This window comes from Littorina saxatilis, linkage group LG17, assembly GCF_037325665.1.
Source record: "Littorina saxatilis isolate snail1 linkage group LG17, US_GU_Lsax_2.0, whole genome shotgun sequence".
Lineage (NCBI taxonomy): Eukaryota > Metazoa > Mollusca > Gastropoda > Littorinimorpha > Littorinidae > Littorina > Littorina saxatilis.
The window spans coordinates 41,775,063-41,839,793 of record NC_090261.1 but is presented as its reverse complement, the minus strand read 5'-3'; the positions used below and the strand labels follow the sequence as shown (position 1 = coordinate 41,839,793).

Genomic DNA, 64,731 nt, shown 5'->3' with positions numbered 1-64,731 from the left:
TGTTACATTTTTTCAACCCTGCACAGCTGCCTTTCACAAAGCCTTGCCCGCCTGATCCTGACTGTTCTATCACGGCTGACCGCAACGACACAGCCTTGCCAAGAGAGACATCTTCTTCGGTTAGCAATCTCTGCGGACATAAATCAAACTGGTTTCGAGAATACCCACCATGTAAGATACGAGCCTTAACCGCAATCGTGTAGATGTCTGTTTCCACGTGAGAGAGAGACGGAGCAATAGACATACAGAGAGACCGACAGAGAAAGATAAACTCACTTCGCCAGGTTATAATATTCCTGTCGACTTTTGGTTGCGTTGTTCACGGCTTCAGTCTTGGCATCTTCCACAATCTTGTTATATTCCGACTTTGGGATTAAACAATATGTTTTATTTTCCTCACGTTGTCTGAAAAGTTCTGTGGTGAACTTCAGTTCAACATCTGCATTGCCTGCCATCCTGTTGGGCTGCCTATCAGCAAAATGAACCAAACGCGGACTGAACTGCATGGTCTGTCAGACTTGGTAGTTCGGGTGTGCGCTGATTTTACATGAGTTTTCGTGATCCCAACACCACAAACTTCTTATGATTTCTTTTCACTTTCCTTTCATGTGGCTGGTGTGGCGGGTTGGACCCAAAAATTGAAGATGTTCGGTTCAAATCATGCTCAAATCAACTTTTTTTCTTTCTTTTTTTCTCTTCTAACAGTAAATCTATCAAAGTCACAATGTAAAATAAAGAAAACGGACTCTTTTTTTTCTCAAGAATTTTACACATTTACTGAAACGTTTTTCACTGTTCAGTAAATTTGTGAAAAAATGGCAAGCTCATTTCAGGAAATTCGCAAATTTCCTAGAATTTGTAGGACATTTGTGAAATCCCTGAGTAAAACAGGAAATTAACAAATTTACTAAAATGTTCAGGGATTTCGCAAATTTCCTAGTTTCGAGAATTTACTGTAACATATATAAGCGGACATGGAGAACTTACGACCAAAAAATCAAATTAGACTACAGATCCAATCTGGTTATTCAGTCCACGCGATAGCATGTGTGCTAATTAGTGACTTCAGCTCACTGAGATTAATTTTGCACATGCACAGCGCGTGAGGTTAATTTTGCACAGGCACGTGGCAACTGGATTATCGCGTCAGTGTTCGCTCTGTGGGGGCGGTAGCACCAGTATTTTCTGATTAGCCCGCACAGTCGCAGAAAAAAAGCGCTGGAATTTTCCCTCGGTCTGCCAAATCTAATAATTACTCAGCTCCCGGCGACTAAGTGAGATCTGTGGTAGACACTCTTTTAGGTCCAGAGCTTGTCGTGTTAGATTTAGAATGAGGTCGTCTACCTTGTTCAAGTATCACCTGTTTAGACTCTAGGTCTCATCAGTTTTCTTCTTCTTTTGGCGTTAGCCCTGTCACACCGTCACACCATTGTGGGAGACGAATAAGGCTGGGTTTTTTCCCGGGACCTTCCGGTCGCCATGGAGCTTGGTTGGTAGTGGAGTTTTGATATCACATCAGACGGGCGCAATGGCCTAGTGGAAAAGACGACCGGCCTCCCAAGCGGAAGGTCGTGGGTTCGAATCCCGGTCGCGCCTGGTGGGTAAAGGGTTGAGATTGTTTCCGATCTCACAGGTCAACTTATGTGTAGACCTGCAAGATCCCTCTTCGTGTGTACACGCAAGCACAAAATCAAATGCACACGGAAAAGATCCTGTAATCCATGTCAGAATTCGGTGGGTTACAGAAACACGAATACACCGAGCATGCATCCCCCGAAAGCTGCGTATGGCTGCCTAAATGGCGGGGTAAAAACGGTCATACACGTAAAAAGCGTGGGAGTTTCTGCCTATGAACGAAGAAGAAGAAAATGTCTCATCATCTGACACGCAAACGTTGTAACTGTTTTTTTCTCTTTCTGGATTCTTCATATATTGAACCATTATTAGTTCTACTCCTGCAGAGAAAGGCTACAGTCAATAAATAGTACTTTCAACCAAATAAGATTTTAGTACTAGTACTCTTTTCTCGATTCGACAGATTGAAGTATATAGAAAATGTCGTCCAAAGATGGTGTTATACCTAAAATATCTGTGGTCAATATCAATCTACGAAAACCGCCTGCACCAAAACTGTCTCGGACTGAAACAATCACCTAAAAAAGGTCAATGTTCTATACCATCCACCTTTTTCCTGCTCGCCTGGGATCATATCCATCAAAAATAGCTCTGTTAAATTTTCATTTTTACTAAAAAAAAGTCTATGGTCAATACCATTTTAGCCTAATCCCCTGCATTGGTTCGATATCGCACTTTTTGTGTTGGAAAATCTTCTGTCTATAACTATTGTCCTGGAATCTGCCAAACTGGCCATTCTCAGATTTATCGACAAGAAATTTCTTTTGGATCTGGAACCCTGATTGACAGAATTCTAGGTATTATAGTGGGGCTCCTATGTTGCAAAATCAATCATTTCTTGTGACAAACACCAAATTTGGCATACATGTACAGTTTTATGTGCTTAACAAAACCTGATACAGAGCCACCGCGAAAAATTAAAAAATCGGTAGTTTTTATAACAAAATTCAAAATGGCCGCCAGTAAAAACGGTTGGGTATGTTAGGCATATTTCATTTCATGTGACAAACACCAAATTTGGTATAAATGTATGGTTTTATGTGCTTAACAAAACCTGACACAGAGGAACCGAGAAAAATTTAAAAATCAGTAGTTTTAAAAAAAAATCAAAATGGCCGCCTGTGAAAAAGGTATTCAGGCGTATTTGATGCTACAAGTCATTCTCTTGCAATAGAAACTAACAGAAACAATTGTTAAAACATAACAATACATGTATACATGATCAATGGTGCAGCGATTGGTTGGACGGCGTGGGTGGCAGGGTTGAAGAATCGTTGGCTTACCTAACCTGTGCCAACAAAAAACTATCGCACAAATGTTCGTACCAAAACGAAAACATTTATTCCTGTGCCATTTTATTCCATTTGTCTATGCTATTAAGGGCACACAACGTGGCTATCTGGAACTCTTTTAATATAAAAGATTGAATTTACATGGGTTATGTGACCGCCGCCTAAATAAGGGTACCCCAAAAATCAAATTGATAAAAATGAAAGGTATACCAGGCATGGGAATTGTCCGCCGAACGGCGGCTTTCCGCCGAATTATTTTTTTGTTCCGCCGAAAAAGCGAAAGTGTCCGCCGAAAAAATAAAGGGGGGAGGCACACAAAAAAAGCACCGGTTAATTTTGCCTTTGCGCAAAAGCCCGCGAAAACTGTCCGTACTTTGTTCACGCGGCACTGCTACCGCCCGCCTCAGTTACTTGAACTTTTATGTTTGAAAGTAAACCAGATTGCACAAATTGTGTTACAAGTTACATTTTCCTGTTTGTCTCAACAGATCAATTTTTTAACAAATTTAAACCATATACATGTATAAATTTTTTTCTTCAAAAAAGCAAAAATTGGTACTAAAAACTCTGATTCTAAAAACAGAATTAAATGGCAAACTTGGAGCTCAGATGACACCAGATTGCACCATCTGGGTTCTTCGGAGAATTTTTTTCCGGAGGGGCATGCCCCCGGACCCCCCTAGTAAGGCTAGGCGCTTCGCGCCGTCGACTTGACGCTTCGCGTCTTCAGTTATAAATTTTCAGCCTTTTTTACAATTTTCAATTCCCATGCCTGTATAATAATGACATAACACTAAAAAAGTATTCATCCTGTTCTGGATAGATGTTGTGCCTCATGAATTTTTTTGGACTTTTTAATGGGTACCTAAAGTTGTGATCACATCCCCTTTGCCACGTTAAGGGTACCCTTATTTGGCGGCGGTCATGTGACCCCTGTAACTAAATCTTCTTTTATCTGAAAGATGTGCCATTTGTGAGAGCCTTTACTGGCATAAAAAGTTTGAATTAAATGATACGGGAATGAATGTTTGAGTTGGGGTACAAAAATGGGTGCAATAATATTTTTACACAGTTTAATTTGCTGATTTTCACAGGCATGCAAGCACAGCTGCAGAGAGCAGAGCTCTTCAGTCCTTCTTTGCAGCATTTGCAGCGTTTTGTTGTACAGCACTTCCACACTTCATGCGTTCTCGGCACATACCTCTTGAAGGCTCGTCCAAAATAACTCCCACTTTCCAGCCTTGGACTGCCAGCCCCACAATGATTGGTGTTGGGTTGTTTGCCTGATTGTATATTTACTGACGTAGTCTAATTGGTAGATTGCTCTTCTCAAACTCATGTCCTGCAACAGCACGTTACTTGTAAGGGTGTTTTGGGGAATTTGGCAGCGCTTTTGACTGAAGAGGTACCTTCTAGCACTGTTCACACCCAGGAAGTTTGGTTTTGTCCTGCAGAAGTACCACAAAATGCTCTTGAACTGACCTGTCAGTAGTACTTAGCTCTCAAAGAAGAGCAGACAACCTGAGGAAAGATTGTGTGATGTCTACTAATGCATGCCATACTTGTCAAGCCCCCAATACCACCGAAGAACAACACAGTATCACAGTCTGTAAAACTGTGAAACATGGGCAGGCAGGGTGACTTCTCGGGGCCAATGGCTTTGGCAATGTGGTGAGCAAAAAATGGCTGAATCCTTTTCCATAGCGATGCACACTTCATAAGCAGAAAACTGAAATCAGCTGGGATGAGAAGCAGACCGTCTTAGATGTCTGGCCTCCTCTAAATCCATGGTGTAGGAAATCCACCTGGGGTACCCTTCATACAAAAGCTGAAAAGTGACAATTTTATTTGAATAATGTTTACTATCTCAGAGAGTTAGCCAAAGTCTTCACACAAAAGATAAAATGCAAAAATTGTATTTTAACTATTTGTATAATTCTTACTATTTAAGGTCAATACAAAAAAACTGTTTCCAGTTACCCAACTGATTCTTAAATCTTGCTGGCCGCTACATTCATTAGAATTCTAACAGTCGCTTACAGAATGTTGACCCTTGTGAGGGTATGGTAAACCCACCAAATTCACAGAGGTAGCTTACGCATATGTGTGCATACTTGTTAATTATCACAAAAAAAAGATGCAAACTGTTCAGCTACTCTGGAGGTATTAGGTACCAACCTTGATAGTAATGGTGAAATCAGCTCGTTTGTGTGGCACCGGCAGAATTGCTCATAATGTATTCACGCAGCACTCTTGTTCTCAGGAACCCGCATGTGGTGTAACCCTCAGTTGTATATTCTGTTAAAATAAAATGCACATCAATGCACGGTCAACCTAAATTAAGTAAAAGGTTGAGAAAAAAGTAACACACCAAAATCGTAACAGTGTTGAGACTCAGACTCAGAGAGAGGTACCATTTTTTTCAAAACCACTCATTTCTCATTTCATTAGCACATAAGCTTATTGCATACTTTTGTCTTTTAGCTATCATCTTTGAAAGTTTGATCACAAGACCGTAGAGACATGGGGAATGGTTCCCCCCCCCCCCCCCCCCCCCCAAGCTGGCCCTCCTACTAGTTAGTACATGTCATTGTCACTGTGGCCTACTCACTCTAAGTCACTCCCCCTCCCCCCTCAGTTTTTTTTAGAAACTTATGGAAGTCAAGTCCTTTATAATAGGCAGGACTAATTATCATGCCTTGAACAATCTCTGTCTCCTTGCCTTTTATTCAAAGTTCTTTTAACTTGTCCAAAATCATGTGGGTGGCGAGCATGGTTTTCTTTCATTCAATCAACAGATAGATCTAGATCTATCACAATCCAGTTTCAGCAAGATTTGAAAGTGTGCAGCATTTCAGCGCTTCAGCCGATCAAAAACAGACCCGAGGGGACAAATAAAGATTATAATGACGTGAAATTGGTGAATGAAAGGGTAATCTTAAAAACTTACCCTCACAAACGTTGTTTTCGCTCAATCAAAACACGCATTGGTACGGAGGCCGCCATCTTGAATTTTCTAGCTGCGGATATATACTTTTCTAAAAAAAATATAAAACTAAATGAAAGAACACAAAAGTACCCATGAAAATATTTATTTCATGTATATATTATCACCAGACAACTTCTGGTGCATTGTTAATAATTGAAGTTTACATTTGCTGAGTTGGAAATATTTACTGCTGATGGCTTTTGGTATGAAAATCGTCTGCTGTAGGTGCAGCCTTTTATTCATTATTATAAACACAAAAATCAATTTCTGAAGTGGCTCTGTATCTGAAATCATTTAAAACATCATAAGGAACAATATCACGAAGTATGATGTTTGTCACAAGATGTGATTAATTGTTGAGTGATTCTGCAACATAGGAGCCCCACTATTAAGGCTGTCCTTAATATAGCCCGAAGTTGACCTCGCGGAGACTTCTTGCTTTTTTTTAACCGAAAATTCAGTGCCAAAGTTTCGTGCAGCGAACTTCGTGAAGTAGACTCCGCGAAGTCGACCTCGCCCAATCAATATTAACAATATTAATCAATATTTAACCACCACAAAAGGATCAAAATTAATCAAAAGCCACTCTTTCTTTGTGAAGGCAGACTTAATTAAAGATGCATTCCTTCCCGTGGAGACGTGTCTTATAAACCACCACAGATAGGTGCAGAGTTCATTATATTTAGTCAAGTTTTGACTAAATATTTTAACATCGAGGGGGAATCGAAACGAGGGTCGTGGTGTATGTGCGTGTGTGTGTCTGTCTGTCTGTCTGTCTGTGTGTGTGTGTAGAGCGATTCAGACTAAACTACTGGACCGATCTTTATGAAATTTGACATGAGAGTTCCTGGGTATGAAATCCCCGAACGTTTTTTTCATTTTTTTGATAAATGTCTTTGATGACGTCATATCCGGCTTTTCGTGAAAGTTGAGGCGGCACTGTCACGCCCTCATTTTTTAACCAAATTGGTTGAAATTTTGGTCAAGTAATCTTCGACGAAGCCCGGACTTCGGTATTGCATTTCAGCTTGGTGGCTTAAAAATTAATTAATGACTTTGGTCATTAAAAATCTGAAAATTGTAAAAAAAAAAAAAAATTTATAAAACGATCCAAATTTACGTTTATCTTATTCTCCATCATTTGCTGATTCCAAAAACATATAAATATGTTATATTCGGATTAAAAACAAGCTCTGAAAATTAAATATATAAAAATTATTATCAAAATTAAATTGTCCAAATCATTTCAAAAACACTTTCATCTTATTCCTTGTTGGTTCCTGATTCCAAAAACATATAGATATGATATGTTTGGATTAAAAACACGCTCAGAAAGTTAAAACAAAGAGAGGTACAGAAAAGCGTGCTATCCTTCTTAGCGCAACTACTACCCCGCTCTTCTTGTCAATTTCACTGCCTTTGCCATGAGCGGTGGACTGACGATGCTACGAGTATACGGTCTTGCTGAAAAATGGCATTGCGTTCAGTTTCATTCTGTGAGTTCGACAGCTACTTGACTAAATATTGTATTTTCGCCTTACGCGACTTGTTACATTTAGTCAAGTTTTGACTAAATGTTTTAACATAGATGGGGAATCCATTTAGTCAAGTTTAGACTAAATGTTTTAACATAGGGGGGGAATCGAGACGAGGGTCGTGGTGTGTGTGTGTGTGTGTGTGTGTGTGTGTGTGTGTGTGTGTGTGTGTGTGTGTGTGTGTGTGTGTGTGTGTGTCTGTCTGTGTGTCTGTCTGTCTGTCTGTGCGTGTGTGTGTGTAGAGCGATTCAGACCAAACTACTGGACCGATCTTTATGACATTTTACATGAGAGTTCCTGGGAATGATATCCCCGGACATGTTTTTATTTTTTCCGATAAATACTTTTGATGACGTCATATCCGGCTTTTTGTAAAAGTTGAGGCGGCACTGTCACACCCTCATTTTTCAATCAAATTGATTGAAATTTTGGCCAAGCAATCTTCGACGAAGGCCGGACTTCTGTATAGCATTTCAGCTTGGTGGCTTAAAAATTAATTAATGACTTTGGTCATTAAAAATCTGAAAATTGTAAAAAAAAAAAAAATTTATAAAACGATCCAAATTTACGTTCATCTTATTGTTCTCCATTTTCTGATTCCAAAAACATATAAATATGTTATATTTGGATTAAAAGCAAGCTCTGAAAATTAAAAATATCAAAATTATGATTAAAATTAAATTTCCGAAATCGTTTCAAAAACTATTACATCTTATTCCTTGTCGGTTCCTGATTCCAAAAACATATAGATATGATATGTTTGCATTAAAAACACGCTCAGAAAGTTAAAACGAAGAGAGGTACAGTAAAGCGTGCTATGAAGCACAGCGCAACCGCTACCGCGCCAAACAGGCTCGTCACTTTCACTGCCTTTTGCACTAGCGGCGGACAACGTTCAGTTTCATTCTGTGAGTTCCACAGCTTGACTAAATGTAGTAATTTAGCCTTACGCGACTTGTTCTATTTTCTGTATGCACGTGTCCATTTGATCAATTCATAACCCTACCTACCTACCCCCACTCTTTTTCATTATCACCACTTTGTTTAACCAGCTTTTGATTCAGTTAGCACCCTCCGCCCTCTCTCCCTTTTCTCTTCGCATATATATATACACATGAACACTGAACAGGTATGACAAAGCACGACCGGACGACCCAGCAGCTAGATAGGTAAAGGGTTAAAGCCATCTACGTTGGAAATGTCAAGCGGTGCGTTTCACACCCACCTGTACAGAAAACGCACCGCAAAGAATGAAAAGGTCTGGCAATTGACCCCAGGGACAAACCCAGCTAGCCCCGTAAGAAAATCCTTCTTTCTTCTTTACTGTTTCGCCGTCTTTCTTGTTCTCTTCTTTTCTTTTCCGTTTTTCTCTGTTTTTTTCCTTCTTTTCTTTTCTCTTCTGTTTTTTGCCCCGGTTTTTTTGTTTCTTTTTTTACATTTAGTCAAGTTTTGACTTAATGTTTTAACATAGAGGGGGAATCGAGACGAGGGTCGTGGTGTATGTGTGTGTGTGTGTGTGTGTGTGTGTGTGTGTGTGTGTGTGTGTGTGTGTGTCTGTGTGTCTGTGCGTGTGTGTGTGTAGAGCGATTCAGACTAAACTACTAGACCGATCTTTATGACATTTTACATGAGAGTTCCTGGGTATGAAATCCCCAGACATATTTTTCATTTTTTCGATAAATGTCTTTTATGACGTCATATCCGGCTTTTTGTAAAAGTTGAGGCGGCACTGTCACACCGTAATTTTTCAATCAATTATCAATGAAAATTAAAAATATAAAAATTATGATTAAAATTAAATTTCCGAAATCGATTTAAAAACAATTTCATCTTATTCCTTGTCGGTTCCTGATTCAAAAAAACATATAGATATGATATGTTTGGATTAAAAACACGTTCAGAAAGTTAAAACGAAGAGAGGTACAGTAAAGCGTGCTATGAAGCACAGCGCAACCGCAACCGCGCTGAACAGGCTCGTCACTTTCACTGCCTTTTGCACTAGCGGCGGACTACGGTCATTGTGAAAAAAATGCAGTGCGTTCAGTTTCATTCTGTGAGTTCCACAGCTTGACTAAATGTAGTAATTTCGTCTTACGCGACTTGTTTTTGTTGTTGATGAATTCATTTCTTAAGAGCCACTAGTGTCAATTTTCGAGATGAATTGATCAAAAGTTTCGCCTCTACACAGTAAGCAGTCAGGATGTTGATTTTTGGTAAGTGCCAAAGTGGACGTATGGTCATATCATATTCCATGTAAAATCATGGCTACATCTGAGATGATGAGTGGAATTATTCACAGAGGAAGGACGGTGCCTTAAAAGTTCAGATTCCCCCCAGCAACGTCCGCTAATCAACCAGCTCTATTTACTCCTGATATCCTCATCCTGTTAGGCTGACCAGACATTGGTCAAGATCTCCCCTGGGTCGGCCAGGACGCCATTGACCTTCATTCACGTGATCTGTACCTGAAGAGAAGGAATGTACTCTTTATGGGCACATTCTTTCCCGCGAAAACAGCTCTGCACAGCCTTTTACATAGGATAAGACCACCCCTCCTTTTTTGACACACAACACAATTCAACACTGTGACTGCTTTCTTTCGAATTTCTTTTTTTTTTTGGGGGGGGGGAGGGGGAGGGATGATATGACTTATATCTTTAAAGCCATTGCCAATGATAATTGACTTACTGTTTTGAATAAGTAGCCTATACCTACCTTTTTCTTTAAAAATGTGATTATTATTTTTCGACGATTTGTTTTGAAATTGCCAACATGATTCCTGCTTTAAAACAGTTTTTGGTAATCATATCACAGCTTAAGAATTGCCGGCGTGTATGAAACCTATTATCTTCTTTTAAATAGGTAAAAGAATTGAAACAATTGTAGTGTCGTCTCTACAAAGAGTTAAGTGTAATCGCTTTTGCTGTCGCGGTTGTAATCACCGGAAGAGACCACTGAAGATTTAGATTTCCAGTCAGTGAGATAAAGAAAATGTGTTATGTCTCCTTTTTATTTAAGGTTTAAACCTGTGTCCCGGTGTCGCAGAATATTTCGGAACCAGGATAAATCGGAACCGGTTCCGACAAATCCTAGGATATTTCGGAACCATTCCCATTTATCCTGCACCTGGCGGCAGGATATTTCGGACCCTCCACGATATTTCGGAACCACCTTCATCCCTGTTGACCCGAACCCTAACCCTATTTGATCATGTTCTTCGGTTCCTTTTTTAGATTACAACTCTCTTTTCGATCACATTCAATAGGGCACTTGTCAAGAAGGGTGTTGCAGGTTGCGAGCGGATGATGTTGCTGCTTGTTTTGATAGTGTTTTACCGATCGTCATAATAACTGGTTCCGAAATATCCTGCCACCAGGGCCAGGATAAATCGGAATGGTTCCCATTCGTCCGGTTCCGAAATATCCTGTGACACCGGGTGCATGATTTGCCTTTGGCGCCGGCTCGCGTTCGCTTCTCGGAACCTAACTTGGATTCAAACGCAATTTCTGTAGAGATGCCACATCGATTCATCTTTTAGTGTCCAATCCAAGACTGATGTTTGTCGTTTAAGGGATTTATCGCCCGAAAATGAGAGAATGATTAGTAGCGCACCTTCGTGACAAGTCGTATAAAAATCATCTCATTTACCAATTCCCTGCCATCTCGCCCTTTTTCGGATAATTCTTTCGAGTCTCCGACTGCAGCATTTGCAGTGCAGAGAAGGTGGATTATTGTAAGACTCACCGACATATAAAATGTAGGCAACAATAAAACAAGTATTAGCTATGGAGATATAAGCGGGTGTTTTTCTAATCGAAAACTTCATAAACCAGTCAGCAGAATGACAGGTTTCGCGACACTTCATTCCAAATAGGAATCATTAATGTGCGTCTCCAAACTGTCTCCAAACTGCAACATCTACACAGCCCAGCGCAATTAATCCTCTTCAGTGTTTCACTCATTACCGCAGAGAGAAAATAGAGGGGCTAGATCTACTGACCTATACCGTAGTAGTATACGCTATCTTTAACGCAGAGATTGATAGTATAAGATTGATATAAGATGGAGAAAAAAAAAGAGAGAAAAAACACGAACGCCCACTACGTTATTCCAGCATCGACCTTCAAAACGCATCACAAGGATTGATTTTAACAGGGTTGCTATTTTTTCTTCTAAATTGAGACTCTCTTGAATAATAAAACATTGAAATGACCAATTTGGCGACACCTGGCTCCTTTTCTTCGTGATCATTCTTTCACGTCTTCTACCAGAGCTACGGCATCCAGCATCGATACAATCCAGCAAACATCAGCCCCTCTATACCCTCCCCTTCAATGTTTCGCTCGTTACCGCGGCCACGAGCGAAAAGAAGAAAAACCTCTTCTATACAGAAAGGTCCAAAGAAAACTTGTTTTCTACAGTGGAAGGTCCGCCACAATTTCACTCGCTTTTAACCCTCGATTTAATTGTCCTTTGATCCCCAGCGCTGAGAGCTTGAAACATGGCAATCCCCTACCGAAATAGCCTGTTATCACGGCCGGTTTCCGCATACATTCGTCGGACCACGAACACCACGGGCTAATGAAGCAGAAGGGGTCTAATTCGACCCCAAGTGGGCTGCACTTCCTGTAGGGGGACTTCCTCGAGGCGTTTTTCCTGGTTACCGGAAATACCCCGGGGGTAGTTTCTGGAGGTGATTATCCTGGTTACATGGAATGTTCCCGATGGACTTCCTTCAGGTGTTTTTACTGATTAGAGGGAATTCTCCAGGCGGAGTTCCTGGAGCTGTTTCCCTGTTTATGAAGAATGCTCCCCATGGACTTCCTGGGGGTGTTTTTCCTGAGTAGAGGTAATGCTCCCGATGGACTTTTTTTTGAGGAGGTCCTTTATTTTGTTTTTTTTACTGAGTAGAGGTAATGCTCCCGATGGATTTTTTTGGAGGAGGTCCTTGGTTTATTTCCCCTGAGTAGAGGTTATGCTCCCGATGGACTTTTTTGGAGGGGGTCCTTGGTTTATTTCCCCTGAGTAGAGGTTATGCTCCCGATGGACTTTTTTGGAGGGGGTCCTTGTTTTTTTCTTCCTGAATAGAGGTAAATGCTCCCGATGGACTTTTTTGGAGGAGGTCCTTGGTTTTTTTTCCTGAGTAGAGGTAATGCTCCCGATGGACTTTTTTTGGAGGAGGTCTTGGGGTGTTTTTATTGATTACAAGGAATTCTCCCGTTGGACTTTTTGGAGGTGTTTTATTCTGATTACAGGGAATGTTCCCGATGGATTTCCTTGAGGTGTTTTTCCTGATTACAGGGAATGCTCCCGATGGGTTTCCTTGAGGTGTTTTTCCTGAGCACAGGGAATGCTCCCGATGGACTTTTGGGGGGGGTGTTTTTCCTGATATCCTGAAATGCTTACGAGAGACTTCCAGGAGGTATTTTTCTTGATTAGAGGGAATTTTTTAGGCCGAGTTCCTGGAGCTGTTTTCCTGTTTATGGGGAATGCTCCACATGGACTTCATGGGGGTGTTTTTCCTGAGTAGAGGAAAATAATGCTCCCAATGGACTTTTTTGAGGAGGTCCTGGGGGTGTTTTTCCTGATTACAGGGAATGTTCCCGATGGACGTCCTGGAGGTGTTTTCCTGATTACAGGGAATGTTCCCGATGGACGTCCTGGAGGTGTTTTCCTGGTTACAGGGAATGCTCCGGTTCGGGAATTCCTGGTGGTTTTCGCAGACCTTTTTGTAGGTCACGTGACACTTTGCTGCACCCTCCACAGCGATGTTTTCTCCAAACGTATGTCAATTTAGAAATGTTAAGACGCATTCATTCAATGCGAATTGCAAAATAAATAAGACATTTTCACTTTAATTAAAATAAATGAACACTAATGACGACATGCAGCAGAACATTGTGCACCTTTGCAACTGACTTGACAATACAGTAATGACTGACAAAGAGAAGAAAAGAAGAAAAATAACTTGGCGCCACGCGCTACCAGTACGCGACGATAATATGACGAGTCGACCACACACCGCACTTTCGTCTCTCCTGTCCGCTGTCACTCATACAATGTTCTCACGCCTGCTGCAAAATCAAAGTAAATCGTTTCTTTGATCATGGCGGCGTAAAAAGTACGTCAGTCGTATCACAAAGTGATATGAACTATGCAGTTTGCGCCAGCCTCGCATAGGGCATATTAAAAATCAGCTTGATTTCTTTTTCATCAGGAACCCCACCCAACGCATTCCCTGTGACCAGAAGAAGAAGAAAACATCTGCATGAAGTTCATCTAGAAAACACACAAAAAAAGACTCACTTTGCCCTAATGAAACTCAGTACGTGCAAAACCAAAGGGGGGCGGTTGTGAGGACTTCAAGCCCAGAACACAGGGTTCTCGCAAGGTAGCAATTTTATCGACAGGCAGTAGTAGTCGCTATCGATTAGCTGCCCAACGTGTGTTGAGTTCGATCCCAACAAGGGTCGATAATGAAGTGAATGGGCCGTAATCAGCCATCAACGCTCTCGCGGTTCGGATGTTTGGGGAGCGGTTGTTGATGGAACTTTAAGAGATCACCCCCGATCGAAGGATGTGACACCGCCTGAAGGGTGGTGCGAGTGGATTGTGGCGAAGAGGAGGGAGGGGGTAGGGGGTTGAGGGTAACCGCCTCGACAGGTTGTTGTTTGTGAACTAAAGCTGTTACAGACGCGCGCCGCTCTGATTGAAAGCAAGAACCTGAAGTGTAACGAGAAATGAACCGGCGGAGAATCTATGGACAGACAGGTGGACAAAACTACAGGCAACGATATAAGGAAAAACAAATACCCAACTTAGACAAAACAATGCTGAGTTAGAGAAACGTTAAAAGGAACAAGTGCCATGACAGACACGCAGCTAAGTTGTCAAACTAACACAATCAAAACAAATTGCAACAGACAGAAAAACAAGTATAACAAACCAACATCACATTTGGAACCCAGTTAAGCATAACATGAACATGCAATGCAAACAACAAAGACTCAAAAAGGACCCCCAAAAAACGGAACCAAACAACCAAACAAACGAACGAAAATAATTTGAGAAAAGGGACGAATAGAAATTTTGTGTTATAACTAGCAAAATCTGGGATCACCATATTTCTATCCTGTTGAAAACGACGTTAAACACCAAATAAAGAAAGAAAGAAAGAATATTTCTATCCTGTCTTTTCTGAAAGATAAGTCAATTAAGTAGACGTGCAATTCCAAGGCACTGCATACCCCCAGCGAAGGACAAAATCGCCTCTCTCTAGATCTCTCTCTGTCTATGTCTTTTCAAACTGTTTGACGCACGGATCGCCCCTATGCTCTTGTGTGGTTCAGAGCTATGGGGATATGGAAAGTATGACTCTGTGGAAAGGGTCCACCTGTTTGCGTGTAAAAAGTTTCTGAAAGTGACAATTCGAACTCCAAACAACATTGTGTATGGTGAATTGGGAAGACATCCGCTGTATATTAAGTCTATTAACTCTGCAGTCAGATGTGTGAAATACTGGTTTACACTGCTGAAGCAACCTGATTCAAGATATTCCAAGATTGCATATAAAGCTTTATGTAATTTGGCATTGAAGGGCCACACAAATTGGGTCTCACATGTGCAGAGTCTTTTATGTTGTAATGGTTTTGCTGCTGTGTGGATGTACGGAATGGTTGGGAATGAGAAGTGTTTCTTACAAGAGTTTAAAAGACGTTTACAAGATTGTTTTTGTCAAGAATGGTTCTCCTTTTTAGAATGCAGTGAACGTTTCGACATCAGTTTATAATTGTTACAAAACATGCTTGGAAAAAGAGAAATACATTGAATTAATCGAAGATATTAAGTACAGAGTTGCTCTTACTCGTTTCTGCGCAGGAGTATCCGAAATCAACGCTCACAAGTTTCGGTACGCACCAAACCAAACGACAAGAAACTGTCCTCTCTGTACAGCTGATAAAGAAGATGAACACCATGTTGTATTTTTATGGCCTTTTTATCAAGACCTTCGAGCAAAGTATTTGAAAATCTCGAACTCTAAGACGCTGCAACAACAACTTGTGTATTTCTGTGGCAGTAATGAGGATAATGTGATGAACAGCTTCAGCAGATTTGTGTTCTTCATGTTACAGAAGAGATGAACCCTTATAAATCAGGTTCAGTGACATGTCATCAGGGTCTTAATGTATTTGTTGAATTTTATGCGTGACTATAATTTATAACTGTGCAGATACTAGTGCTGTTATTTTAACCACTATTGTAAGGGGCTGTGGCCTTAGACAATTAAAGATTTGTTCTTGTTCTTGTTCTTGTTCTCTGTCTATGTGTCTCTCTGTCTCTGTCTCTGTCTCTCTCTGTCTCTCTGTCTCTCTCTCCCTCTCTCTCTCTCCCTCTTTCTCTCTCACTCTCACATACACACACTAACACACGTAAATACACACCGATGCGCACACACACACACACACACTACACACACACACACTGACACACACACTGACACACACACACACTCACACACCACTCACACACACACACACACACACACACACACTCACACACCACTGTCACACACACACACACACACACACACACACACACACACAGCATTCATGCACACAAAGCACAACGTCACATGAACATAGTAAAACACACTATGCCCTTACATGAACACACACACACGCACGCACGCACGCACACACACACACGCACGCACGCATGCACACTGACACACACACACACACTGGCACACACTGACATATACGTGGTATTTGTACACCGTGAGGTGAGCGTCCTTGTTGGTGCTGTTTCACACAAGTTAATGTCCGACACAGTGCAGTTCTGGGGTAGTAGAATCCCAGGATTTTTGCGTGGTTTAAAGGCCAACATCCGCGGGAATTTTTCTCCTGGAGCGACCTAAACTTGAACCCGTCGCTATTCTTGCATGTCTGTTTACTTCGTGTTGCACGCAAAAATTGAGCGACTTCCTTGCCGCGTGGATTGACGAAGCTGTTTTATACTCGTGACTGAAAACACTGCAGTGCGTGCAGTTTTATTCTGTGGGTTCGACAGATTGACTAAATGTTGTAATTTCGCTTTCACGAATCAGGAACCGACAAGGAATAAGATGAAAGTGTTTTTAAATTGATTTCGACAATTTAATTTTGATAATAATTTTTATATTTTTAATTTTCAGAGCTTGTTTTTAATCCAAATATAACATATTTATATGTTTTTGGAATCAGAAAATGATGGAGAATAAGATGAACGTAAATTTGAATCGTTTTATACATTTTTTTTTTTACAATTTTCAGATTTTTAATGACCAAAGTCATTAATTAATTTTTAAGCCACCAAGCTGAAATGCAATACCGAAGTCCGGGCTTCGTCGAAGATTACTTGACCAAAATTTCAACCAATTTGGTTGAAAAATGAGAGCGTGACAGTGCCGCCTCAACTTTCACGAAAAGCCGGATATGACGTCATCAAAGACATTTCTCCAAAAAACCGAAAAAAACCGTTCGGGGATATCAATCCCAGGAACTCTCATGTCAAATTTCATAAAGATCGGTCCAGTAGTTTGGTCTGAATCGCTCTACACACACGCACGCACGCACACACACACACACACACACACACATACACCACACACACACACACACACACACACACACACACACAAACACACACACACACACACACATACACCACGACCCTCGTTTCGATTCCCCCTCTATGTTAATACATTTAGTCAAAACTTGACTAAATGTAAAAATTGTGATCTGAATTATTCTGGTCCAAGGGATACAACTCAAACAAGAACCGCTGCAAACGTTGTCAGCAAGAGTTACTCCGAAACAGAAACGAGCCCCGTTTTTCAGTGACCATGGGAAATCGTAATCATATATTTATAAAAACGAATTTAAATAAAAATACTAGAAATTAAAGAAAAGACCAAAAGACCAATCTTTATGAGAAGCAGCAGAACCACCTACCGTCACAGCTATATCTATTATAGGTCTATGCGTCACAGCGAACATTAAATTGTGTTTTTTGTCATCATAATTAATAGCATTCTCACTATTGCCAGGTGATTATAAATACAAGTGCCAAAAACCACAAAACACACACAAAAACCACACACAATTGAATATGTCGAATTATTTTTCCTGAAACCACAAATAACTGTGAATGATTCTGGTCCAAGGGATACAACTCAAACAAGGACCGCGGCTGCAAACGCAGTCAGCAAGAGTTACACCGAAACAGAAACGAGTCCTCTGAGAACCAATCAAATTTCAAATAAGCTTACTTGCCTTGACCCCACAAAAGCCTGACCCCAACAATAATGAAACTCAGATAACAAAACCAAGCTGACTAGACATGTGCGACCAGAAGAAGACGAGCAGTCGGAGACGAAGACAGAATGGCAGACGACGCGAGCAGGAAACATGTGGCAGTGTGCGGAGGAGGGCTGGTACGTTTCTGCTAAAATAACTTTATTTAAACTTAAAGGTACAACTTATTTGACATGATAATGTCTGTGTGTTCTGACTTCTGGACAAATTCGAGAAAAAAAACACACGCTTGTGTCATACAGCAACAGGAAAATATTCATCCCGCACACAGTGACAATGTTACGTTCATTATACCTCATGGTCAATGTGAAATGGTATTTGAAGGCCGTAGTTTAGTCGGCCAGCAACAGAAACTGATAAGCATGCAGTTTCCTCTTCTGTCAACAGGCAGCGGAAATTAACCTAGCTATAGGCTTGACCCAGTGAGGGTTGCGTTTTTCAGTGCTGTTGTGTACACGGAGCAGCTGTTCACATATTAAAAGTTTAGATTCAATCATTCTATGTCACAAATGATAGCTTTTTTTGGGGTGGGGGGGGGGGGGGTGGGGGTGGAGGGGGTGCTGCGTTTTGATTTGTATTACTGTTAGTGGTTTCAGGTATTTAATTTTGCAAGTTGAATGTATTCAACTTCTGTATAAGAGGCTTTTGCTGAGAGCCATATAATGTTACATGTGTATGCATGGGGGAGGGGGGGGGGGGGGGGGGGGCTCTGCATGGGTAGGGGGTGCTCAGCGTTTTGAGTTGTATTAGTGGTTTTCAGGTATTTAATTTTGCAAGCTTGATGTGTGCAACTACAGGATAAGAGGCTTTTGCTGAGAGCCATATAATGTTACATGTGCAGCTGTGGCATAACTTGTTGCTATAAACATACACTTTACTATAGTAGCTAGGTTACGTAACTGCCTCTATCAATTAATTCTTTTGTGCTATTTATAAGTTCTATTTATCAGCTTGCTAGATCATTTCAACAATATGTTCACTTTTCTCTATAAGGCTAAAAAGCCTTTGGGCTTTCTACCTTATGTTTGTTATTTCTTCCTGCACATTCCAGTATGAGTCAGCTAGGATCTAGTAATTTCTGTCTCGATCTGTCAGTCTGTCAGTGTCTTGCATTCTAGCTCTGTCTCTATTCACTAGCTTTCTCTCTCTAAAATAAATTATGTTCTAGTACATGAAAGGAAATCGGTTGCGTATTTTAGTAGTTTTACTTTATTACTGAACATAATTACTTCTAAGTCCTGTTAACTTGACTTACATCCCCCGCGGGTTAGGGGGAAGAATTTACCCGATACTCCCCAGCATGTCGTAAGAGGCGACTAACGGATTCTGTTTCTCCTTTTACCCTTGTTAAGTGTTTCTTGTATAGAATATAGTCAATTTTTGTGAAGATTTTAGTCAAGCAGTATGTAAGAAATGTTAAGTCCTTTGTACTGGAAACTTGCATTCTGCCAGTAAGGTAATATATTGTATTATCCCATGACCTGCCTCTTTGTCTCTGTTGGCTGAGGAGGTGATTATTCTGCATATTCCATCACAACCATATGGATATCCCATCACAACCGAGTTTCGATCTCAACTGTCATTGGTCATTGTCTTTGATTTCAGAGCACAATTGAATAATTTATAGAGGTCATCTGCATATTCAGAGTTTACAGATGGACTACTTTTTTCAACATACGACTGAAATATTTTGTGGTGTCAAAGTCAATATCACGTATAGGTACAGGCCTACATGTGTCAATATTGAGAAAATAAAGAATACTTCATACGATACGCACATTCTGCATGGATTTAAAGAGCGGAGTCAAGATATTTCGCTGGCTGAAGCGACTGCATGGTCAAAGGCATGTTCAACGAGTATCGCGAGTGGGATCAAGGGACGATACTCCCTAATTTTTACACAGACAGCCATCTACACAGAACCGAGAAAGTTGTCGTAGCTGGGAACCCGTTGAGATCCATTCCAACGCCCCAAAAATTATCAGAAGACTCACCATGAAGTCAAATCAAACGTTAGGTTTTCTCATTTGGTTATTTGCTTTGGCTTTAAGTGTATTGCTTCGATTGATAGCTGAATCTGCTTGCAACCGTGCTGTTCAAGACTGTTCGAACTGTCGTCTGCTAGACGGGCTTGTGTGAATCCGAGTCGAGTCAACTGCGGGGTTCAGCGACAAATGAGGGAGTGGCACCAAAATGAAAAGAAGACGAAAAGAAGTTGGAGATACGTGAAGATATATGGGGAAGAGAAGAGGATGTGAGGTGTTAGATGTATCCAACCTTAGGTGTTCAAACTCAAGACCGGGACAAAGTAGAAAGCGATGTACCGCGACCGACTCTCAGTGCCGACATACAACTTCCAAGCTTTATTGCTTAACGTCTACAACAGGCGAAGTATTGAAGCTTTGGCTCACCTAAACCCGACGACTGAATATGTAAGTGATCCACGTCAGTGTGAAAACCAAAACAGAACAGCGCGATGACAGCCAACATTGCATGCTAACTGACTTGGGTCAACGATCAAACCAGAACGGCCCGAACTGAATTTGTTGCGCTGCCATAATCGTGCGCAATTCTGGTAAAAATATAAACCCGATATGCCGAATTGAGTATAACGAAAGTCGATGTCAAATATACACAGGGATATTTTAAAATGACTTTCAAAATGTAAAAGCAGATAGCAGACCTTTTTATAAGCAATATGAATGACTGAATGTCCACATACAAGTCGAATGACGCCGTCCATTATGCTGACAAATGGGAACTAGCTTTGCGCAGGAATTCATGGACATGAATTTCGACTGCGGAGGCTTTTGGCAAGCTGAAAACAGGCACGGGCAGGTTTTAGTGGAAAAAGTAAGTGTTTTTAATGAAAACGTCGGAGTAATGGGATAAATAGCTTACACACCTTGTCCTGAATATCTTGCATATTTTCCCTCGGGTCGATTTTCATGTATTACCTCGCCAAAGGCTCGGTAATCCATGAAAATCGACCCTCCGGAAAATATGCAAGATAATCAGAACTCGGAGTGTGTAACCTATATCTACGTTGCAAGCCCCTGGAGCAAATTTTTGATTAGTGCTTTTGTGAACAAGAAACAATTGACAAGTGGCTCTATCCCATCTCCCCCCTTTCCCCGTCGCGATATAACCTTCGTGGTTGAAAACGACGTTAAACACCAAATAAAGAAAGAAAGAACTTGACTTTCCTCCTCAATGTTTTTGCATTGTAGATTATATTTAAGGGGCCACTTTCTTACTGGTCAAATGACAACTTGAGATAATGTGATACGTACTGTACCTACAGGATCGACCATACATTATATTTGTTATTTGCAAGTGATTCTGACTTAATGAGTTGCATGTAATTGTTATCTTTAGAGGTCCCTCTCTCCCCCTGTCTTTCTTTTTCTGTCTCGATCTCTGTCTCTGTCTCTCTCTTTAATTAAGGTCCCTCTTTTTGTTGAGGATCTGATGTAAAATAACGTAAATCGATCGCTGGGTATCGACACTTACCCTCAATAAAATAAAGAATTTTCAATGACATTATCTCTCTCTCGCTGTTTTAATTTTCATAAATATGATTTATGCTTTCTTCCTGTTGAGACGAATTGCCCCCTAATGATCCAGCTGGGTTGACACTTAATTATTCTTGCACTTGCTGTACGTAGCATGCATCAGTGTATCTTTTTATTTTCCAGGTTGGAGCTTTGAATGCATGCTACATGGCCAAGAGAGGCTTTACTGTGGAGCTGTTTGAAATGAGATCAGGTAAACATGAGCATAGATGGAAGGAACAGCTAGGTGGGAAAGATCAGGAACCAGAGGAAGCTGTATAATTTGTTTAAAATTATGGTGCATAATAGGAGGGAAGGAGGGGGGTGGGGGGGGGAGGGGGGGGGGGGGTGAGAGACATTTTTCTGGCCACACATTGGTTTTTTTACACTATGGAAGCATGCATTCACATGAAAACACACACACACACCACATGCTACAGTGGAACCCCCCTTTTAAGACTATCCTCCCTTTTAAGACCCTGTTTTCTAAGACCTGTTCATATCCTCTGTTAAATTACCCCCATTTTAAGACTCCCTCCTTTTTAAGACCTGATTTTCTCAGGTTTTTTTAGGTCTTAAAAGGGGCGTTCCACTGTACATGCATTCACAAAAAAACATAAAGAGTTTAATTAGGCCAGGCATCAGCTGTCAGTGATGTTTTCTGCTGATTTGAAACGGTCGATCATTATGATATGGAATTCACATCAGTTATGTAATCAGTCAATACTGATTCAGATCAGCTGTCCTTGATTGCGCAAATTCATGTACACCGTTTCTGAGAAAGAGGCATTGATTGAAGACAGAATACGAGTGGATCATATGTTAAAGGCTGCCATATTCGTAGCGTTCATTAATTAATTCATATTGTTTACATGTGCCAATAATGTTATAAAACTGTACCTAAGGGGATATAATAACGATTGGCTGTAGCTTTCAAACACAGAAAAAATTATTTCAGTATTGCAAAGTGGTGTTGATAGTGTTGAATGTAAACAGAACAGTCCCAAACGCCATCTTTGGTTTACGAAACAACACGAAGTGACGTCAACGGTCTAAAAATAGCCCAAGTCCTGGAGAACGGTTGCTAAACAATGCAATAAAGAATTAATTATTTCTCATAATTGGGAAGGACTTCAAACCTAAAACTTTGCAGGAAGCTTAATTTATACATCCCCGCAACGATGGGAAAAGCCCTGGAAGTAATTAAACTAATTAAATAGGACTGTCAGCCTTTAACGATGAATAGAGTATATGACTTATCCTGTAATTAGCTGGTTTTTGCCTAATTTCTGCATGCATGTAGTTGGGATGCATGTCACACGCTCTCAAAACCAAACTTATGTTGAAAGTTTTCTCCTGAGAAAGCACTACTTGTGTTTTTGTCTCCATACTTGATTTTATGCTGCTTTGATGTTGCACCTAGCAACACTATATCATTCCATCACAAATTTACCAAACAGAGTAACGTACTAGTAAATTTACAAGATTTACTAGTACGTTACTCTGTTTGGTAAATTTTCATTATATTGGTGTGTCTAATCTCATTACTTTTCTGCACGTGATTGCTGCTCTAATTTGCCATTGCAAAATGGTATCCATTCCATAATCAGCAGGGGAGGTAACTGTATACTTAGACTTCAATCTATTTCTAAGGTTATTCCCCTTCATATACAAACTAGATATCTAAAATAAAGAAGATAATTAAGTGATGGTGCTCTGCAGCTATATAATGTTTGTGTGTATTTTTTTCTTGAATTATAGTTATTTTTTCTTGAATGATTTTTGTTCTGAATGGCACCAGCTTTTTTCTCATTCACAGGAAATGCATGCATTGACAGATTTTCATTCTCTCTGTCAAACCCTACCCCTGACTTCCAAAGCCCAACCTCTTTCACACACACACACACACACACACACAGAGGCAGACGGAGAGACAGATACACGCACACACACACCAGGGGTGCGTTGCGTAGAGCTGACGCTCTATTCGCAAAAAGAGGACAAGTTTTCATGTTGTAAGCACGCTATGTTCGCGGCGAACTGTTTGCAATTCTACCCTCTCTAACTACTTTAAATGAAATGGACTCGTCTCTTCGCATGCTCCCGGACAGTCCCCTAGTAAGGCTAGGCGCTTAGCGTCGTCGACTTTGCTATAATTTAAACATTTTTAGCCTTTTTTACTTTTTTTCAAATCCCATGCCTGTATTATACACAGATTCCACTCACAAAGGAGAGGAGCTACTTTGTACAGTATTTTCAAAACCATTATTATGGGGGCGAGGACGCCCCCATTCTATACGGATAGTTTCGAGGTTGACCATGGGCAGCGCCATTTTGTTGTGAAATACGTCATCAGTTTGTGTACACAGGAAGTTGTGACATCCGTCACCCTATGGGAGGGGTGACGTCAAAATTGTTCATCTGTAGAAAGTTGTGAAATCCGTCACCCTATGGGAGGGGTGACGTCAAAATTGGTCATCACAGAGTTTGTGTAACACAGGAAGTTGTGAAATACGTCACCCTATGGGAGGGGTGACGTCAAAATTGTTCAATAAAAACATGATATGTCGCATTGTGCAGGGTCAACTGCAACAAACTCAAACCGAGCCATTCATACCTAGCTGTATTTGAGTGACTTATATACCCGACATTTTTATTTCTTATTTTTAGCACAGGTGTAGGAAAAATCATGAACCAAAATGTTATTTATTTTCTAATTTAACATTTTTTTTACAAATATGACCATGGTCTTTTAAACATACAGTGACATTAAACATTGTTATGTTAAAAAAAAGAAAAAAGAAAAAAAGCTTTTGTGCACAAATCAGAAAATACATTGTACATTTTACCTACAGGCCAAACCGTGAGTGTCTGTGGCAAAGCCCGACCCAGGAAATTGCACTGATTTTATATTTAGATCAGAGAGAAATTGTCAAGAACAGGCGCTTGCATTTGGATGTGTCCAATGATAGTAGGTTTGGTTGTGATCAATCAGAATAATGTAGGAATAAAAATGTATGACAGTTTAGTATGATGACATGTAATTCACATATGCTGAAATATGATATTATACATCATGTAATATTATTATGGCTGTTGCCATGACCATGAAACCCAACAAAGGTTTAATGCAATGTAATTCAAAATACCAAAACCGAGCACCTATTAATCTCGTCTTTGCGCGTGAAGATTGAGGCCGTCTGCCAGTAGCGGTTAGGTCATACAGTGGAACCCCTCTCTAGCGACCTTTAAAATGTTGACAAAAATCGGTCCTTGTGGAGGAGGGTCCTTACAGAGGGAGGGGGCGGAGTCAGGGGGCCACAAAGAAAGTCAGATTTAAAAAAAAAAAGAAAACAGAGAAGTTTGAGTTGCTGACGACCGTTCTCTCTGAAAGCAAACTGCTTCGATTTCATGTTTGTCCTTGGTGTCCACCAGTTCTGGTGCATGTACTACCCTGGCCAAGTTTCCTCTCAAGACATCAAAGAGACCGCCCCAGTATACTCTACAGCCTCTGGGCGAACCACCTCTCATAGCTAAAACTGGGTCAATGACCCCTGGGAAGAAGGTCAGTGTCTATAAAAATTTTACTCCTAGGCCTGCGGCCAGGGGGGGGGGGGGGGGAGTATACCGGTACCATTTGAGAATCAGACCAAATGAGAATTGAACCATTTGAGAACATCCTTTTTTTTTCAATCACTACATCGAAGGCCTGCGGCCCGGGGTTCACATGGGTTGGTTTGTTTGTTTGTTTCAAACCCACACCCATATACACACATTTCCCATTTAAACCATTTGTCGGCCCCCTGTCGATATTTATCGACTAAGTTCCTTGTAGGATAATGAACTTACCTCCTTAACTTTGACTTGATGTATGTACAGACATTCGCACACAGGAAGTGGTGCGAGGTCGTAGCATCAACCTTGCCCTCTCTGTGAGGGGACGAGAGGCGCTGAAAGGTGTTGGGTTGGAAGACAAGATCATAGAGAAAGGCATCCCCATGTACGCACGCTTGATCCATGACAAAGACGGAACACGCAGACCCATACCCTATGGCAAGGGAAAACAGGTGGGTTGCTGCTGTCAGTGTACATGTGCTGACGCTATATAATGTTGGTTATTTTTGTGTATGTATTTTAACACTTTCTACCCCACCTATGTTGACAAAGTTTTTTTTTTTTAGCCGGGACCAGCTGTGCTGCAGCAGGTCACTCAGAATTGTAGTGACTGTGGAGCAACTGTATATCAACACGCTGGAATGCAGGCATTAGATATGTAAGAAATGTTAAGTCCTTTGTACTGGAAACTTGCATTCTCCCAGTAAGGTAATATATTGTACAGTAGAACCCCTCTCTAGCGACCTTGAAAATGTTGACAAAAATCGGTCCTTATGGAGGGGGGTCCTTACAGAGGGAGGGGGCGGGGCCACAAAGAAAGTCACCTCAGATTTTCTTAAAAAAAGAAAACAGAGAAGTTTGAGTTGCTGACGACTGTTTCCTCAAGCAAACTGCTTCGATTTCATGTTTGACATTGTCGATGGTGTCCACCAGTTCTGGTGCATGTTTCAATGCAAAAAGAGTTAGTTTCTGAGCAAGCATTTCTTTACAGCAGTCCCTGCAATGATGAAGGCCCTCCGAGAAAGAGAGTGAAAAATCGGCCACCGTTCTCAGCATCGCGTATCTGTGTGTAACCTCTTTCATTGAAAAGATACTCTTGTTTCCCTGCAGCCTTGACCAGTGAGTTGGTTACCTAATCTGTGAACCCTTCAGTTGTGTTGCTTTGTCAAAAGTTAGACACAGTCAACTAGTTTTGCTCTGAGTGAACAGTGCAGCTGGCCTCAATTAGCCGGTGACACCTCTCTGGCCACAGCACCAAACAGTACATGGCTGGGGGGAGAGAGAGAGAGAGGGGGGGGGGGGGGGGGGGTAGCTGGCTAAACTCAGTGGGGTGTCCGGTGTCACTGAAGTCAGCAGGAAGAGCATTGGAGAGAAATAGAGAGGTGTACTCTTCCAAACATCAGTTGTCAGCGCTTTGGGTAGTCAGTGAGGGAGAGTGAGAGCGGTTTGTGTACAGTCCGACTGAAGAGTGAAAAGTCACTGCCACAAGATCGGCATGCAGTCAATAAAGCCAGACAAGAAGAATGATTATGACATGCGGCTCTATCTGCTGGTTTTTTATTCAAACTGGTTTTCAACGCTTATTCTCACAAAGCATCTGCACACCTGCCTCTGCCTCTGTGCTGTGTTTGTGTGGCTGCTTTTGTATGATGTCAGTGCATGGTGAGTGTGTTCACTGCCTTGTCACCACTTCCCCACCTTTTTCAGAATGTTTTCTTGGAGTTGGATAATTCTTTGAATTTGCGATTTTCCAACATCAAGACTTTTTACAATCGCGATGGCAGTTTCTCCCTTTTTGTGTCTGTTCACAACATTCACTCGATTCTCGAGAGTTAAATATTTTCTTTTCTTTGTAGACGCCATGTCGATCTCCACTGCTCTTCTGTCCAAAGACTGTCTATTCTGACTGAATTGAACGGTGTGTGTTGGTCACGTGAGTTTGTTTTCTCGATGATTGGTTTGTGATGTTTACTCAGCCCACCCAACCATCACACCTCTCAGCGGTTAATTAGTGCCTTTGCTTACGCAAGACGGTTATAACTGGTTATAACCGGTTTGTCAGTGATGCGTTACGCTGACTGAGTCTTGGCTTTGTCTGACAAAGTCGTTACACAAGCTGTTAGGTCGGTCCTTAGACGTTAGAGCGGGGTGGTCGCTACACTGGTGACAACTATATAAGGAAACACATCGGTTAAAAAAAAAAGGGTCGTTGTGGCGGGGTAGTCCTTAGAGAGGGGGGTCGTTGTGAGGGGTTCTACTGTACTACGTTGCAAGCCCCTGGAGCAATTTTTTGATTAGTGCTTTTGTGAACAAGAAACAATTAACAAGTGGCTCTATCCCATCTCCCCCCCTTTCCCCGTCGCGATATAACCTTCGTGGTTGAAAACGACGTTAAACACCAAATAAAGAAAGAAAGAAAGGCATTAGATCGACGTTACAGGAAGCGACTGAAGCAAACAGTCTGAGTGGATATATATATCCGTACCTGGTCAGATAGAGCCATATGAGTTAATTGATGTCGTTGATTTGTTGTATAGATGTGTGTATTGGGTGTGCTTGGCTGGAATGATTGTTTAACTGCAATTGTTAAAACGAATTCCCTGCCTTGGGCAATAAAATATTCTGCATTCATTATAGGAAGCCTGCATGAAGTCATAGTTGACGTGGATGGAAAGGTTATTCAAGCGGAAAGAAGATTAAACTTAGTTAAATCTTGTACAAACACGTTGACAAGACTATAATATATTTGAAGTAATTCTGCGGGCAAAATTAAAACGAGCATGCAAAAACGCAAGCATGCATAATGTACTACATCATATATATGTACCACCATTGTCAGCAGCAGCAACAACACATGACCGTTAAGCACATGACCAGGCAAAGAAACAAACCCAATATCACTAGGACACATTGTTTGTATATATGATTATAAGTCTTAGTTTTTGATAGGGTATCAATACTTTGTTTCAGAACATCATGTCTGTGGACAGAAGGCTTCTGAATGAAGTGCTCTTAGATGGTAAGTGTACTGTTCTGGCATGTTGATAAAAGAGATTACACCTTACCTATAACCAGGAGGGATAGAATTAATCCCCCAGCGGGTTAGGGGGAAGAATTTACCCGATGCTCCCCAGCATGTCGTAAGAGGCGACTAACGGATTCTGTTTCTCCTTTTACCCTTGTTAAGTGTTTCTTGTATAGAATATAGTCAATGTTTGTAAAGATTTTAGTCAAGCAATATGTAAGAAATGTTAAGTCCTTTGTACTGGAAACTTGCATTCTCCCAGTAAGGTAATATATTGTACTACGTTGCAAGCCCCTGGAGCAATTTTTTGATTAGTGCTTTTGTGAACAAGAAACAATTAACAAGTGGCTCTATCCCATCTCCCCCCCTTTCCCCGTCGCGATATAACCTTCGTGGTTGAAAACGACGTTAAACACCAAATTAAATAAAGAAAGAAAGGGATAGAAAGAAGCAATTATGGGGTATTTAACACGTGGAACACACCCAAAGGATACGAGCTGTCAGCCATTATGGGGTCCCGTCGCGATATAACCTTCGTGGTTGAAAACGACGTTAAACACCAAATAAAGAAAAAGTCGTTATGTGGTGTTTTTCATTTTTGTTGCAGCTGCTGAGAAATACCCCAATGTGAAGACATACTTCAACCACAAAGTTGTGAAGTGCAACTTTGACACTGGAGAAATTGTATTCCTTCAGTAAGTTTTCTTTTCTTTTTAAATGTAACTCGTGTACCAGTTAGACATTTTTGGTTGTTAACAGTTTAAGTATTGTAACTAAATATAAATGTTCTGTTAAAAAGCACGATGTTGCGCTCTGCTAAAAATATATATTTCAAAACATTAACACTGTATATGCTTTCTTGATAAGTGAGTATTCTTTTTCTGTTGAATAATTATGTTCTGTTAACTAATTATGATCATTATGCTCAGGTCAAACACTTGAAACGCAAAAGTGCTGGATTCTTTAACATCTCATTAATACAGTCAAACCTGTCTATAATAAACACCCACAGGACGGACCAAAAGGGGTCATTATGGGCAGGTGATTGCTATGAAAAGGTGAATTATAAAGAAGAAAACCTCGTCTGTGATCCCTGGGAGTGGTTGTTGTGGGCAGGAGGTAGGTCACAGGGGCAGGTTTGACTGTATGCAGAAATGGAACAGAAATAATATGATGTGATTCACACATTGATCTTTGAAAATACATGGTAAATTGAAAAATAAAGAATAATAGAATTCATTTGTGCATAACAGATTTGCCTGCCTTGCAGCCTATTCACACCGCTGCCGTGCCGCCATTGCGTCGCAGTATGTAAACATAGCTTTAGTCTCCCCTTTTTTTCAGCGATGGAAGAGAAGTGAAAAGAACAGTGGATCTGATCATTGGCACTGACGGAGCATACTCATCGATTCGCCTGCAGATGATGAAACAGCCAAGCGTCCGCTTCAACTACCAGCAGGAATACATCCCCCACGGCTACATGGAGCTCAACATTCCCCCATCTGATGATGATCAAGTGTGTATCTGGGACTGGTTGTATAAAAATTAAATAGCTGTTTCTAATGTCATATTCAGAAAATATGTCTTATTGCCTCTTTATTAATTTGGGGGAGGAGGGCATACTGTGAACCTGTTGTCCTTTTAAACTTAACATTATTACAAATTTAGCTTTTTGTCTAGTCTGTTTTGTTTGCCTTTTTTTGTTTATATTTATTTGCGGTGAAATTCTGATTGTTTTAACTTGCTGGTGTTAATTTAGTGTTCTTAGATAGTTGATGTAGTGTGTTCAAATGGCTATATATATATATGCGCCATTCTCTCTCTCTGCCTATTAAATTGTTTTTAATTCCTTCCCCTCCTTCTCAGTGTCATCAATATGAGGATGATTGAGCAGCATCATCATTAGCAGCCGCAGTAGAAACCTATTGTACTTCGCACCATCATTGTTGTTGTCCTCCACCTCTTTCTCCATTTCTTCCTCAGTTCCATCTCTTCATCTCATCTCAGTGCCTTGGCTGAGACGGTCGTTCATGAGACCTGAGGGCAGGAGAAGCAGAAATTCTCCTCCAGTCTAATCTTTTGTTCTATGGATGGACAGGAGGTCATGCAGGGAAGGTCATCTGCATCCAGTCGTCGATGCTGTTGAAACAACCCTTGAGTTTTCTCTGCATCTTCCTTTAACACTATTGTGACTAGCATTGCCACGGCGTTAACGTCCTGCCTGCCCAAGCTTGCCACCAAGAAACTTCCCAAAAAACAGTAACTGTAAAGAAATCTGTCTAGCAAGCTTGAATTAAGTCCAATCACCACCAAATTTTGTGTACTAATTAAAAAATGGATGCCCAGTTCAGTCGTGCTATTTATAAGTTTGTCACGCGAGTTGTTTTAGCAATGGGGGGGTGAAAGGGGGATAATTTGTTTTTTAACGGTTTTTTGTGTGTGTTTTCTTTTCCACTGCTTTTTTAAAAGTTATTTTTTAACAGAAAGTATTATAAATAATGTTATAACCAAACAAGGTGTAAAACCTATGAATTAGCTGAAATATTGTTAAAATTCTACACAGAAATAAGGAGACATTACAAAGAAAAAAACAAGCAAATCCCGCATTCACTCACAGCATCCTGACTCAAATGAAACAAAACTGTGACACTCACCAAATGATGTCTAGGTAATCCATATTGAATATAAGTCACATTTTCACAACAAAGTCCCAACTGTACACCTATGAACATTTCCAAAAGGATTAGGCTCCAGCCATCCATTGTTATCAGTGCTGCCACGCCCCCCTTGCAACTACACATTCGAAGATTCATGCAGTACCACCCTAACACGTGTAGTTTGCCGACTCATACTAGCAGCAACAACGGGACTGTTTCTTCCTCAATATCACTGCTATTATCGCTTTCTTGAGGCGAAAACAACACGTCGGAATCATGATCTACAGGGTCCTCAAGATCCAACATCCGGAGAATCTCCTCCCGTGACAAGGCTCGCCTTCGATTCATTTTTTTTCTCGAAAAAACCTCACAAACCAGGCTAATTTTACATATGGCGGAAGGGCACACCAAGTGTGTCAAGGGAAACAACTCAATTTACTGCAAGCTTCAAAAACCGGGAAGCAATCACGAGTCGTGTACCTTGTATGTCTAATACTAAAATAGTCACTTCCCGTCCGTGGGCGTTGCAGCGCTATTACTAATATAGTCACCTCCCGTCGCGAAAGTGTTAACACTGATTTGCATGAAGGTTTCGAAAAGGATGACATGTGCCTCATGACTTGGCCAATCAACGCTGTAATGATTTGGTGTTTGTCATTTACACCATGACCATGCAGTGGGCAGATATCACTACACTGCCTCTAGCTGTCATCTGACATTTGCCTGGAGGTTTTTTAGGGGACCCCTGAGGTTTCTGACCTAAGTACCTTTCCACCTCTAAACTTAAATCTATTCATTGTTTCAGTTTGCAATGGAAATAAACTACTTGCACATCTGGCCACGGAATGAGTTCATGATGATTGCCCTGCCCAACCTGGACAAATCGTACACCACCACCATCTTCATGCCCTTCGACATGTTTGAGTCCATCCACACCGAGGAAGACCTCATGCAGTTCTTCACTGATACCTTTCCCGACTCCATTCCTTTGCTTGGAGAGTGAGTTGCTGGGGGAGACAACTCACATTGTTCTTCTCACTGAGAGTGACTCTTTGTTTTATTCTGTGTTTTTCTGTCTGGTAATTCTCCTTTATTTCCTCTCCCTCCTCGATCCCTCTCCCCTTCTTTCTGTCTGTGCCTGTCTGCTGTAACATCCTTCAATCTCTCTTTTTCTCTTAAGATTTTTTTGCAGTGGAATTTGGTTTACATCCACACACACACACCCCCCTCCCCCCTTTAAAGATTTGTTTGCAGTGGAATCTGGTTTACATCCTCACACACACACACCCCCCCCCCCCCCCCTTTTTTAAAGATTTGTTTGCAGTGGAATCTGGTTTACATCCTCACACACACACACACACACGCACACACACACACACACACACACACACACACACGCACACACACACACACCCCCCCCCCCCCCTTTTAAAGATTTGTTTGCAGTGGAATCTGGGTTACATCCATACAGTGAAAGTACCCTTGCATTTGTGGAGACAAACATATGAATGCCACGTGCTTCCTGTACACATGTTTGAGACACACCCTCTCACTAGTGACTGGCCTATAATGTCACGTGGGGAAACTTTCCCATGTGACATTACAGGCCAGTCGCTAGCGAGAGGGCGTATCTCAAACACGTGTACAGGAAGCACGTACATGGCAAAGTTTGTCTGCTCAAATGCAAGGGTACTTAACTCTTTCACCACCCATACAAACCCGACAGTTATTTCTGGAATTTGTCTATTGATACCATGCAACCTTTAAAGACCAAGAGTCATCAGTATATTGCTCACTATTGTGAAGGAGAGAGCAAAGTCAGTTTTTCTTTTTAAAGCAGTTGATCTAATTAACACAAGCACGTACTGTCCTTAAGGCTGTGGAAGTAATTTTGCCACCTGACGCACGTCTAGAGACTCAGACTTTAAATAAAATAGGGCTATGTATATGGGAGGTCGCGCCCATTTTATTGTTGAATAGTAAATATCTGGTTTGAGTATTTATACGTGTTAAAGAAAACTTGTTTTCAGTTGTTTTATGCCTAGGCAGGGGCTTGTGCGAATTAAGTGTTTAACTATAAGTGTTTTGTGTGTTTTTCAGAGACAATCTCAAGAAAGCATTCTTTGCAATCAAGGCATTACCAATGGTTACCGTCAAGGTAGATACTGCTTTTGATTAAAAAAGTTCTCATTTAAGTCTTGATAGTTTCTTTTCAACTTCAATGCATCTGATTTCTGGATTTACTTTCACGTTTTTGTTTTGTTTTTATTTGCATATTTTTGTTTGATCGGCTCATTTAGTCAATGCAATTTTATACAAATGCAGTCAAAACTTGGTAAAAAAAAAAGTTCATAATGTTTACTTGATCGATGACCCACGTGATAAATGTTACAAAACAAGCTTGTATTTGAACAAAGTGAATAGGGAATTAGGTGATGATCATTGATGGTGAGGTAAATCATGATGTTGAATGGGAGTTCAATTTTAATTTTCTTGAATTCTGTTGTTGGTTGTAGCTTAATGAAAAGAAAAGAAAGAAAGAAAGTGAGCGTCTCTATATTAGTGTGTGTGTTATCGTGTGTATATCTTATTTATAGTGCTACCCGTACCATGTTGGCAGCAAGGTGGTTATCCTGGGAGATGCGGCACATGCTATGGTGCCTTTCTACGGGCAAGGCATGAACTGCGTAAGCAACATTCAGACATTTACTGTGAACTATTAATTATTGTAACCGTGCACGAAGCACAACAATCAGGCAGGCAAACATGGTTGAGAATTTTAGAGCTAATATTGAATAGTCCTATAAAAACTACTATGGGTAGATATCGGTTCCCAAGAGCATACAAATAGAGACAGCAGCAGCCAGACCCCATCACAAACAGAACTCTACAATTGACGGGTGTCTACCCGGCGACGTAGAAGAAACGTCGAGCTACTCGGTCCAAGCTCTTTGATGGCAGACAACTCTGCAGAGTCTGCTGTGTAGGGTGATTCAGTAGTCTCCCAGTCACACTATTAAAACATGCAGATAGCAACTTGATTGATCTGATTGTGACATTCAGTTTTTCCATGTGGTGTACTTCACGGCACAGTAGTACTCGCTGTTTAGGACATCCATCAAATCAGAGAAAATCAGGTCTTTAATAGGAGCTAGGGAGTCTTTAAATGGGGGTACATGCATTTACAGCGATTTTTATTAACCGAAAGTATGACAAAGCAGGGTCTTAAAACCCCCCGCGGGTTAGGGGGAAGAATTTACCTGATGCTCCCCAGCATGTCGTAAGAGGCGACTAACGGATTCTGTTTCTCTTTTTACCCTTGTTAAGTGTTTCTTGTATAGAATATAGTCAATTTTTGTAAAGATTTTAGTCAAGCAGTATGTAAGATATGTTAAGTCCTTTGTACTGGAAACTTGCATTCTTCCAGTAAGGTAATACAATGTACTACGTTGCAAGCCCCTGGAGCAAATTTTTGATTAGTGCTTTTGTGAACAAGAAACAATTGACAAGTGGCTCTATACCATCTGCCCCCCTTTCCCCGTCGCGATATAACCTTCGTGGTTGAAAACGACGTTAAACACCAAATAAAGAAAGGGTCTTAAAAGGGGACATGTTTCTGGTTTGGGGGTACTAAAAGGGGGTGCCAGTGAAACCATTGAAAGCTGAAGAAATCAGTTATATTTTGTGTACTGCAAAGTAAATGCTACTATGAGTACTTGTGTTTTGAGTGAACACGTTTTCCTTTGCAGGTGGGTGGTCAGTTTTCAGAATGCTTTAATCTGTATTACTTTGTGTGTTCAGTCTTTAGAAGGCTTTTAACTTTGTATATTTTTTATTTATTTGTTTTTGTATATTGTTCACATTTTGCAGGGTTTTGAAGACTGCATTGTCTTTTCTGAGATGTTGGATGAATACAACAATGACTTTGGTGAGGTTTTGATTTAGAGACATTTATAAGTAGGCAAACGTGAAGAAAATACAGCATGAACACACACATACAGGCATCCACCAACTCACACACCCTATCTCACTCTTAATTACACCTGCACACTCACACAAGTACAAACGCGCACACAGACACACAGACACAGACAAACACACTCACACACACACACACACACGCACACACAATTAAAGGACACCTTTTCAAGTACACATTTTGTTTTGCCTTTTCACCATACAGGTTTTTTGCCACCCATGAATCTCCCAATGTGTGAGCACGACCAGTTTATACAGTCATGCAAGTAGGGAACTCAAAATGGTGATCGAAATGTGATTCTCTTTCACAGCCAAAGCTCTTCCAGCCTACACGGAATACAGAAACCCAGACGCCAAAGCAATGTGTGACTTGGCCATGTACAATTACGTCGAGGTGAGAATGTCTGCGCGACTTGCTTCTTTTGGTTTTTTTAAATAATGGATATTGATGAGGTTGTAATGTATATATTGCTAGAAAACTTAAAGCTGCTGGTTGATGTTTTTTTGTTGTAAATTTAAGCAGTCAATGTCATACTGAGGGATATTTTTAGGCATTGTATACATGCAGACAGCAAAATGCCAAAACGATGTCAATGACTAATATAATGACGTTGACAATAACAAAAAGAAGATGGCGATGCTGACGACCATGATGATGACCATGATGTGGGTGATGATGATCAAGTGATAATGGTGGTGTTTATGATTTGCAGATGAGAGCTTCAGTGAACTCGTACCTATTCCTGCTGCGCAAGTATTTTGACAACCTGCTGAACAGACTGTTTCCTTCCTTCTGGGTTCCCCTCTACACCTCGGTGAGAATAGTTAAAGGAAAAAGACGGGCAATGAGCTCGGGCAGAAGGAAAAACAGATTATTAAAGAAGATATAAAATTATGAGAGGAGATATGAATATAAAATTGATTTTGGGAATTCCTGATACATGTGTTATTAATATGGGTGTGACCATTGATGTGTGTGTGCATGCATGCGTGCCTGTGTGTGTATGCGTGCATTTGTGCATGTGTGTGTGTGTGTGTGTGTGTGTATTTGTGTCGAGAGAGAGATCACAAGAGATCATTTAGTTGCTGTTAAAGGGTAAAATGCGTGCATGGCCAGAGAGAGAAAGTTTAAGAGAGTTCTGTAGAGAGTGGGGGAGGGCTCGGGAGATAAGTTAAATGTTTATTTTTGAAGGTAATGGATTAAGCTTACTAAAGTCCTTTCTTACATCCAGCACTAACTGGAGAGAGACTCGGAGAGAGAGAGGAGAGAGAGAGAGACTCCGAAAGAGAGGGCAATTAACACAACAGGGATGAGATTCTTCCGCCAATTAAAATTTCGTTCCCAGGACCATTTTTCTGAATCGTCTAAATCCGTTGAGAAAAAATGGGGGGGGGGGGGGGGGGGGGTAGAGTAGTTGTGGTTCCATTGGACATATGACTGACAAAATGTTGTATGCTTCTACTGCTCGGACTCATTTCCAAGTCTTTTTTTATGGTCAAAGTGTCAAAAAATCTTCAGCTTCAGGGGGCTTTGCCCCCTGACACCCACCAGGGGCAACGCCCCTGGACCCCACTAGGGCCTTCTCCGGCCCCCAGACCCCCGCCAAATAATTTCCTCCCAAAACACTTTTAGAGAATCTCATCTCTGCACAAGCATTACTTTGTTCATGCAAGTGTATGAATACGAATTATATACAGTCAACTCTTACCATTGTTTTGTAGGTGGCGTTCTCACGGATGAGGTATCACCAGTGCATTGCCAACAGAGCCTGGCAGGACAAAGTAAGTAATTTGCATATTATTCATATTATCATGTTTGTAGCTTTTTGAGAAACACTGTGCATTAGATATGCATGTGTGCATAAACATGGCACTTACTAACATATTTCTATCACCTTGTCCTGGTTTGCAATGTTTCACAACTATGACTGGAGTGTCAACACTTGGAATAAACGAATTACGGAAATAACTGTTGCTGTGGAAAAAAAGGGGGCAAACGAACCCGCGTGACAAAATAGGCCAATCACTATTGAGTTGCGTGTCTTAAATGTGCTCGCAACAACGTCAAGCTACCCCCGCGGGTTAGGGGGAAGAATTTACCCGATGCTCCCCAGCATGTCGTAAGAGGCGACTAACGGATTCTGTTTCTCTTTTTACCCCTGGAAAATTTTTCTTGTATAGAATATAGTCAATGTTTGTAAAGATTTTAGTCAAGCAGTATGTAAGAAATGTTAAGTCCTTTGTACTGGAAACTTGCATTCTCCCAGTAAGGTCATATATTGTACTTCGTTTGTGAACAAGAAACAATTGACAAGGGGCTGTATCCCATCTCCCCCCTTCCCCCGTCGCGATATAACCTTTGTGGTTGAAAACGACGTTAAACACCAAATAAAGAAAGAAAGACAACGTCTAGCAACACGCCTCGCAAAAGTTTTTTTTGAACATCGCCTATTCACCGGTATTTTATTCATTTGTCTCCCAGGTTTTGACAGTGATTGGTTGGAGTGTGGCAGGTATGACCACTGTTGGTGTGACCATGTTAGGGTGGTTCCGCTTGGCTGCATACCGAGACACCACACCACTTCAGCTCATTGCTCAACTCTGCACGGAATCTGTCAACACTGTTGAGGAGTGGCTGTCATAAATGTCTGAACACATCTGATGTGCAGAATTTTAGATCTGGAAGACAGTTTTCTTAAAATGATCTGCTTTAATGTTAAGCTTTAGGTAGGCTGCTAATGTTTCCAAATGAAGACTCGATCAAGTCCGATGTGCGAAACTTTAGATCTGGAAGATATTTTTCTTAACATGATCTGCTTTAATGTAAGCTTTAGTTAGACTGCTAATGTTCCAAAATCAAGACTCAAAAAACAAGAATTTTAGTTTATCGAACATAATTATAGACAAAGCAAAACATTCACGCATATGTCGACCTAATGATCTTCAAAATTGACTGACATACAAATACATGTAATCATAACATAAATAAAAGAACTCAACCTCTACATCAACAATTCCAACGGTCAAATTCAACGCCTATACTCCGAGAATTTCTTTTATTTAACTAATGATTGTTTATATCTATTTGCCTCAAAGATGATGAGGAAGACATACTTGTGACTAACATTTCCTTTTGTCTATCATTAAATGTTCCATAAACTATATAATCTTTCTTATGTTACAATTTTAGTCAAGTTTTTAAAATTTTATTATTGTGACTGTTAAGTTTGATTTCAGTAATGATGTATTAATTGTTTCTGCATGTCTGATGTGACACATTTTCAGTTTTGGAAGACATTGCAATATTTCCCTTGAAGGGAGCTGCTCTGCTTGTAAACTTACTTGATTCAATGATGATTTGTTTTTGCATGTCTCTAAAGTATCCTAATTTTTTCTCTGCCAGTTCTTTTTTTGAGTACATTTTCTGTAAGTGTACTTGATCGGGCAAGTCGGAGATTGTAATAGCACCTTTGCAATTATGAGAGCTAAAAGTGTCCCTACATTGCAGACGGGTGTATATCACCCAGTGGTTAGGACGTCAGCGTTCCGCGATCCGTGTGGAAGGTTCAGGGTTTGAATCCCGTCGAGTCTGGTGGGTCGAGGGTGGGGATTTTTCTGTTCCAGGTCAACTTATGTTCACACCTACTACTAGTGCCTTATCCCGCTTTGTGTGTACATGCAAGCACAAGACTTGAGTATATATGCACGGAAAAGATCCTGTGATGATCAATATGTCAGAGTTTAGAAGGTTATTGCCCAGTCGTAGCTAATGAACGCAGAAGACGAAGTCCTTAAATTGGACGTATCCTCTCATAGCAGATATTTGTTAAAGGTGCATATACATTCTTTTGAAAAGTTTCTCAGGTCTGCCGAGGGTTTTACATGGGACAGTTATAATAATAATAATAATAATGGAAATTTATAGAGCTCTTACATAAAAGCTCCAAGCGCTTTACAATTACATTATTATACACATGTACAAAGCCAAAATACAATCATTAAGACACAAAAAGAACAGGAGTACAAAAGCAAATTCATCGTTTAAATCCATGCAGTCACAAACAAACACACGCGTGCGCACGCACATACGCATGCGCATACACACACACATGCTATCACCACACACATGCACAGATACACACAGACACACAGATACACATTCACACATTCACACATTCACACATTCACACACACACACACACACACACACACTCACACACACACACACATGCATACAGACAGGCACACACACATACATACAAACACACACACATACACATACACTCACACATGAATACTAATATACCTACACAAATCTGCATACATGGCGTACACACGAAAATCGCAAATATAATCACAAAACCAAGCTCGTGCTTATACATATCCAGTTATCTAACTAGATAAACCGACATGTAGTTTGCACAAGGAAAAAAGAAAAAGTCGCAGCACACGATTTCCAGATGCTATCCTTCCACTCGCACATATACATATACCAAAAATCAGCCGTCAGCTAGGGTACTTCCAGGGCAGAGGCGAAATTTTTTTATGAATTCATATCTAAGCTGACGCTATTGGCAATCTGAAATTATTTCGTAAAAAAAATCTCTCTGCATAGAAAGCAGTCCGGTTGTGGAGTTTTGGTTTCTATGTCCAAGTGGAAGGATGTATTCATTTTCATGACTTTTTTACTGTCCCGTTGTTGGAATAAAAAAGGCTGGATCTCAGATGGTGAGTTAAATCTTTTACCTGGGCAGGTGCCTGTAAGTCAAGTTTATGGACCAAGGGACATGACAACAGAAGGAGTTTCTTCCATGATTTATGCAATCAAATGTGATAGTTGATCTTTTTATAATTATTCCAATGTATTCTAAGCCCAGATGTTTGAAGTTCAAAGTATCCCTCCATGATAGTGGTTTTGATTCAACTTTTTGTTGTTGGATTGTCATGCAAACATCAAGCTTAGGTCAATGAGAAATCCAGCAGCCTACTGGCTGATTATTTCCTGTATGTAAATATCCGTTCTAATCCCCGTTCAAATCTTTTTTCAAAGAACAACCTTCCCCAACGGGGGTGTGTGTGTGTGTGTGTGTGTGTGTGTCTTTGAATTTGGAAATTCCCTGTAATGGTTTTGCCTTGTGACCTATTGATATCATGCAGTTTCCACGCCTTGCTCTGAAATATGTTTCATCAGTATTATCCCTGAAAAATCTGAAATATACAGCTGGTTTGTTGAAGTGTCAGAAGTGATGATATTTTTTTAATCTGTTTTATGAACAAGATTCATAACATATGGTTGGATTTGTTTTTCAGTCCTTGTTTTTAGCCAAAGACAGACAAGCGGACAGACAGACGACACACATGCACGCACAATGCAATTGCACACACACACACACACACACACACACACACACACACACACACACACACACACACACTGACATAGACGCACACTGACATAGACACAGACAGAAACACACACAGACAGACAGAAACACACACACAGACATACCCACACACACACACACATACATGCATCCTCACATACACACTCACAAACACCCATCTGTTTTTCAGCTTATTTCAAGTGGCCTTAATATTGTGTTCTGTGGAGGTTTTTTCCCTTCTGGAACCATTGCTTGAGAAATTAAGAAGGGACTCAACTCGTTGATTTATTTCATGGACTGTGCTATGGTTATGCCCCCTCGTCTGATATAAAGCATAGTATTAGTATATTCCTTTCATCTCTAGACCTGAGCTCGATTGGCCCTTGGCTTTATTTGTTTCTCAAACCCCTGTAAATGGGGGTGTCTGGGATTCACTCTGTATTTATTGTACTGTCCTCATTTTTGTGTTGGGATGTCCCAAGATTCTGTTAGTGTTCTGATGTAAGTCCAGCAGTAGATAGGTTAAGCCTATTTTAACATACTGGAAACTGGTAATCTTCCAGTAGGTATTAATTTAGTTTTACTAAAGCCTGCTGGGACACAAGTAATGGGTTAGTGCATTTGTAAACAGGAATCGCTTGACAAGTGGCCCCCTTCATCCCCCCCTTCCTCGTCCTGATATGGCTCTGCGTAGTCGGCTGGACGTTAAACAACAAATAAACAAACAAACAAACAAACATGTCCCAAGATAGGCCAAATGGTTCTAAGAGGACGTTAAAACTAATTATCATCTTTTGTGTTGTGGGTAAGAGCCCTGAATCGTCTTTTACATTTGTGTTGCTTAATTGATAAAGTAGAATACAATTAAATAGAAAGATTAAACTGAGTAGTAATCTTCCCCATTATTTTCTGTTTTGGGTTTATGTTCTTGCCAACTCAAATGTGGGAAAACACTTTCTGCAATGTGATGCTATGGTGATGATCATAACATAATAAAATCTGTAGAAAATAACCTAATAACCTGCTGAACACGTGTGCATAATGATTGAATGTGCATTATCTAATATGAGTATGAAGATTGATTGTTCGGTTGACTGACTGCTTGAATGAATGAATACTTGTTGAGGGGAGGGGGGGGGGGGCAGGCAGAGAAAGAGACCGAAAGACAGAGTTAGACAGGACAGGCAGAAACGGAGAGAGAGAGAGAGAGTCAGACTAAGAGGGGCGTTTGCTGTTCAATATTATGATTGTTTTGGCCGAACTTTTTATAGTGCAAGTTTTGAAGCAGTTTGAAACTCCACGTATGTTGGTGGGAAATGTTTCTTTACATATAAAAACAACAACAACAACATTCTTCCCATGAAAGAAAGGTAAGAAGGCACAAAGATAATCAAACAATCCGTCAAAGCAAACTACGAAATAAAGAAGCAAACAACAAAATAAACAAACGGACAAGTCGGAAGTACAGAGAAGAAGCAAGTATAAGGGACGTGTCGCAGTTCAGTGAGGAAATGCAAATTTAGATAACTATGTACATTTAGATAAATATGCACATTTCCATAACTATACAAATTCATGGACAAAAAAAAAGCTTTTTGACGGCCTAACGGACATCCGATCAGCGCCACGTTGCACAGCCTAGCTTCTTAAATAAATTCTACTATAAAAAACCACCAACAACTTAACAAGCACGTTTCATTCAGGTTGTGTGTGTGTGTGTGTGTGTGTGTGTGTGTGTTTGTGTATGTGTATGTGTGTGTAGTCTCCCTTTCCAGTGCCCATACCACCTCAATACCCTTTTTTACAATTACGTAGTCAAGTTTTGACTAAATGTTTTAACATAGAGGGGGAATCGAGACGAGGGTCGTGGTGTCTGTGTCTGTGTCTGTCTGCGTGTGTGTGTGTGGAGCGATTCAGACTAAACTACTGGACCGATCTTTATGAAATTTGACATGAGAGTTCCTGGGAATCATATCCCCGGATATTTTTTTATTTTTTTCGATAAATACCTTTGATGACGTCATATCCGACTTTTTGTAAAAGTTGAGGCAGCACTGTCACACCCTCATTTTTCAATCAAATTGATTGAAATTTTGGCAAAGCGATCTTCGACGAAGGCCGGACTTGGGTATTGCATTTCAGCTTGGTGGCTTAAAAACTAATGAATGAGTTTGGTCATTAAAAATTGGAAACTTGTAATTAAATATTTTTTTTTTATTAAACGATCCAAAAATAATTTCATCTTATTCTTCGTCATTTTCTGATTCCAAAAACATATACATATGTTATATTTGGATTACAAACAAGCTCTGAAAATTAAAAATATGAAAATTATGATTAAAATTAATTTTCCGTAATCGATTTCAAAACAATTTAATCTTATTCCTTGTTGGTCCCTGATTCCAAAAACATATAGATATGATATGTTCGGATTAAAAACAAACTCAGTAAGCTAAAAAGAATAGACATACAGAAAAGCGTGTTATCCTGCTCAGCGCGACCACTACCGCACTATTCTGCATGGCTTGTCGATTTCACTGCCTTTGCCACGAGCGGTGGACTGACGAAACTACGAGTATGTGGTCTTGGTGAAAAAAGCAGTGCGTTCAGTTTCATTCTGTGAGTTGGACAGCTTGACTAAATGATATTTCGCCTTACGCGACTTGTTTTATATTTTTTTTACCCATACCGGCCAACACCTCTGGCGAAAAAATGCGTAGGTTTAAACGTTTTGAGTTGTTTTGTGCCTGGACATTTAAAAACAAACAAAAAAAACCAACACATTATTTGAACACAAACAGAATCGTCCGACTTCATCGTATAATTCGAAGATCGCACTGCTTCGTATAATTGGATTCTTTATACGCGTTTGAAGATTTTTCCCTTAAGGATAAAATGTATACACGAGCCTTATCGACTATGTTCTTTGTCATTCAAATTGCCTCTCCCTCCGCACAAAACTCACGACTTCAGGGGATAGGAATAACAGATGAAGTTTTGCTTCCTGCTAGGGGAACATCAGCCCTAGGAGACAGACGAGAACGATTTTGAATCAAGGAATAAAACATTGTCGTTTTTGTGTGTGTGAGTGTAGTGTGTGTGTGTGTGTGTGTGTGTAGTGTGTGTGTGTATGTGTGTGTGTGTGTGTGTGTGTGTGTGTTTGCCCTATTTGTATTAGGTACGTTAAATATACATTAATTCCCGTAAACACTTGCATGTACATTACCACAGATCAGCCAGGCTTTTTCATGGGATAACAGCAACCGTTCACTCCGACTCAATCCATTCACGTTTTGTATTATATGGTAATTCACATCGTTAGTGCTTTTCTTTTGAATAGCAAAATCCACATGGGATTCTAGGAAAATGGACTGCCTTGTGAGTTCATTCATGACGTCTGCGGGATCGAAACTTCGTATTTCTCTAAAAATTTGGACTTGAAGTTTGAAAGGAATATGGCTTTTGGTCAAAATACGTTTAAAATCGGGTGATGTTCGACCTATTATTAATTCATGCGTTTCATCTTCAAACCAGTGTTACGTTTTCATGATAAGACAGAACTTTGATGGGGGAAAAAAGAAAAACTGATTAAAATCTACTCTCGGAGACATGGGTTTTTGATACAGTCTCGTACTCTTGTATCCTTACTGTAGATTTTGCCGGAGTCCCTGGAACCTTTTTTTGTTATCTGAAATACGCAATCGAAGTCTAGTCGCTTAAAACACGCGTAAAATACCATGCAAATGTGAAAGGACTATTACATCAATTTAGCTTAAAAGAAGGATGCTCGTATCGAGTGTACATGCCGAGGCAGATCCATATGGTGGTTGCAAAGAGAGTTTGATTGTGAAGGAAAGGCTTTAGTCAATAGCGGAGGGCCGATTCCTTTTTGTTGGCGTACCCCCCACCCCCATTCCATCTCAGTCTGTGCAGTACATTCCGTGTGACACCGTACCCCCCCACCCCCATTCCATCTCAGTCTGTGCAGTACGTTCCGTGTGACACCGTACCCCCCCATCCCCATTCCATCTCAGTCTGTGCAGTACATTCCGTGTGACACCGTACCGTCCGAACGCTGAAGGTTTTCCGGTTACATTTACTGCTATGATCAGGACTCCCGGATCCGTACATCCCTGCGTCCTATACGCACTAAAAGCCGAAACAAATCGTACCAGAAATGTATGGAGGGGGTCCTGCGACGCACTACATCTGAAAAGGGAGAGTATCGGGATGCCCTACATATCCACTCTCGTGCGAGCCGTCGGTACAGTTTAAAAAAAAAGTTCTGCCAGATCTGCACCAAAGCGAATGTACGGAGTAATTTTAACCATTAGACCCATTACAGTCGAGACCGGATGTAAGAAAGTCGTCGGGACCCACTTTTTGTCTTTCATACATCCGGTCTTTACTAAATCCGGTTAACCGGATGTATGAAAATATTGTGGATTGACTTTCATACATCCGGCCACGCGTCTGTTACTTGTTAAAAGTAGGATTTTTTTCATATCATTTTTGTATTTATTTGTTTTTAATGTTTAAATGTTTTGATACATATCCTTGTTAGAAGAAAAGGTTTGTGAATAACAAGTGAAAAACTACGTAGAGGTTACATGCCGAGTCTCAGTGATTATTAAAAATAATGGTCGAAGTTAGCGGATCATGAAAAATGCGAGCTTTAGCGAGCTTTTTCATGACCGCGAACTGAGACCATTATTTTTTATAATCACTGAGACGAGGTGTGTAACCTCTTTATTCCTCCTTTCTTCAGTTATTCAAAGAAAAGAGGAGTTTTTTTGCGAAAATTTGATCGAATCCTATTCTCTCAATCAGTCAACCTGCGCAGGCGATCGATTAATGCGCGGTTGTATAGTTCCGTGCAAATCATTCCATTCTGTTAACACTTCTTGTCAGTTTTCCTATTTTGGACTAAAATCAAGTACACAGATATGCTGTTATTCTGCTGTGGCGGCAAAGGCAGATATTGTGTGTTCTGTATATGTTTTGGTATCGCTTAGGATAATGTTTTTTCGTCAAATGGGACTAGCAGACGAACTTTTGCACCCGTGTTCCAACGTTAAAAACTGTATGAAGTTCAGTTTTCTGGGGAAAATAGTGTATGAAACCGCTTTATGTTGTTTAAATTGATGAGATGTGTGCATTTGGTTGCGTGTGATCTGTTTATTAAATGAAATATTGTTGAAAACTGACCGTCGGATTGCAGTCTGTTGTCGAAGGAACTGAGTGAAAAGAAGGGGAACTACTCTTGTCGCTAGACAAAGTATGAGTTACTTGCCTTGGGAAATTGCTTGTGATGAACGGTTTGAGCACGGCAGATCTAGATTCAGAAAACAACCGAACTCATGGATTTTATATGGAGATTCATGTGTTCAGGCCTGTAGTTGTTAATTTAAATGCGGTATGTTTGTATTGTTTGCTCCAGAGATGTATACTTCGTACATTAGAGCGTTCGGAACTTTTCAGTCGCAAAAAGTAGTACCGAAACAGAACAACCTCTCAACCCATTGCACTATCGAGGATTCAGGCTGTTGCTGGGTCGTTATTTGTTTAGTTGCTGGGTCATTATCGAAAAATAACTACCCCTGCAAGTTTACAGAGGTAAAGAAGCAGAGGGGGGAATAAATGTACTTACATACACTGACACAGTCAGGACACCGATAGAAAGAGCAACTGTTTGTGTAAGGAACTGTTCTGCTTTGCATAAGGCCGTGCACTCTCCGCCCCCCCCCCCCCCCCGTCCCTCTGTGTGTGTGTGTGTGTGTGTGTGTGTGTGCGTTTGTGTGTGGCTCAACTGTATTGTGTGTGTTCCCTCCACAACCCTTTTGCGCTTTTGACAATGTTTTTGGTCGTGGAAGCTTTGTAATGACCGTTGGCGTAGCAAATAACATTTTCTAAGTTCTCTCTCTCTCTCCCCCCTTCCCCCTCCCCCTCTCTCACTCTGTCTCTCTCTCTGTCTCTCTCTCTCTCTCTCTCTCTCTCCAAAACGCACACATTTATAACACACACACACACACGCGCGCGCACTGAATACAAAAACCAGTTTAATGGATTAAAACAACAACAACAACATAAACAAGAAGAGCAAACGCTCGATCGAGTCACTTTCGCAGTTCTGAATATTATGACCTTGAAAAAGGTCAAAGGTCACCAAAGCAGACGTCAAAGTGTAGAGGTCACTGGGAGTCACGTTCACATAAAATTTGAGCCCGGTCACTTTTATAGTTTCCGAGAAAAGCCCAACGTTAAGTTGTGTGTTGCCGAACAGAAAAGGCTAGTTATCTCCCTTGTTTTTCTGATAACGTTCGTAAAAGGCTACAGATGTAAATACTTTGATGTAAAGAATAATCCTACAAAGTTTCAATCACATCCGATGAACTTTGTCAAAGATATAAAATGTCTAATTTTTCCTTTGACGCTGACCTGTGACCTTGAAAAAGGTCAAAGGTCAACGAAACCATCGTTAAAGTGTAGAGGTCATTGGAGGTCACGACTAAACAAAATATGAGCCCGATCGCTTTGATAGTTTCCGAGAAAAGTCCAACGTTAAGGTGGTGTCTACGGACGGCCGGACAGACTAACACTGACCGATTACATAGAGTCACTTTTTCTCAAGTGACTCAAAAAAAACTGAGTCACACCCACGACCAATGCTTCTGGTTCTAATTGTACAAAAAAATGCCTTCCTGGGCTATTATGGCTCTTCAGTCATGACAAATTTATAACAGGCTAAAATGACTGAATAGACAAACAAAACAGATTATTAATGGAGTTAAACATAAAATCAGTTTAATGGATAAAATCAACAACAACAAGGAAGGAAGGGAAATTACTCTTACCACACTTTGGTGACTTGGGTCTACTTTCGTTTTCTTACAACCGGACTTGCAACAACGCATTTGTGCTGCTCGGGACCAGAGATTTGCTTTCATACAACCGGACTTTTATACATCCGATTTTCATACAACCGGAAAATTCTAAGTAATAACAAAGAGTAGCTTCTGCCGGGACCCTGCCTACCCCTTTCATACATCCAGACTTTCATACATCCGGTGTTTTATACATCCGGTCTATACTGTATTATTTTGTGTGTGTTAAGGGCTAAGAGGGCGTCCAAACGTCGGCATAACATTGACATGAGCGCTCGATCAGGGATCATGTGTCTGTCGGAAGCAAGAATATGAACCTTCCGGTCTCTGTACCCTCCACATTTCTACTGAAGGGGTCCAAGGACCCCCTATACATTAAAGTTTGGGGTCACGGGACCCTTTAGTTGGATTGGCTGTGGAGAGCCCTGTATGGTGCATTATCATGACAGCGATTAAGGAGTGGACCTCGGGGGATTTTCATGCTTTCTCGGATTTACGTTTTAAATTTGTATCTTTATAAAAAAAATTCTGTCTCCGTAGTTTCTCCCATTTCTCCCACCTTCTTTCTTCTTCTTCTTCTGCGTTCGTGGGCTGAAACTCTCACGTACACTCGTGTTTTTTACACGAGTGGAATTTTACGTGTATGACCGTTTTTTACCCCGCCATTTAGGCAGCCATACGCCGTTTTCGGAGGAAGCATGCTGGGTATTTTCGTGTTTCTATAACCCACCGAACTCTGACATGAATTACAGGATCTTTTTCGTGCGCACTTGGTCTTGTGCTTGCGTGTACACACGGGGGGGTGTTCGGACACCGAGGAGAGTCTGCACACAAAGTTGACTCTGAGAAATAAATCTCTCGCCGAACGTGGGGACGAACTCACGCTGACAGCGGCCAACTGGATACAAATCCAGCGCGACACCGACTGAGCTACATCCCCGCCCTGCTCTACCGACTGAGCTACATCCCCGCCCTGCTCTACCGACTGAGCTACATCCCCGCCCTGCTCTACCGACTGAGCTACATCCCCGCCCTGCTCTACCGACTGAGCTACATCCCCGCCCTGCTCTACCGACTGAGCTACATCCCCGCCCTGCTCTACCGACTGAGCTACATCCCCGCCCGGTTTCTCCCACCACCTCCTCTCCTTTACGAATCTGATTGAGTCCTCGTTAAGTGAGGACGATCGCCTTTAAAATTCACCATGCACAAGCCAATCCGCTTTTTTTCTATTCAAAATAATATTAAAATCCCCAGGAACTCTGCCAGCACTAAAAGTTTAAGCTTAGCCATTAACCAAAGCAGCAGACTAGCAATAACACAATGTCGATTGGGGAAGTGAAAGCTAAAATTGTGAATGAGCATGGATATTTCGATGAAATGGTTAGCGATTCCCAATGGGGGGCTGTTCAATAATTTTTACAATGACTTCCCCATTAGGGATTTTGTGTTCAGCAATTTAATGTGCTCCCATTTTGTCAATATTCGCAAATGCGACAGAATTTCAGGGGGAAATGGACTACAATGCGAGTCCTTCTTGACACTTAAGGGATCAATTCTGCGTGTATTTGCGATTTAATGTGTAATGGCGTACGCGTGTGTGCTGGAATTTCAAGTTTTGCGACGAATGTGAATTTGTGAATAATGTGCAGTTTTGTGAAGAGTATACAATAAGACTTAATTATGATGCAAGTAAAAACAAGTAAAAGGATCTTCACACAAATGTTTTCATAACGCTTGACGCGACTTGTTTTGTTGTGTGATAATTTTAATCCCCTTCTTGTTCATTTTGTTGGGGTGTGTTTCAGTTATATTTGTTGATATTTTAACAAAAAGCGTCCCCCAAAATCTAGTTATAGAGGGTTATCTCCGTTGTATACTCTCCAATCAAGGAGAACTTGTTGATCCAGTTTCATCGGCGAACGAAAGAAACTAATTAAAATTAAAGTAACCGTCACTCTGTCGTTATTGATATGGTGACACAAGATCGTGTTGCTGTTTCAGATGTAAGCTACTTTTTATAATATTTTTAGGCATAAACTTCCGTGAAAAAAGTTTATTGAGGGTTATATTGCTTTGTAAACTTTTCAATCAAGACAATGTAAACAGACACAGTGAGTTGGTCTGAACGGCAGCCTACCATTTTATGACTGACACACACACACACACACACACACACACACACGCACGCACGCACGCACGCACACACGGACGGACACACACACACACACAAACTCACACACACACACACACACACACACACACACACACACACACTGACACACAACGCTCACATACAATCGTAGGGCAAGGTAGTTCTTAGAACCAGCCAGTGGGCTGCTGGCTTTCTCATTTTGCAGAACAATGATCGGTCTGGATTGTACAGATTTTCGAAAAAGAGCTTTAGGGTTTCTTCCAAATGATATCACAGCACGTGGAAAAAGGTACAGAAACATAAGCTTACTTTGTAAATGAGAATTTGACCTTGTGTGGAAAAAAATAGCAAAAAATAAAAATAAAAATAAAAATAAATATATATATATGAGCCTGTGCCAAAACGTGGTCTGCCGAAAGAGCCGACATGTTCATGCATTACTGTTCATCAACCGCACTTTCAATCGCAAAAAGCACTGAACAGTTTGAAAGCATGTATGTTAAAGACATAGCAAAGACAGTTTCAGAAGCTTGCATGCATTACACCTACATGAAAAAAATAAAAATGTTAGCCGAAGCGAGCAAATCCGGCGACTTAAAAGTGGGACATTCCGTACATGGTGTTTTGTTCGTCCGCGGTCCAGAAATCTCCGTCGGCAAGTTAGAAACAGTGCCCATAATATTGATAAATGTACCCTAAATTACCACGAAAAGATGATGTCTACGAAAAAAAAAGATGTTTATTGGCAAAATATTTGACGTCAAAAACGTCCATAGCGATCGTAACTCCCTGTGTCTCCAGCGAACTCACGATACGTCCCTCGATTTTCGAATCTACGAACGTCATTATCGCAACCGAAAGTTGTAAGCAGCAGTAAATAAACAGTTTTATTTGATTTGCAAACAATTGATTTAAAATAAAAGTATTTTAAGTAGTTTTGAGAAGTTTTTAGGTTGAATGCAATTTTCATGTCTTTTTGTTACGATCGCTCAATATTCAATAACTTATTTTAAATGACCGCGGAAGTATCGGGGCTGCTGTTATAAATAGCAAAAACGTTACACGCACGCAGTTGGACTCCATTTTGCTACACGGATGGCCGACTTTCGCAGGGAAGGTAAGTTTTCGTTTCATGTCTCCTGTTTGATGAGCGTTACGATCGACATAAAGTTACGATCGACTCAAAATTCTTCAAGTTTTTTACTTATTCGCTGTGTTATAGCTAGTAGCAAAGAATATGTTCTGGGTGATTCTTCCTTTCATATTTTAAGCATTTGTCTGGACTGAAAAAGTTCGTTGAAGCACGCTGGTTGTTTTTTTTGTTGAATTAAGACACAGGGACAGTTTGGGTCTTCGTTACGATCGATCCATATTCTGTGATGTCTTTGTTACGATCGACTGAACATTTTCACGGCTAGCAATAGCAACAGCAAACAATGGTTCCGCTTGGATTAGCAAGTAATGTATGAGTTTTCGGACTTGTTTTTACATTTAGTCAAGTTTTGACTAAATGTTTTAACATAGAGGGGGAATCGAAACGAGGGTCGTGGTGTATGTGTGTGTGTGAGTGTGTGCGTGCGTGCGTGTGTGTGTGCGTGCGTGTAGAGCGATTCAAACCAAACTACTGGACCGATCTTTATGAAATTTTACATGAAAGTTCCTGGGAATGATATCCCCGAACGTTTTTTTCTTTTTTTCGATAAATACCTTTGATGACGTCATATCCGGATTTTTGTAAAAGTTGAGGCGGCACTGTCACACCCTCATTTTTCAATCAAATTGATTGAAATTTTGGCCAAGCAATCTTCGACGAAGGCCGGACTTCGGTATTGCATTTCAGCTTGGTGGCTTAAAAATTAATTAATGACTTTGGTCATTAAAAATCTGAAAATTGTAAAAACAACAATTTTTTTTATAAAACGATCCAAATTTACGTTCATCTTATTCTTCATCATTTTCTGATTCTAAAAACATATAAATATGTTATATTTAGATTAAAAACAAGCTCTGAAAATTAAATATATAAAAATTATTATCAAAATTAAATTGTCGAAATCAATTTAAAAACACTTTCATCTTATTCCTTGTCGGTTCCTGATTCCAAAACCATATAGATATGATATGTTTGGATTAAAAACACGCTCAGAAAGTTCAAACGAAGAGTGGTACAGAAAAGCGTGCTATCCTTCTTAGCGCAACTACTACCCCGCTCTTCTTGTCAATTTCCCTGCCTTTGTCATGAGCGGTGGACTGACGATGCTACGAGTATACGGTCTTGCTGAAAAATTGCATTGCGTTCAGTTTCATTCTGTGAGTTCGACAGCTACTTGACTAAATGTTGTATTTTCGCCTTAAGCGACTTGTTCTTTTTTCTTTTTTTTTTTGTATTTGCCAAGCGACTTGTTCTTGGTTTGGTTGTGAAATATTTTTCGAGAAGGCCACTCGGGGATCTTCTTGCGTCAATCGTAACGCAAGACATGTAACTCTCACTGTGTCTCGGTTACGAATGACACAAAGTATATTTGGACAGCTATGCATTTACATACGTATGCCTTTCTTTTCTATTTAAGGTCTGCGTTTTACTTTTAACTTTTGGAATTGAGAGTTTAGGGTTGTGGTATTTTGTTTTAATGTTTGTAGCTTTGATTTACGAGGAATGCATGTCGACCGTAACTTTTCTTGGGAAGGACACAGTATTGTTTTATGTCCTTTGTTACTTGTTTTTTTAGTTACCTCAATTACCAGCCTTGTAAATAAATGACTCTGCAGATGAAAGCATATTAATTTATGGTGATTGTGTCAACTTAGACACATCTCTTTGTAGGAAATCCAGTACAGTCTTAGTTCATAGGACTGATGTTAGAAGTGGTATTGTTGCTCTTAAAAGTGAAATGTTACATTTATCTGGGAGAGGTAGAAGAGACAGGGGTCAGTGCTGTAGAAACTGCACTTGAACATGTCATTAAATTCTAGATGTGCTGTGGGCAAATATTTTTCTGTCTTGTACTTGAGCCTCATTTCTTTTTCGTGATTGTAAGGTCTGCGACTGCAAGTCAGATTGTCACCCCAGGCTGAACGAGTCCGGAAGCAGAACAACGAGCGATCCAAAGAGTACAGACAGACGTAAAGCTGGACCCTGAACGCTACGATGTCTGCCCTGAACGAACTTTGGAGAGGAACAGAAGACATGCTATTCTTACACAAACACGTTTGCACCCACGCGTATGGCTTTGCTTGCAAAGTACACCAACTTTTTGAAAAATACACTCAACGTTTTGGGAAAGTACTCTTGCCTCGGGTTTAGTGTAAACAGGTCTGCATCTGGTTTGGTCTGACTCCCTTCTGACAGTGACAGTCTGGCAAGTTTGCTGATCATGCATAGCCCGAGTAGATTAATTTATTTGATGGGGGAAGCCAATTTTACGAACTTTGCAGTTATCATTATCATATTATTTTACATGTAGGCATTGGCAGCTAAAGCTATGTGTGAAAGCTGATCTGTGATTTTCTCTAGTCTTGTACATTGTGGTACTTTGAATGCTTGTGTGTATTTATTGGTAGAGGTGCACATTTATTTTTAAATCTCTGATTACCAATTTGTGATTGATCAAGTCTTGTATTTACCTTTGTAGGGTGCTAGTGTGCCATGTGTTTCTTTGATTATGTGCATGACTATTTGAGAGTGCAAGTGACACTTAATGTGTGGATGTGGAGGATATTCATGAGATTGACATTTCCCTTGGGCGTTTGTAATTTTACCTTGTTTTCTCCATGAACTTGCGTTTTAATTTTTCATTTTTATTTAACCAGTTTTGAGTGCAAAATTGTTTGTTTAATGACTTTTGACTCGTTCAGACTGGAATGTAATGTTCACGAACATTAACTGCAGGAACTTTCTGTATAAGCTGATGGTGTAAATATACCACTATTTGGGAATGTTTTGGTTAGTTTTCTGTTGTGTTTTTGAGATTCTTGCCATCCATTTTCCAATGAATTTGTACATTTGAAGACATCTTATCCTTATTTTGCACTTCCTGCATGTAACACCTGGCATTTTGGCATTTCTTATTCTCTTGTCACATTACAGTGTGTGTTCCTGACTTTGTGTGTCAACCGGAACATGAGACACAGTGCCATTTTCATGTCTTCCTTGACCCCGTTACAGTTGACACATCATGGACTAGTTTTTCTACTTTGATTTCTTTTTCTTTTGATTTTAAGGTTTGTTTGAGTTGCAAATGATGGTTTTAAAACAAATTTCTAGTCCTTGGTAAATCTTGTTTGTATTTTCTTTCCTTACAACATTCCCGGTGATCGGTTAACGCAGGAGCCCCCCGCGGGTTAGGGGGAGTCCCATATTGGTTGGGACAAGAAAGAATTTACCCGATGATACCCAGCATGTCGTAAGAGGCGACTAACAGATTCTGTTTCTCCTTTTACCCCTGTTAAGTGTTTCTTGTATAGAATATAGTCAATGTTTGTAAAGATTTTAGTCAAGCAGTATATAAGAATTGTTAAGTCCTTTGTACTGAAAACTTGCATTCTCCCAGTAAGGTCATATATTGTACTACGTTGCAAGCCCCTGGAGCAATTTTTTGATTAGTGCTTTTGTGAACAAGAAACAATTAACAAGTGGCTCTATCCCATCACAAACACAAACAATGTGTGAAGGTGTGTGTGAAATATTTGTAATGTGATTACTCTGCTGTGAAACCCAACTCCTGTGATATGAGAGGGTAAATTTACATAGTGCAATATCATATTTGATTGTGATAGTCTTAAAGACGTTTTTTACCTTATTAGATATTATCTGTAAAATTACTAAATTTTAAGATGACAAGGACAGCACTTTAGGTTAGTGTTATTGGAAATATGATGTGTGCTTGTGATTGTGAACCTATGTTTTATGTTTTATGTGTGTCGTCCTATACAATTGTTGTTATAATCGTTTACAGGCAGGCAGGGTGTGCCGAAGAAAAATTTCCATTTTTATGTAATATTTTAATGGACAATAAAGTGCTGTTATTGTTATTGTTATTATCTTCCCCCTTTCCCATATCCCCCCTTTCCCCGTCGCGATATAACCTTGAATGGGTGAAAACGACGTTAAACACCAAATAAAGAAAGAAAATAAAAAAAGTTAACGCAGGACACAGTGACTTGAGTCATATTTTTCTAAATGCAATGTCTACATCAGAGATACCATATTTTATCTCTGTTGGTACATGGTGTGTAAATCTAACTTGCACAGAAAATTTGAAGCAAATCGGTAAAGAACTTATAAAGATATTTATGAAAATGTTGTATCTCGCGTTACAGTTGACACGTAGATATCGTTTGCTGTGTGAGTATTTTTTTCATAAAAGGTATTCAAACCAACTCTTTATGTAGCATTTTAGTATTAGTTGCATATGTTTGCACTACAGTGGACGCCGCTTAATAAAACCGCGGTTAATAGAGCCAGCCGCTTATAAAAGCCGATTTCAGACGGTCCGGATTTATCACTATATCTTATGTATTAGAAAAAGCCGGTTAATAAAACCAACCCGCCGCTTATTAAAGCCAGTTTTCTCAGAGAAATCACGTAGTTTGTGACTAAAACTCACATTATCTTGTTCTGATGTGGAAGACGACCAACAAACAAACACTCATAAAATCGTTCTTCTCTGACGAGTAATGGTTCGTGACGGTGACAGTGAAATTATTGATGTACCGAAGTGATCAAAGTACACGTACATGTACATAATTAAAACAAAAGTTCAACATCCTTCGTGAAGTTTTGTTTAGATTCAAACAAGTGTAAATGACGAAAGAAAGTGACTGAGTGACGTAAACAAAAGAGATTTTTTTTTCTTTCGAAAATGACGTATTCCTGGACCGCCGGTTAATAAATCCGCCGCTTATTAAAGCCATTTTTCGTCGGTCCAGAAGTGGTTTTATTAAGCGGCGACCACTGTATTGTTGTTATCTGCTATCATACAGTGTCTGTTCCTGACTTTGTGTGTCAACCGTAACATGAGACACAGTGCCATTTTCATGTCTTCCTTGACCCCGTTACAGTTGACACAGCAGGGACTAGTTTTTCTACTTTGCTTTCTTTTTCATGTGATTTTGAGGTTTGTTTGAGTTGCAAATGATGGTTTTAATAAAATATTCTAGTCTTTGAAACATCTTCTCTGTTTTTAATTTTTTTACAGGATTTCTTGTGACTGGAGTGTGTCAACTGTAACTCAGGACACAGTGATGGGTGTCTTATTTTTCAAAATACAAGGTCCATTTTAGAAGTTCTTCAATGAATCTCTTTTGGGATGTAAATCTTACTTGCTGAGTAAATTTAAAGCAAATCAGTTAAGAACTTATAAAGATACTTATGAAAATGCTGTGTCTCGCGTTATAGTTGACACACAGCTATGTTGATGCGTTTTTTTGTTTTTTCGCAAAAAGTAAAGCCCAAGTTATCTTTTTGGTTATGGAAATAGTTACACTATACAAAGTCAATTAGTGTATAAAGATAAGACAGTATTATTTCCAGTTTGGTTTTCAACCCCAAATGTCCCATTTTGGCAAGCACGTTTTGGCACAGGCTCATATAGGCACACAGAAAAGTCGCGTGAAGCGATATTAAAACATTTTGTCAATCTGTCGGCCTGCACTAAAAGATCAACACTGATAGCCTGGTATCAGTCGATCGTCATCAATCCAGTAAGGCTTGGCTGGCCGAAAACCGAAGACCGGATCGCGCTCATCTACTGGAATCTTGCTAAACAGCGGAGTACGTGTATCTAATATTCATAGACCAATCTTCTTAAATTCAGAGCACATGTTTAGAGCAAACATGACATATTACAGTACATATTTCTGGATTCAGTGAATGATAAAGAACACGAAGCAATGATTTTTTAAACTTCAATTTTATTCGAACTTTTTTTTTATTTTTTAGAATTAATATTTAAATGTATAAGCTTCCAAGCTGAAATGCAATCCCGGGCCACATTCAGGACTGAGTCAAAGATTGTTTAACCAAACTTTCAAGCAATTTGATCGAAAAATGAGGTCAATATGGTGCTGCCTAAACTTTTTGTTTAAAGGCCGGATATGTGTATAAGAACCGGCCGGTTTGATTACATAAGGCTCGGTGTTCGTGTGTTAATGTTGGTGTAAGTGTAAGTGTTAGTGTGTGTGTATGTGTGTGTGTGCTTTTTTTCTCTCATTTGTTTGCGATAAATGTCTTTGATGAGGTCATATCCGGCTTTTTGTGAAAAGTTTAGGCGGCACTGTCACACATTTATTTGTTTTTAATCAAATAGATTGAAATGTTGGTCAAGCAATATTCGACGAAGCCCAGACTGTGGGATTGTATTTCAGCTTCTAAGCTTTAAAAACATTAAATTAATGAGTTTTGTCATTAGAAATCTGAAAATTTTAATTACAATTACAATTTTAGTATTAATCGATCCAGACATTATTTGATCTGAGTCGTTATTATTTCCTGAGTTAAAAACATATCTATATGTTATGTTAGGATTAAAAACAAGTTTAGACAGTTGAAAAGAATAGAAAATAGGGCGTTTTCCTGGGAAGCCCTATACGCTACTGCGCTATACAGGCTTGTCACTTTCTGCACGCATTTTTTTCGTGAACTTGTCAGCGCTTTCTTGGCTTATTGCTGCGGGGGACTAATAAGCTATCATGTTTAAGTACGAAAAAAATGCAGTCTGTTAATTCTTTCTGTGAGTTCGACAGATTGACTAAATGTAGTAATTACGCTTCATGTGACGTAATTGTTTCTTTCCTTAGGGCTGAAGAAATGAATCTTGTGCAACATTCCTGATTTTCTTGTCCGATCCTTTTATATTATCCTTTCCATGTCTTCAACTAAAAAAATATAAAAAAGAAGAAAAAAAAAAGAAAAAAAAAAAGAAGAGGAGAAACAGCAAGGAGGAGGAATCGAATGTGCACTGCTCGCAGCTGAAAAAACTAGGTCTCTTTGAACTGAAAACTAGGAAGTAATCAGCATTCAACAATAGACTTCTGGTGCTCAGTTTCAACAAGACACCCCCGTATGATCCATTGCTGCTGGGTTTCTGTTGAAGAAACACAGAGTACGTCAAGTCAAGTCAAGTCAAGTCAAGTCAAGTTTTATTCCAATAAAACCCCGTGAGGGTACATGGAAAATTAAAAAACACAATAAAAACACATTTCATTCAACACCAAATAAAAGGAACTAAAACAAAAAGAAATCAGACTATGTACAGAAAAGGGAGTTGAGGGGTGAGGGAGAGCAAAAACAATACAAGAAACAATTCAACAATAATAATAAATAATAATAATAATAATTGTCAGTAAGTACTGGTGTCACATGACTGATGTGAACCAGTTGATTGGCTAATGGCGATGCGCTTAAATCTGTTAGCGCACTCTTGGAGTGCGCTAACTTTTCCACAGAGCGTATTCTTACGCCCTTTGCCAAAGCGAGACTGTACTCTCATCCTCAGAATTAATTAATGACATGTAGCTTATATTCTCCACAATACCAAATGACCATAAATTCCCTGCTTCTCAATTAAAGCAGAAGTGGGTTTTTTTTCTGACAGATTGCATGTGCCTATGCCACAGTGGCACTAATCTAAAAATAGAAGCCGCTGTGTTTCATCTCATTTTCGCCGACTTGCATAGATTCTTCTCATAATATGCCGTGTTAGTGGCATGTAGCTTATCATCCACATTACCAAATGATGAGTTAGTATACAATTCCCAGCGGCTAACAGAAAACACAAGTGTTATTCTGATAACGTACACAGCATTTGGAAGACTGATTCGATCGACTCTAGCAGACTACACTGAAATACGACTGCATCAGTTCAGTAAATGAATGGTTTCCGAATTATTATTTCAAGGCAAGAACAATCGTAATCGAAAACGTGTAGGGTTCAGAACGTTCTTACCATATAATTATAAGACTTATTACAAGCCTGCCTTATTCGTGCAGACTCAGTGACAGTGCAGACTGCAGTGGTTCGATTGTTCTAGCCTAGCAGTAGCAGACGACATAAACCCCGCTCAGCAAATTAACATGTTGGGCAAATGTGAACGAAAAATCGATGGGGATATAATACGTGTAGGGTTCAGAGCATTCTTACCGTTCATATTTAGTATCAGACTCCCCGATGAGTGAAGATACAACACGAGATATATGCCACATTTATTTTGAAAATGTGCGAACAGTCGAGTCCTTCGTGGGGTAAGTCAATTCAAGGGGAGTCACTCCGCACAGTCAATCCATCGACGCTCGACTGAAGGTTTCGAATCGCGAATAATGAAGAGCACAGTCCTTTCTCAGAGTTCAAATGAGGTCTCTCTGAAAGATCATCACTGTTCAGCTTTAACGCTACACTGGAATTTACCAACAGAAATTAAAATGCGTGTGACGAAAGCACGACACACTTGAGACACCGGCCCACACAAAAGTAGATCTTACTGTACACGACCTGACCACACAGTTATGCCTATTCAAATGCGCGTAGCAAAGTGTGCGTTTGGAATCTTCTTTTTTCTATGGCGGTACTGACAATATCGTTATTGAAACAATCCCAGTGCACTAAGGGATTTATAGAGCAAATCTCGAAAATAATTATTGAACTCAGCGCTATGCGCTTCGTTCAATAATGAATTTTCTCGATTTGCTCTATAAATCCCTTAGTGCACTGGGATGTCTCAATAACTTAAATAATAATAATAATAATAATAATAATAATAATAATAATAATAATAAAACACACAAAGTAATTACATACATTTCTTTACTATGGGAAATGGGGGGAAGGGGGAGGGGGGGGGTGATGGGTGAGTTAACATAAGGACAAAGATACTATTACAAACAACACAAAACAGATAACGGAGTATAAAGCTAAAAGAGAATTAAATTTTACTCGCTTCTCAAACAGTCCATGACAAGTGTCATGAACTTTGCGAGTTTTAGCAATAAACTCTTTTTTGTAGTGGAAAAAAGCTCTCTGAATTTAACTGAATTGGGGCGGACATAATAATAGCACCGTAACAACTGTTTTCTATAATTGGTAAAAAAAGGACATACAAAAATATAATGGAACTCGTCCCCAAGGTCACCTGATGAACATTTGTGACAGATTCTGTCTTGTCTGGGAATACTAAGAGTCCTACCTTTTTGTATAGGCAATTTATGATTCAGTGTTCTAAATTTTAAAACAGCGTTTGCTAAATTAACCGGCAGGATGGACAAGTACTTTTCAAACTCAAAATTCTCTTTATACATTCTATAATTATAATAAAACTCATTGTTATTTATTTCTGAATGCCAGGTTTGGACAAATTGGTCTTGTAGCCTATTTTTCATCAGTGCTTTGAAAGTATTAAAATAACCACCATCCGTTACATTATCGATAGTTTGATTGTGCCAAAAATCACTAAAGCCTAACTCATTTAGAACACCATGGACAGAAAGCAAAAATTTTGACTTGTATACACCAGATTCATACATTTTAAACAAAAAACGATATGTCACACAAGAAAGTTTGTCAGAACCATTTGAAAATGCAAGTTTGTACCAAAAATTCAACATACGACATTTCGCTTGAATACTTACAGGGAACTGACCTAATTCACCCAAAACCATGTTTGTTGGTGTTGATTTGCCAACTTTCAAAATCATCTTAAAAAATCGTATCTGTAATTTGTTAGCTAGATCAGACATGTAAGGGCACCATACTTCAGAACCGTAAAGTAAAATAGGGACCACAGTTTTTTCAAAGAGGTCAATTTGGACATCAAGAGGCAAAAACAGTTTTCTAGTTTTACGTAATAAAGCAAACATGGCCTTGGAGGCACGGTCATACAAATTCTTCTGTGCAACAGTAAATTTACCATTGTAGCTAAATTTAATACCCAGGTATTGAAAATCATACACAATATCAAGTTTCCGACCATTGAATGTAAATGTCGGAACTTTTCTTACTTTCCCTCTTGAGAAAATCATTACTTTTGTTTTAGTTACATTCAATTTCAAAAACCAATCTTTACAATATCTGTCCATAATATCTAGAGCAATCTGCAAGGATTCTGGCGATTCAGCAAAAATAACCGTATCGTCAGCATACAACAAAATGAACAACCCATACAGAACGTTAATATCACTGTTGTCACAGTTTACATTTTCGGATTCACGTCCTAAGGTATTTAGAGCTGACTCCCGATCAAAATAATTCTTCAGATCGTTTAAATATACGGAAAAAAGCAGGGGAGACAAGTTCTCACCTTGTCTCACACCGGCAGAACAAGAAAAAAAGTCAGACAACTTAGTGTTCCACTGTACACAGGACTTAGCTTTAGAGTACATATCTTGAACAATCGTCAACATCTTACCACGCACACCACAATTTAACAATTTCTGCCACAAAAAAGAGCGGTTAACAAGGTCAAAAGCCTTTTCATAGTCAACAAAAACACAGTACAATCTCTTCTTTTTAGACAGGAAAAAGTCTATTATAGCATTCAGGGTAAAAATATGATCAGTCACACTATGGTCGGAACGAAAACCTGCTTGTTCTTCACCAATAGTGTTATTGGCATCAAAAAAATGAGTAAGGCGGTTGTTTAACAGACAGGTGAAAGCTTTTCCAAAACAGCTCAGGATGGAAATACCTCTATAGTTATTAGGATCATCCTTACTACCCTTATTCTTGAAAAGGGGCTTAATGACACCAATAGTCCAATCTTCGGGTACTTTGCCGGATACAAGGACTAAATTAAAAAACTTAGTAATAACTGACAAGAGATCTGCTGAAACATTCTTCAAAAATTCATTTGTTATAGTGTCTAAGCCACAAGCTTTATTATTTTTTAAGTTTCTGAGAGCAATTTTAACCTCTTCCTCAGTAAACAAGTCATTTAGTAAATATGTATCTATAGAAAAGGTACTTTGATCATTTTGCTGATCTGCAGAATTAGCATCATTGTCATCTGTCTTACCAAGACGTTTAAAATGCTCAAAAAATGCATCACAGGATACTTTAGCATATGTTTCTCTCTTGTCTTGGCTACAACCATTTATTATCTTCCAAAATGCCTTAGGATCAGAAAATTTTAAACTTGATATTTTCTTCATAAATTTTGATTTGTATTTTTTAAACGATACTCTAAGCTGCTTTTTGTATGCTTTACTTGCTCTGGATAGGTTATCTTTAGAAACTCTATTCCTAAGACGTCTCGCATTATTTTTTGCGTTAAAAAATTCTCTACGACTTTTCTCACATTGGGAATCAAACCAAGGGAAGTTATCATTTTTCCTTTTTTTAGTACAAGGTTTACCTTTTCTAGTGTTGTTCTTCAGAAGTCCAATATCCGAGGCAGCGTTTTTCATAATATCACAAATCTGAGAACAAAACTGGTCAATCTGAAGTTGCGACAATACACTGACATCATCTAGTTGTGCAGATAAAGTACAATCCAATTGTCTAATAATCTCATCTGCTTCTTTTAACTGCTCAGCAAATTTAATTTTACTGTCATCGAACCATTTCGGCCTGCCTACAAAATCAGAACTTTGTGTTTGTTCACAAGAAGAGTCACTTGCTTCCAAATTATCGTGATTTGAAAAGCCGAAGACAACAGAGATCGGGCAATGGATATCAGAATACAACTCACAGAAGTCAAGTACACAAAAATCAACAATAGTATTGATCAATGACACTGAAGCAATAACATAGTCTACCACACTACTTTCCTTGGATGTACATTTTCTGCTATTATCTGGTAGGCCTATGCGGCCGTTAATTATAAACGCGTCCATTGTTTTACAAAAATCCAACAATGCAAAGCCCATATTGTTTGTACCATTGTCATCAGACAACCGATCAGGCAACGGTGAAAAAACACAAGAATTATCGTCAACATCAACAAGATCGTCTTCGACATATTCACTGATAGAGCCAGTTCTGGCATTAAAATCGCCCAGCAGACAAAACATGTCAACATGCAAATTTACAATGTCGTTTTCAACCATGGCAAAAGAGTTCCTGTCAAAATAATCTGATCCCTCAGGAGGGAAATACACACACCCAAAAAGAACTTCATGGCCTAAGACACGTCGGTCAAGCTTAAAATATAAGACATCATTACAAAGTTCATGGTCGACAAAGCGATAGTTACAGGCAACAGCATCGTCAATGCAAGATTTTCTGTCAGAAGAATCAATAACTGTGACAAATTCAAGAAAACAATTTTTGATGCATAACATAATTCCCCCAGATTTTCTTTTGAATTTTGAACGATTTTTATAAAACACAGTAAAACCAGGGATATTAATGCGGTCAAAATTATCCAGTTTACTTTCCGAAATTGCAACAATGTCATACTTAGTCAACAGCTCTAAGAAATCAGGACTTAAAAGTTTACTTATGATGCCACAAACATTTAGTGCAATGCAGTTTAGTTTGGAGGAGCTTTGTTTGGATGGGCCTGCATGTGTGCTCTGTGATTTTCTCTTGTTCTGTGCTGGAGCTGTGTTGCGCTGACCTACTAAACCTGTGTCTGTTGTGTTATCGGCAGTGTGTGTATCAACAAAGAATGCGTCAATAGAGCGTGCACGTGACACGGCGTGTGACTGGGTCAAGGGGTCAATGAGTGCGTCTATAAGAGAAATGTTTGGGGCAAATGCAAGACCGCCCCCCCCCCCCTCACCCTCGAAAAAAAACCCCATAAACTGAAATCTGAGCCAAAATTGCTTTTTATAAATATCCTCCTTGGCCATCTATTTTGGAATGTAAACGTAAACGAAGCTACATATTCATCTCAATCTTCTCACGACGTCTCGCAGACTAAACTGATAGTGTGACGGCGAACGCAAGAAGAAGAAGAAGATCTCAATCTTCTCAATACAAGGTGTCAGACGGTTTGTTGTCTGACATGCTGTTTTGTCGGCCCGGGGAGGACCACATAGTCTTCTGTTTCAATTTATCAGCAGAGACTATAGAGGCCGAGGTTGATAAGGTGAAACAAGAAGGCGATGAGCTCTCCGAGGACCAACACGATATATAAGATGTCTGACGGTTAAACTGCTGTTTGTTCAGTATGTCGAGGTGCTGGTGCATGTTTTGTGTTGTATTCTACAAAACTTGTCATTCATAAATCTATCTTGAGTTTTCATTCTTAAAATGTACATGATTAGGAAACCTGGAAATAAAGCTTTGGGAGAAAAATGCTAAGCCACCAGGAAGAGTTTAAAAAATGAAAAAATTACATGTTATCCAAGAATCTTCTTTTTGTTGTTGAAAGTTGATATGAATAATATTGTCTGCTCTTTCATTAGTTATTACTTAAGATAACGGTTTCGAACACGCACACACACACACACACACACACACACACACACACACACACACACACACACACACACACACACACACACAAGCACACATACACACACACACACACACACGCACTCTCTTTCTCTCTCTCTCACACACCTAACCCCTTCCCCACCTCCATCCCTGCCACCAAACTCAAACCCACCACTCCCACCACCCCCACATCCAAATCCACACACGCACATGAAAATCACACGTTTAATTGAAGTTGCAGCAGAAAATGAAGAAACACATCTGTCACCATCACTTCAAGAGCTGCTTCAATTGTCAGACAGCAGCTTCTGTAATTAATCCATGAAAAGTGAGGATCTGTCGGGTGCACGTTGGGATGAAAAAGCACTTCAAAAGATATCAACCCGTATTTGACAAGTAAACAAATAGGTAAGCTTACATATCTATTATTAAAAGGCCTATGTACGTCCGTCCGTTTGTCCGTCACACTTGTATATATGAGTGTGCTTGAGTTCTTAATGCGAAAGAATGTGTATGAGAGCGCCTTGAGTCGCCTTTTGGTGAGATATGTGCGCGTTATAAATTATCGTATTACTTACGATCGCTTGTAACTCTGGTGTTTGTAGGCCGATTTTCCAGAAATATGGCATGAAAAGAATAAATGGATAGATAGATGACATGATATGAGAAAGTAGAACACGCCTTGATAAGTAAAGGTATGAGAAACAAAGGGAAGTACGCGCTCTAAATGCATAGGGACCGCAACACGGTTGGTCTAGTGGTAAGGCGTCCGCCCAGTGAGCGGGAGGTCGTGGGTTCGAACCCCGGCCGGGTCATACCTAAGACTTTAAAATTGGCAATCTAGTGGCTGCTCCGCCTGGCGTCTGGCATTATGGGGTTAGTGCTAGGACTGGTTGGTCCGGTGTCAGACTAATGTGACTGGGTGAGACATGAAGCCTGTGCTGCGACTTTTGTCTTGTGTGTGGCGCACGTTAAATGTCAAAGCAGCACCGCCCTGATATGGCCCTTCGTGGTCGGCTGGGCGTTAAGCAAACAAACAAACAAACGAAAATGCATAGGGTGTGTGCAATAGAGCAAGTGAGTGTTGATATAAACAAAAGAATTTCATCCGGATATCTATTATTCTCCTTTTTTAATGCCATATTTCCAGATAAATAAAATAATGCAGATTTGAACACAACTAGCTTTTTTGTTATTTTTACCCCTGATTGTCTGTCTATTTGTCTTTGTGTGCATGTGTGTGTGCGTGCATGTGTGTGCACGTTCATGCGTACGTGCGTGCGAGTGTGTGTGTGTGTGTG

General features: G+C 40.0%; 1 protein-coding gene and 1 long non-coding RNA gene across 2 annotated transcripts; one reads left to right on the top strand and one right to left on the bottom strand.

The window, feature by feature from the left end:
* Positions 1–4,163: 4,163 nt before the first annotated feature.
* LOC138953159 (uncharacterized) lies at positions 4,164–5,988 on the bottom strand. The gene is made up of 3 exons (XR_011451495.1): positions 5,878–5,988; positions 5,106–5,225; positions 4,164–4,755 (listed from the first exon to the last, which is right to left on the bottom strand). It is a non-coding gene; the product is annotated as an uncharacterized lncRNA (long non-coding RNA).
* Positions 5,989–17,780: 11,792 nt separating this feature from the next.
* On the top strand, positions 17,781–41,031 carry LOC138952929 (kynurenine 3-monooxygenase-like). The gene is made up of 14 exons (XM_070324682.1): positions 17,781–17,925; positions 21,505–21,574; positions 25,240–25,427; positions 27,946–27,994; positions 28,608–28,695; positions 29,345–29,516; positions 31,463–31,656; positions 32,758–32,815; positions 33,255–33,344; positions 34,528–34,585; positions 34,947–35,029; positions 35,349–35,450; positions 36,358–36,417; positions 37,118–41,031. Exons 1-14 carry the CDS (start codon positions 17,875–17,877, stop codon positions 37,277–37,279), a joined length of 1,425 nt encoding a protein of 474 aa, XP_070180783.1. The 5' UTR covers positions 17,781–17,874; the 3' UTR covers positions 37,280–41,031.
* Positions 41,032–64,731: the final 23,700 nt, after the last annotated feature.

What these genes read in the sequence shown, in the direction of transcription:
- LOC138952929 (XM_070324682.1), top strand. Translation starts at nt 17,875, where the DNA reads ATGGCAGACGACGCGAGCAGGAAACATGTGGCAGTGTGCGGAGGAGGG. An exon ending in CAGTGTGCGGAGGAGGGCTG is followed by an intron (nt 17,926 to 21,504) that starts GTACGTTTCTGC and finishes TTTATTTTCCAG; the next exon opens with GTTGGAGCTTTGAATGCATG. An exon ending in ACGGGCAAGGCATGAACTGC is followed by an intron (nt 33,345 to 34,527) that starts GTAAGCAACATT and finishes CACATTTTGCAG; the next exon opens with GGTTTTGAAGACTGCATTGT.